Here is a 72,089-nt window from a genome sequence, read left to right as displayed (position 1 = left end):
AAAAGGGGAAATATTTTATTTTTCATATGTGTGGATTTTCAATGAAATAAGAGACTTTCAAGGAAAAACAAGCCTATTGCCATAGTGAAGACCTCTTATATGTATTAACAGGAAAGCAATTGGGAAGGGGCATTTTCAACCAGTTGTGGCATATGTTTTTAATCTACAGCTCCTTTACTTCCTACCTAAATGCAGTCTATGTGAGGATGGCTGGAGCCCCTCTCCTGGGAAGCCGGGCTGGGAGAGCTGGGGCTGTTCAGCCTGGAGAAGAGCAGGCTCTGGGGGGGCCTTAGAGCAGCTCCCAGTACCTAAATGGGAGCTACAAGAAAGCTGGGGAGGGGCTTTTTGCCAGGGCATGTCATGACAGGACAAGGGGGAATGTCTTTAAGAAGAAAGAAGGCAGATTTAGATTAGATATCAGGAAGAACCTCTCCCCGTGAGGGCGGCGAGGCGGTGGGCCAGGCTGCCCAGAGCAGCTGTGGGTGCCCCATCCCTGGCAGTGCTCCAGGCCAGGCTGGATGGGGCTGGGAGCGGGTCCCTGCCCGGGGCAGAGGGGTGGAATGAGATGGTCTTTAAGGTCCCTTCCAACCCAAACCATTCTGTGATTCTATGTTTAGGCAGCCCAGTGTCAAAAGTTCTGACTGAAGGTCTATAGCACAGAAGCCATTTGTGATACCCTTGCCATAAATGATGACAGCAACTGAAATGAACACAAATAAGGATTCTTTTTCAGCTGCAAGTCATGTATCGCATTTCACCGTTGGCTACCACCAAAGCAGTAACAAAAATCTGGAGATGTCGGCAAATTTTCAGTTACCTCATTTCCTCTTCTCTTTTTCTGTTTCCCAGTCACGGGAGAGCATCTGCTTATTTTTGGAACAAATATCAGGAAACTGCTTTGCTTCTTCTCTTTGTATCAGTTTCAACTTTGAGGCTGCGATGAAGCAGCATGACTGGAGACAGGCAGGGATCCTTCCATGGGTCTCCAAGAGTTTGTAGGGTGGCCCACAGCTTGTCCTCATGGAGACTGGAGGTCTCAGTGGGGCTGTGGCTGAGTCTCCAGGGTTGGGGAGAGCAGGGTAAAGAAGAAATGAACTTGTCTGAGGGTTACACCACTCAGTCCATTCTCAAGTTTCCTCTCAAAATGACACCTACTGAACCCACAAGACATGAAAACTCGTAATAGGAGGTTATCCTCATTTATTCCTCTCTCTCTTTTTTTTTTTTATTATTATTTATTTATTTATTTCCCATGAAGCCAGGAAATGCCCAAGAGCATTTACTTTTATTTCTGAATGAATCTAGGGTTGAGACATTTTCTTCCTAAACCTACAGATAATGCTTTCAATTACAGCTTGAGATTTTCCCTTTTGATGACCATAACCACCTCTTTTCCCTCTTCTTCAGGATGCTCATTCCTTCCACATCTCCCTTTGGGGGGGGTGGGGTGAAAAGCCAGCTCAGAGTTCTTACTTTTTGTCCCATTACCTTCTCATGTGAGAAGTTTAATCTTCAGAACTATCCTTCCAATTTTTCTCAACTTATGCCCATCTGCTCTTCAGGGGAACACCCTCACCCATCCTGCTGTCAGCATCTTGGTTATCTATGGTTAATTTTGCATCCAAATCCCCCAGGTGTCTGTCTTCCTGCTTAGAATCCATAACTCACCAAACATCTCATTTTCCATATATATCTCCAGCTAAGGCACACGGGATGCAGAGTAGCCCAGTGACTATTTTGCCATTTAATACTTGGCTTTTTGAGAACCCAAACTTTAGGCTTGTGTGCCTCAGGTGATACTTAGGTGTTTAAAGATCCCCTGAACATCTTCCTGAACCTGTTTCTTTACCTGTAAATTAACGTGAACATTTGCCATAGTGACAAATACAGCAAAACTAACAAAAACAAATAACCCATGCTCATAACAACCATTTTCTAAAGTCGAGCTTCCTTTTTCCATAAACTGTGAATCCTAAATGAAATATCACCTGTTTGTAGGTAATTTGTTAATAAAAAGCAAGGTCTTTATTTGTCATGTAATTTATTCTCAATCAATAGCTCAAGCATGTCTTTTTGTCTCTTTGACCTCTAGATATGCTAAAAAAGAATACCATGTAACTCATATTAGATGAAAGGACTCGGATTCACATTCCTGCGGTCTACTGAATACATTTTCCCTGAAAACTTGGCTTGCCTATTGGTGTTGGATAACACCACATTTTATTAAAGATCTGTGAAGTGTTTTCTAAGATGCTACATAGTGTATTTTATTTTTTTTTTAGACAGTAAGTTTTACAAAATCTTCTTGGCTTTGCATAGGTGATAACAGGAAAGAAGAATAATGAGATAAAATATCTTTCGGGATTTTTAATTGAGGAACAACTTATTTCATAGTTTCTCATTAGTTATTTCCATGGATTCTAATGACAAGGTGCCAACTTTCACACTTTAAACAGGTTAATTAATCAGGTAGCAATGAAATTGGGTGATACCTGTGTGTTGGTGGGCCACAGCTCCTAATAATGTGCTTCAGTGTCTGTAAACCCGAAAAAATATTTTCAGCTTCAGCTCTTCTCAGCACTGCATAAATAAATGCTTGCTAGCTAATAGGCAAACTATTTTTAAAGTTACAGTTTATTTGCCATTATTACTTATGTCACATAAAGTAGTTGTTGATATTTCTGCTCTTTTTAAGACTATAAAGGGACACCAAGAAAGCTGGAAGACCTCACTATTGAAGTGTTTATTTTCCTTCTATCCACTGGCCATATGTGTTAAATATTTTAATGCTATTTCTTTCCTCTGAAAAAAGGGGGAAAAAAAAAAACAAACCAAAAAAAGACTTGCACTTTCATGATCTTATAGGATAAAATCAATGCAGGAATCTAAGCAAGTTGGAAGAACCAAGGTTAACAAAGTAGCATTTGTGCACAATGAAAGAAATATGAAAAGGAAAAAAGAAAAAAAACCAACCCCAACAACAAAACCTGAGTTTCAGGCTTCCCAAAAGTAAGTATAAATAGTTGTGTGAAAAACCTAATCTACAAAATACCTTAGTAATCTTTTAAAAAATCCCATGGAATTGTCCTCAGCAAGAAGAGTGGCTTATAGCCAGTTGTGTCAGAAGGGATATGAAGAAGCAGTTTAGTTTAATTTTTATAATTGAGGATTTAAGATACAGGTGTTTAAAGTATTTATGACAAATAAAATACTCCATGCATTTTGTGTTCTATCTTGCTTGTAATTTGCTGACACAGATTTTCTGATTTCTAGGAATGTATTTTTTATTTTTAAATATTTACTGGATAGTTCATGCAAACAAGTTCTGGGCTTATTCATGCACTGATCATTTCTATGAGACATTGTTTATAATCCATAATTTGACATTAAAATCACATGAGTATTGTATCCATTCTCTTTCTGGGTATTTGACTGTTCTTAAAATGGGGAATAACAAGGATGGAAAGTGAATGAAGAATAACAAAGTCCTTCCCCATATGAATTTTTGAACAAATAAACATTTGGGCCAAACTTTAAAGGTCTTGCAAATATTTGTATGAATAAACCAGTCAGGGCTCATCTGAACACTTGTGGAGAGCAAATAACATGACCCCACAGAAAACGGCAAAGCAAATTTCCAAGACATATTTGTAGAAGTAATCTTCAACAAGTATTTGGGATTGTTTGACCACATATGTCCCAGTGTTTACTCACAGCTGGCAGGCTACTGAGCTTGAAGGCACCTTTCTAGCAAGTTTAAATATGAACTAAAACAATGGTATTTTGGTTTGTTGTGTTGTGTTTTGTTTTGTTTTGTTTTTCAAATAACTCTCTCTCTTTAAAAAAACAGCCTTTTAATTTTCAGGTTAATTTTGAGATAAATTTTTTCTAAGCCTAACAGAAGATTTCAGCAAAATTCTGTGGACTGATGAGAAACTCTGCTATGGAAAATGCCAGTCATTTTCTTCACTTGCTCTACTGCAGTCTTCTAATAACTTTTTGCTCTATGTTTTATTTGTTTGTTTGGGAGAGGATTGCTTGTTTGCTTGCTTTTAACTGGTGGGTTTGTCAGTTGGGAACAATTTTCTTTCAGGGATAGAACTTAATAAAGCTGGAAGTACCAGGAAGTCAGCAAGTAATTGATAAATGCAGTGAGTAAATGGTAGCTCATCCAACAAAAACGAAATTTTAAGTTCTCAGGACTAGGTGGTCTAAAAAGATTAAACTCAGCTCTGCTGGGGTATGCTGAATAATGATTCAACAACTAGTGCATATCATCCCTACTTCTCCCACTCTTTTTATTTTAAACATTACAATTACCAGCCATGATCTTCATTCATGACTTATTGTGGGTGACAGGCCATAATCCTCATTCATGACCAGCTATATAAATAAATAAATAAATAAATAAAACCCCCAACAACAACAACAAAAACCAACAAAAAAGAACAAAAACCCAACCCACCACACAAAACAAAAGCCCTTCATGCTACTTAGGGAGAACATGACATTATGCAGTCTCCTTCATTCTAAGAGCAGTCCAGAGCTATAACAAATGCCACAGCAGAGATGCTTTTAAAGCATTTGTTTAAAAAAGATGCAGCTTCCCTAAGTTGTTGTGGGGAAGAGAAAAAACAGGGTGGAATTGCAAACATGTATATCATTACTGAAACTGCATTCCATTTATTTTCCTTTGCAAAATAAATTACATAAATGGGGTTTGTATTGTTAGCTATTCTTCATCCAGAGATTGGGATAATTAGGTTTCAAATACGGTGAGGTTTTAAAACACATTTAATTTAGTAAAATTGGTAAGGAAGCTACAGCAATTAAAAATAAAGGACAAAAGTTTCTTTTCCCTTCCTGGGTAATTTGGGGTGAATTTAGACTATGGCATTAGAAGTACAAAAGGTAACTAAAAATGTCATTAAATGAAATGTTCCCAGTCCAAGCAATTTCCTTCTTAACAGAAAGTAAAATGCAAACAGAGATTACTAAAACCCTGCTGTGTTTAATTTAAGTGTATGTAAGCCTTTTACTCACAGTTATTTTGTCTGGAGATAATCATGTAGATCCTCAGTGGTCAGAGCTGTGAAGCGTGTGTTGTCAAAAGTTGCTCACTCTTTGATTCCCCCTCGCTTCTGTCAGCCATGGTTCACATCATGCAAGCTCAGCTCATTCATCTTCTGACAGGGTGGGATTCTTCCATTTCTGTCTCCATCAATTTGTTCCTGTCGCCTCTGGATTGCTTGCAGAAATACGGGAAAAGTGTGTGAGTTGTTTGTAAATTATTATTATTTATGTGGCTAACAGTAACATACTGTAGGCATGGAGCACATTATCTCTTACAGCGTGGCAGCAACAGGCGGGGGTAGGATTTGAAACTAAAGGGAAAATTCGGCATCTTCTGTAGTTTCATTATTCTACAGAAATGAAAGAGCTTGGAGATGCATTAGATGCAGAGCCATACAGTGCAAGAGCTGTGTTCTGGAGAGGTTTGATGTGTACATCTGAGAAGCAATTACATGCAGCAAGAAATTAGGGGCCGGCACCTATGATACAGTCCTCTCTAGGGCAAGGGAGTCAATGGGGAGTTTTGCCTGCAAGAAGGGGTGCCATGTGGGAAGTTTCTTTTGTTGCACAGATATTCCACATTGATGCTTTACATTGGTACCTTATATCGGTCTAAAAGTGCTCCAAGAGAAGTGAGGGCTTTTTTGTTAGCCAGGGCTGGAAATGTCTTGATAACAAAGTGTTCAGCTGCAGGCACTGTTAAGGCGGTCGCTATAGCTTCCTTAGGGAGCAGAAATTGCATTTAATGCGACACAGTGGATGCAAAAGGGTTTACATTTGCTAATTGTAGAGTGTTGAATAATTACAGCACCCACCAGCTGGGGATGAGCCAAAAGCCATGATGCACTGAAGGCTGATGTGCTTCCCAACTGGCAAAGGCAAAACTGCAGTTACCCCAGAGGTCAGGATTTAGACAAAGCAAAACCAAACCGGGAGATTTAACTGCAGCCTGACTGCCAGCATGGGCACACTGCTGCCAGCCTGCCCCATCCTGCAACCTTAGGTAGTACCTCAGACCCATCAGCTGCTTTGGTTTGCCCTGTTGTGTTCGCTTCTGGTGCTCTTCATTTTCAGTACGTGCCACCACGGTAGCTGCTTATGCGTTTCACATCCAGGCACGAGATGTAACATATATTTAGGAGCTCGGCTCCTGTGAGACTGGAATGAAAAGACAGTGCACCCAGCGATGGTCAGGCAAGTCATTCTCAAACATACATTTGCATCTCATATTCCCTCACTCACACAAAGCATGTTGTACCCTCTTGTACAGATCATCAAGCAAGTGAAACACGAGTTACTCAGCCCCGTTCGAGTGATATTTTATAAGAGCAGATGAAGTGTACTGAAAGTGTGCCTTCCTGTATGTGTTTATTTCCACTCGTATCTGTCCGATGCTGGTTGTTTTGCAAATGGAAGAGGAAGGACATTTGGATGTCTCACTAAGTCAGCCTTTGCAGAGAGATGGAGATTTGGTGCAGGGAGCGAGTAGCCTTATCCCCCACTACAGCTAAACTAGCTGTAAGTCAGTTAAATGTGTTGTAAGATGAGTTGTGGTGGTGTGAGCATGCAACAACTAATGGTATGAGCGCAGATGGTTTTGTAGCCTGTATAATGTTTGTGCTGTCCATTATAGGTTTCTGTAGGGACTCCGGGATCTTTTGGGAGCCTGTTACTTTGGCGGTGGTGACATTCGTGCCTATGTGACAGTGACATTCCCTACTGCTGGGGGATGTGGACCTCCAAGTGAGGTGTGAGAGCAGCATCTTTTCTGGTGCCTCTGACTTGGCTCTTGAACTGTGCAAAAATGTAGTGGCAACCCCCGCCCTGCCCCAAGCCACAGGGTGCAGGCTCGGCACGTGGGGAAAGCCAGCTGGAGGAAGCACCAGCTTCCAACCGAAGGCAACTCCTTCCACTGAGGCTGGACATCTTTACTGAGCAAACCTTCTTTTAAAGAATTTTTTTCTTTCTGTGTCTTCCCCACCACCCCCTTTTTTTTTTGGGGGGGGGGGGCGGGGGTGTGTGGGGTGTGGGTGTTTGTTTCATTTTGTTTGGGTTTTCTGTTGAACATGGTGATGCTCCTTTTTTGCTTGTAAGCTACTTCTGTGAACTCAAGCCCAATTCATTCCCACAAAAAAATGACATGCCCTACCCTCCAGAAAAAAGGGTTTTCCTGCTATCGTCTGGGCAGGAAAACACAAAGGCGACCATGCTATTAAATAAGACCTTTATATCTTCTTAGATTTTTCTGATGTCCCTGGCACAGTGAGTGAAGCAGCTCTGACACATCTAGTTCTTTTAATATGAGAGTAACCAGAGAGAGAATGATGGCAATTACCCCTCTGTGGGGAAGAACCTCTGCTGGCAGGTACCAAGCGCCCTGCTCTGACTCTGCTCTTCTTTAATGCACTCTGGGAAATCAAACGTGAATTAGCGGAATGCATTGCACAGCCTGGCTCTCCGTTTCACCTGGCCTGACTTCTGCAGCTCAAGCCATGCCACTACCCCTAGCTGGGACACACGATTGACGAAAGGAAAAAAAAGGAGGGGGGAAAAACCAAACCAAACCAACAAACAAAAAAACCCCAAAAAAGGAATTTGTATACAAATAGAAAATAATGATCAAATCTCTATTTGATTAATTGGATATAAAGCAATCCTAAATAAATGCAATTATTTTTTTTTTATAAATATTGTATTGGGGGGTTTTTACCTTGTCTTTGAATGGCTCAGTATAGCTTAGCTGCTCTAGGTCTTCCAAACAACTTCTCAGTGCTTTGGACGGGCGATTTTTCTCAGTTACAGCCGTTTGTCCCGTAGTAATCCATCTGACAGCAAAATTGGACAGAGACACCGCATCTATAACACACCATCTCCCTGGCACGAGGAGACACACTGAACATATGCAATAACTGTTTGTTAACTAAGGAGGTATCAGAATTCAATGCGAAATCTGTTGGGGAACTCTCATGTCTTAATATCAGTGATGTCCTGTAGAAAGATGATTTTATCAGCAGTACAAAATCCTATTGAACTAGCTGCTGTGAGCAAGTGCTTTTTGGGTTTTTCTGTGCAGGGGGAATGGACAGGCAAGTAAAATAGTTTCATTCTTTTGTGAAACATTATTGTGGTTATGAACAGGAAGGATTTCTGTGCCTGTGCTGGCATATTGTCATGATAATTTTACAGGGAAGGGTTACAGTGTGTGTCAGTGAAAGGAAATGCATTACTGGCCAATTAAGAAGAAATTATAAATGCTAGAAAAGTATATAGAATATTATGAGTTCTTTGCCAACCTTTTACTGTTAAACAGACTGCTGTTTGGAGAAATTATTTTATACAGAACAAATTCTCTGCTGTTATTTGGTGTATGCATGGTGGTCATCTTAGTCTTGTCTCTAGATTTTCATGCTGTATTTTATTTTTGGGTAAAGATTTGACAGAAAAGCTGGTATCTGATTTCGATTATCTGCTAGAGGGTGCAAGCCACTTGTGTGTTTCAGGAAGACTTTGGATTGCTATCAAGATATGTTCTAACCATAAACTACTAGGTTACCAAAAAACTAAACTTAGAGAAGAGTTAAAGCTTAAGGTTAGGAAACGATCACAAGTACCAGTGACTACCTTCAATCATAGCCTAGTTTGCCAAGAAGAATTTCCTTGGGATAATGTCTTTTCATCTGTACTGAATTACAGAAGATTACAGGCTCTTTTACTTCAGGAAAGTCTTGTTGTTATTTCCCAACATAAAAAGTATTATCCACCTGACAAGTATTGTCTGCATGAAAGTGCAAATGCTGTACTGCAACAATATTGTTTTCCATTAGATCACATATCATTAGACGTGTTAGGCTTATTTCTTTTAACTTAAAAACAACAACAACAACAAAACAACAACAAAAAACAAACCCAACCCTATTTATAGTTCTTGAAATGAGGTTTTATGGAATGATATGAATTATGGTTATGTGCAGACACTTGGAAAAAAACTGTTCCTGAGGAACTAAAGGAAAAGTTATGATATTTGAAGTTTATAAAAAGCTCCAGTTTGGAATTAAAACAATTCTTTCTTTGCCTCTTGCCCTCCCCCTTGGTCTCCTCTTGGCACTGGGAAAATCCTTATGATGATGGAAGTCAGAACGATGAGCAGTTGGTTGTGCCAGGGAAGTCTAGCAGATGCAGTGTGAAGAACTTGCTCCTCTTTAATTAAAGAGGGGATTAGAATCAGCTTCTGGATGCTTCAGAAACCACCTTTTCTCTGTATCAGAAGAAAATCTCTCCCCCTCATCATATTCTCACATACCTAGGGCTCAGGATAGCTGAGCTTTCTAATATTCTTAGAATTAGATAAGTTTATGCTAAATTCTGCTTCTTTCCAGATATTCCTTGTCAAAATAGTCTTTGTAAGTCTTCAAATATCTCTTTGCTCAAATTGCCATTTTTTCTGAATCAAAGAATTGCTTGGATCACTGTTGAATAGCCAGTTAAATTGCTCATTATGAGCAATTTTCTGGTAAATGTTTTTTATATTTGGGAACCAATCCTGATTTCTGTGAATGCCCCAGTTATTTTTAGATACTTTGCAAACATTAGCTGTAGGTGTTCACATTTTTTTCGTTTTGACTATTTCCTATTCATCCTTCATTCTTGATGTAAGCTATTGGTCTCCTAAGACATACAATATTTCTCCCTCTCTTCTTGATTAGATCATTGAATCTTTTTTAAAGAGGGGAATAATTAATAGTGCTTAGTGAATAAATAAAATGAAAAGGCAATTAATGAATAATGCACACCCTGCACAAATTTTCAGACATTGATCATCTGTTAATTTTGTGCAATCTTTCAAACTCACATATATTTTCATTCATAAATTTGTTGTCGCATGTGTATGCAGGGCTTGCATGCTGCTGGCCAATGAATGACAGCAAAGAAAAATCAGCATATTTCTTAAAAGAAAAACCCAACAACAAAACAACAAACAAACCATGTAGCTGTTTCATCACTGTTCCAGGTCTTCTCGCTAGGGTTTGGTGATTCAGTTCTTCTGTTCCCATTGTCACCTAAAAGCATGGACTAAAGCAGTATGTTTTACAGTGTGCTGTGCAGCCACTGGATATCTCCGTGTGCTGTACCCAAATTCCAGGAACTCTGTGGTGACTGGTCAACCTGGGAAAGAGTGCTGGGACAAGAGCTACCCAGCAGCCTCTGACCATGTCTTTAGCTAACAGTTGTCTCCTTTAGCAGATTACTGGTTTTGATGGACTGTGGGTTTCTCCTTTGTGACACATGGAAGCTTTGCAGTTTTAGTGGTTGCTTTTTCTTTGGTTTTATTTCCTCTGATGTGCAGAAAGTTGGAGAACTGGAAAGGCTTAAAATCTATTTTTGGCAAATAATGCCATACAAATTTTTTCATAGTCTTGCAGGATTGGAAGAGTTTAACTTTGCTCACTTGGCTCCATCAGGTCTCTCCTAGCTCGTGTCCCAGATTTTCCCCTTAAAAGCGTAGGGCAACTCTATAGCTGGGTTGGAATGCGTCCTCCAATCCTCGGGTGGGAGAACTACTGATGAAGTTAGGGATGTGGCCACCAAGCGGACCGCAATCTCTGCCCAACATTTGAGCTCCTGGTAGTGTAAGTAAACAGAAAAAGTCACAGTCTGCAGAAGGCTAAAATCATGAGTCTGCTGAAAAGAGATCCATCTCCAGATAATTGATGGGAAGTAGGGAGTGAGGAAGTCCTACCTCACTTCTTCTCATCCTTCAGCCACTCAGTGTTCACAGCCCTGAACCCTTAAACCAGAGCATACACAATTTTGCAGAGGTTGGTCGCATGCCTCCACTACTCTCTGCCCTGTTGAATAGCAGTTGGCAACGTAGTGTAGCCAAAGCCATTGGTGCAGTAAACAACTTCAGTTCTGGCCTCTTCTTCTGGAAATGCAGACACCTGTACCCTGCAAGTGGTCAGGACCCATGGCCCATTTCAGACGCTGGGAAGGAGCAGCATTGGGCTCTGGCTCCTGCAGCTTGGCTGTTTTGCAGGATTTGGGGGATGTGATGCTTCTGATGCATTTGGCGTAGCAGCTAATCTTTGTGGAGTATGTTACAGGTGAAGCTGTCTGGCAGACTAGGGAGAAGAAGGGGCACTTCCCAGCTCTCCAGCCAGGCATGGGGTGCTAAGCTCCAGCAAGCCTGGTCCAGCTCGCGGCTGTACAGCGCAGCACCCAGATTGCATGGGGACTGGGGGGCAAACCCTGCCTAAACTCAGTCCTGGAGCTGCTCCAGGTTGAGAAGTCAGTTAAGCGTTTGAGGACCAGCGTTTAGGCTTAATCATCTATGTGTATGTTGGCAAAATTCATACTTTTGGGTACATTAATGAACCAGATTCCACATATCTTGTTGAGATGAAAGGTGTTGTTAAGGTGTAAGTTAAATCTCTTCTTGCTGGATTTAGCTGTTGTAATATTTTTATGCTATGGTGTGCTTGCTTCCAAAAGGAAAATATTGCATGGTTCTTTTTTCTTCTCATAGCCTGTGACACCCTCCAGCCCTCAAACAAATGAGGTAGCTATGGGGAGGTCTGTGTAACAGCCACAGATAGACCTTGTTCTTTCCTGCTTCTTTGAGACTCCCATGTCATTGCTATTTGTGATGAACATGGTACTAAAAAAAAAAAAAAAAGCTTTTCCGTTTTGCTTAGATGAGTTCTAAGACTTTGGAGTAAATTTGTGTCTAGCGCTCCACTCTTCAATGATTTGTTGAAAACTACATTACAAAATTTTAAAATCCATATAAAATATATTTTGGAACTTTATTAGTTGTGACTAATCCACATAGCTTTGAACATAGTTTGCAGTGAATTATGAATAGACAATTTACACTTTTTTATATATCATGCTCATCTAAATGAACACTATTTTATTAATACAATAAAAATATAACGAACAAGTAGATGAAGTTTGTTAATTTTAACTGAAAATAAAAATAATTTTAGTATTAACAATGCTCTCCACTCTTTACTTCTGTTGGCCTGTAGCTGCACGTGTATTTATGTGCGTGTATGTATATACATATAAAGTATACACACACATAGATACATGCACTTTTTTTTTTTTCCTGCTATTTTAGTTGTAATTCATAACTACTGAGCTACAGTTTATTATAAGGTTACTCAAGACAAACTGTTCCATTTCCTCTATTATCCAAACAGAATGGTTTATGGTCAGCCTGGTCAGGATCAAATTCAAATGGCCTCAGAGTTCAAAGGAATGGTGATGACTCGAGCAAACCATTTTTGTAATCTGTAAATTCCATTTCTACACAAATAAATTGGCTAGAGTTTGTAATGGGTATGGCAAGATTTTGTAAGGTCAAGAGAAAAGACAGTGTTATGTGTTTTGACTCTGTCTCAGGACAGACAGTGCATATTTGTAAATGGGTTCATGTTACATTGTTTCAAAAGTTTTAAGTTTTGGTTTTTTGGGTTTGTTTTTTGTTTGGTTTTTTGGGTTTGTTTTTTTTTTTTTTTCACTTCTTATTGCTTCTTGTGTAAATATGTGTGTATTCATGGAGCTGTGCCACTGCAGGAAGGGTATAAAAGCCCTGATCAAACTCCCAACAGGGTAATCTGGGGTCTTTCCACTGGTCTCCTGCAGGGAGGCTCATACGTGGGGAGGAGAAAGAGGAGAAAACTGTCCGGAGGTTTTCTATGGTTTGGTTGTTACGTGAACATACACATGTTCAGGAACTGTGCCTGGACAATTCACCGATGGGCGCTCCAGCACGAGGGACCAGGGTGGTGGGGCTTCTTGCCTGAAGGGCATTTCTGAGCTGTCACTGTAGGAGCAGCTTTGTATTGGTGTATGCTTGCCAACACACCAGTAAAAACTGCTTGAAAGCTGCTTTTACAGCTACTGACCCTTTATTCACATACCAATCCCACCAGTCTTAGAGGTCATCTCTTCCCTTCTTCGAGTTCATCCCTCCCAACCCATGCCCACCTACGCACACATTTTTTTTCTTTAGTAGAAAAGCAAAAAACAAGGTCTCATTCTTCTTGTGTAAGCAAGCTTTTGAGTTGTTCTTTCTCCTTCTGTGACCTGTCTCAGAATGGTGGGTCTTCCAGGTGCCGGTACCTGAGAAAGCTGTGGAGCAAAAGCACCCTTCAGTTCATCCTGAAAAGATAAAATCAGGCTGCTGCACAGAGAAGACTTCTTGCAGAGGGTCTTCTAAAATAGATTTCTTACAACCCAGAAGTTCTCTTTCTGAGGCCTGGATGACTCTCACAGTCGTCCTCATGAACATTTGCATTGCTTTAGTCCACAAGGATTCAAAACACATTTTTTAGTATGTATGTGTAACAACACAGAGGCTAAAAGCTTGAGTCCCGCAGCAGGACCTGACTCTTTCAGGCACAGAAATATATAGAAATACATAGAAATATAGAGCTGAAATTGTTGTGTATAGGGCAAAAGACTGAAGCTGGGCAGAAACAGAGAGGTAAAGAGTTGGAAATTGGACATGGGAACCTACTGCCCATTGTGATAAAACTGAGCTCAAGAGGTGCAGTTCTTGTGTTTTGTTAGGTTGGGGGAATTTTTTTCTTTGTTTTTGGGGTTGGGTTTTTTGCTTTTTGTGGTTGATTTTTTTTGTTGTTGTTTGGTTTTGGTTTGGTTTGGTTTTTTTTAACTAAACATGTTTGGAGGAGAAGTCCTAACTTTTTACAGTAATGTGGGCATTAGAGTCAAGGTGCGGTGTCAAGGGCTGAAAATTGGATCCTTGCTCCCATACCTACACATCACACCAATGATCCCTCCCTTCCTGCCCAGGGGGCTGGACTTATGCTGTTTGTGGGGCAGAGCTCACTGAGCTCTGCTGCTGTGCTCCACAACCATAGGGCAAGTGCTGGGGGAGCAGCTCATCCCTGAGAGCACTGAAGCACTGGCCAGGGAGAGGTCTGACCCCACAAGCACCCACACCAAAATGCAGTTTTTTAAGGGATAACCCTGTCAAAAACATCGGCATGTACTGCTTGGGAGTGCCTGGGTGTTAGGTGCAGGGTTACTGGGGAAGGAGCATGGAGGATCAGTGTTTCCAACATAGCCTCCCAAAACCTGCTCTTGTCTCACTTGAGGCACCTCCATTCCTCTGCATGTCTAGCTTCTAGGAGCATCCCTTTGAGCCTGTCATGTTGATTGATGATCGCTGTTGTAACCTATCAGATTGTACTGGGTATGTTGGTAGAAAATATTCTTCTGAAAGGAAATCAGATATTTTCTTAAGGTGGTACTTATTCAGAGATGTTTTAAAAGATGTGCAATTAAGACACCTGCAACAAAGAGTGATCTTGAATATATATTAGCAGACACTGCTTTATGAACTTAGCACCATTGCCCTGCATAGTTCATAATAATGGTCTACAAACCTGCAACATTAAAGACACCTTGCAGTGGTAATAGTGTTAAGCAATATTACAAATGGGATTCCATAAAAAGTTTATCTGACTAGTTTCAGGCTTGCTTAGAAACTATATAAGTAGATGAAAGAAGAAAAAGTTGTTAACCTCTTGAAAAAGTGCCTTTGAACTAAGAAGCATTAGGATGCAGTTGAAAGATAAATTTGAAATTTCCAGGACCTAACTACTAGTGTCCTACTGTAACTAGAAATCTTAGCTTTGTTTAGCCAAGTACTTTTTTTTTTTCTTAAGGAAAAAAAAAATTATATTTAAAGAATGCCTTCAGCTCAAGATATTCTGCATTCCACTAGCATGTTTTATGCATAGGGTTTGTCAGACTCAAAATTTGTTAATTTGTTAGATGTTACCAAGATTCAGATCTTATAAGCAAGGTACCAGCATGTATGGCCTTAGCCAGCTCCTACTGAATCTCATGTGAGCTGAGCTAATGGAAGCTGACTTATCTCCATTTTTTCATCCTAACACCTAATGACTACATTAGGAATCTGCCCAAGATAAAAAAGTGTGAAATATGCCTTCTCATTTATAATGCAGATTTTTGCATAACAGGATCAAAACTGTTATCCTGTTGTGAATGTAACATCAGAGTAAAATAACAAGCATTTTACCGGTTAACATGCAAGCTAATGTGACAAAAGCATTTTTACATTCATTTACAGAGTGACTATCACCCTAAAAAAACTCTTGGGAGATAAATGAAACAAAACAAAACAAAATAAAACTTTAATCATTTCCATAACAAAAATTAAACAACTGTGGCATACATAGGGAGGTTTAGAAGGAAGAAAAAAAGGAGAAGGGATAAAGAAAAACGATGGCAAAAAAAACCCCAACCACTAAAATTCAACAAAGACGGTCGTGTCAAGAAAACAATGGTGAAAAATCACACATTTCTCGGGAGAACAATTGTAATGAGAATGGGAAACTGGTACTGAACCAATTCTCTTCTCAATCTTCAGATCTTAATCATGTGATCCTCTTAGGATGCCAGAATCTAGTTTTCCTAAAGGCCTGTATAAGCATGTTCAGTGGAAAATCTATCTACCAGCAGGTGTCTTTTAACTTTATTTTGTCTTCAACATCAAATAAAGATTAGAAGAATGGCATGAATTAGTTGATAAGTATTAGGAAAGCAGGTGAAAAGCAGGAGGATTGTGTCACAGTAAGGTTTCTAGCTTATCCACAGGCTGCAGTGTTTAATTAGGGAGTTGGCCCAATCCTTCTGTTTGGGAATATAGCTCATTCAAAGCTCATCTTAATAAAAAATGACCAAAGATTAAATTGTATATAGAGAACTTTGAATTTGGGCTGCAATATTAAGTCGTAATGAGCTTAATGAATTAATTGCATGAAGGTCTGTAGTCGGTAACTAAAAATATAACTGAAAAGACACAAAGCAAATAGTTTTGCTGGGAGCATCGGGTCATTCTGATTATTACAGGAGAAGGCGTATGGCTCTGCACAGATAATTCTGCGGCATTTTTCCTTGATGGTGGCAATTGTTTTTGTCTGTATATCCAGCAGAAGGAGAAAGGAAAAGGATGGTATTTTCCTATTTCTGCAGCCCTTATGAATATCCCTCTCTATCTCTCCTTTACGTTGACAAGTTGGGTACATTCATTGAAAAGGTGAATCAATAAGGTGGATTTAAACACAATATTAGCTTTGGCTAATAACACAAAAAGCAACTATATTCCATGTAAAACTTGTAATGATTGTTATACCAGAAAACAGGCCTTGGAATATAAACAATATGTATTAAAAGGAGATGGCAGGACATAAATATATAACTGAAACCATTACTGCCAAGTCTAACAGCGGGATATAGCAGCTTAGTGTACAAATTGTTTCAAACTATAGAAGCGTAATAGTAAGCCTGTTTTATTTTAGGAAGCAGGATATTTTCATTGGGTACTGGATATCTTTGGGTACTTGGATTTGAAAGGACTGAAGAGTTTCAAACCAAGAATAAAATCCATATGTTATCATGTCACTATAAAATAAAAGATGTAAATAACCATGTTTGAATAGCTCTAGCAGTAAACCCGTGAGCATTATGCTTCAGTTGTAGAAACAGGTGAAGGTGAAGGTTTTTTCCACCCACCACGCTGGCCCTAGCTTAGCAAAAAATTGGTCAGCAACCGTGGCGTGCCAACCAATTTCCAAGAAAACTTGATCACAGTTAGCACATGCAAAATAGCTGCAACCATGAATAACAGCCGAACGAGGCTTTTCCTGAAAAACACATGTCTAATAAAGACGTTTGGGCTCCAACTGCTGATTTGCATAAATGCCCTTTATCCTCTGGGGTATTTCTGCTGATGGAGAGTGGCCAGTGCTGGGGAGCTTGGTGGGTGGGGGCGGCTCTCCTCCTGAATGTGATCAATGAACTCAATTACGACCCCATTCCACAGACTTTCAGCCTTAGTTTACAGTGATACATAGTTGCCGCCATCCCTGACACTTCTTCCAAAATCTCTTCAATAAATAAGAGCATACCAGAGAGCTCTGACTTTGTTTCTTCCCCCCCACCCTTACCACCCCCACCACCCTTTTTTTTTAACAGCTCTTCTGGGTCCCCAGTTGATTTTCTTCGCAAGGTTAGTTGCTAATACATTCCTAGCACCCATGCATTATTAATGCTCGCTGCTCTCCAAGGTGGCAGTGACAAATAGGGAGCAAAATTCACTGACTAGTGGGGAATGTACTTTTTAGTCATGCTTGAATTTTTCAATCCATTCTGCTTGTTGAGGATTTTTCAGTGGAGGTACTGTAGCAAAATATGATTTTTTTTTCTTCAAACCTAAGAAGCACTCTGGTAACCAGTGGAAAGCTTATGAGTCAGGGCTTTTCCCAGGAGGCTTTGAGGGGGAGTAGTGCAAAAAGTACCTTTGATGTTTCCAGTAGCATGGAAGTCATTGTTTTTCCTCCCATGTAGTAAGTGGCAGTTTTGACTGCAAATCGACTATGCATGCAGTCAAGTAAATTATAATATTTTAACTAGGCTGTGCATGCCAGCTGTAGCATTCCCAGAAATAATACCAAGTGTGTATCATGAGAAACATTGATTTTTAATGTGCAGATTTGTTTCTTCAGATATAAAACTCTATTAATTTTGCAATACAAAGAAGCAATCTGTGAAATACATTCTTAGACCATTATTGGTTACTATAAATCCCACTAGTAGTACTAGCGCACTTGTTTAATTCAGAATTACTTCATTTAAAGTATGATTTTGTGCATGTGGTGGAGGTGCTGAAGATTTGGCAAATACCTCTTTAACATAACAAATAGCTGACTGTAAATATTAGGCTAATTCTTCCTAACGTTTAATAGAGGGATAACTCACTGGGCAGAATAATGAATTCTTTGCTAATGGCTGTACATAGGGGATTAACACCTTCATGCAGCCATCCAGAAATGCACTAAAAATACAAATGTGTCTATATATATGGTTCTTGATATTTGTCCAGCTCTGAACTGTACATGTATCGATCAGGCAACTTTGCAGCAAGATTTGTTTTAGGGCTTTGAAGGACCCAGATACAGAGTCCAGAAGTCCTAGGCTAGAGCCAGGGAAGGCACACTGTAGTGCAGAGCCCACAGCTCAAATTCTCAGTCCCTCCCCAGCCGTGTGCCTTTTTAAGTCAGAAAAAAACTGATGGTTGCTCCGAGCTGTTAGACCTTTGCCCAAAATCACAAGCGTGTCAGCTGGGAGATGATAGAAGTAGCTGCTCCCCTTGCAGGTCTTACTGTCCCCTGCTCCCAGATGGTTATGAGAGGACGGGATTGGGATACAAGAGCAACTCAGTAAAATCTGACATGTTCTGCAGCACAGTGGTGTTTCTTTGGCCAGATATGATATTCTTAAGATTATTTTTTTTCCCCTCTGTGATGAGTGGAGTATAAGGATTAATCTATCAACCTTGTTGGTGCCTCCTCTTTCCTCCTCACCTACAATCTGGTTTACAGACTGACTTTCCTATCTTCTCTGTGAGCCTAAAACTGGCGGTTGTTTTATACATGCAATTAAAATAAAGAGTAGCAAATTGGGAATGACAGGGGTGTCCAGGGATAGCGTCAATACGCTAGCACATGAGGCTGCCTTGGGTTTGGGTTTGTTATCTGGGCCACTGCACCAACACCCAGGTCTGCAACTGTGACTTTATGTAAAGGAAAAAGCTGTTTTATGGTGTAAGTGGGAGCTGGAATTATGTAACTTAGGAGGATACATGGGGAACTGGAGACCAGTAATTTTGAAATAAGAGCAGGAAATGGGCTGTAATTTTTAACACTGATTCACAAAGATGAAAATTAGTTTGGGATGCAAAAAACCATGGCATTCTGTATTCTTTTGCATCAACCTTAACAGAAACACATCTTTGTACTTGTCAGAAAGGCTTTTCCCAGAACGCAGTTTTCTTTCCCGGTCCTCAGAAGAAGCATCCACGTTTCTCAAACCCCTCACATCCTTCACAGTGCTGTGTTTCTCCTGTGTTTCCCACTCTCCTAGCTTCCCCGTTGCCTGTCATCCCCTCTCAACTACTCCTTCCACCCTGTGACACCCTGCCAGTGCAGCAGTGACGCTGTGGGGAACCACAGCACATCGGCAAGGCTGTGAGGATGCATCAGGAGACACAAACTACAGGGAGGAGAAGAGTAACCATGAAGGAATTACTCAGATTTTGTATGGTCTTTAGAGTGAGGGAAAATTCCTGTACCTATATGAAAAGCAATGTGGCTTTCAGGTTTTCCCTAAGGCTGGTGCCTTCTGAGATACTTTCATGTATTTGGTGCTAAGCTACTTGCCCACTGAAACTCAGTTTTAGGACAATGACAGCATGTCCTTTCCACTAGCAACCCACAAGAATTAAGAACTGTAAAAGCAAAAAGAATCATCAGTATTTCAGTGACTTACACATCACAGGAGTCAATAAGGGACACAATATACAATAAGGAGATGGGAGGAAAATGCAAAGTAAGAGTAGAAAGTGAAGATGGCAGAGAACAAGTGTGTGGAAATGAGGGGTGATAGCTCAGGGAACATTATATTAGAAAGGGATGGAAGTGTCAGAAAGGAACCAGAGAGCAGCAGATTGGCTTAAAAAAAAAGTGTGTTCAGGAGATGTTGATGGAATCCATCCAACATCTGAACGACTCAATGAATAGCAGACTGTTGAAACTAGATGAGACGCTAACTAATTTAGTTCAGGCTGTCAATAATTTAAATCAGAATGTTGCTGTATTCAATGCTAATATGAAGACTCTGATTTCAGAAGCTTAAGGTTTTAAGAAGCTGAAATGAATATGTGCCATCATTTTCCAGTTGTTATTGTTCAGAAGTTGTTGAAAGAATTGTTATCGATTCAGTGTTATCGCTGTGTATAATTTTTAATATTTAAAGAAGTTGCTTGCATTTTTAAGCCATGACCTATATTATCTACCTCAGAGACTGCTGTGTACGGTGGGAAAGGGCACAGTTTCTTTAATACTGCAATAGCCTGGCATTACATGTACAGCTGCTATAACTCCTCAATTCCATAGATTGCTGGTATGGGGGGGGGGGGGGGGGGGGGAATAAAATTCAAAGTCCTGTCTTTGGCAAAGCCCCTGGCTGCTCCCTTCCAATCTGCAGTGTCAGAAAACTCAAATACTTAACGAATCCTCTCATGTCTGTTGGCTTCATTTACCAAACGTCTGTTCAGTTATCATAGATTAAAGGAAAATATTTATTTTTTAAAACCATTTTACTTATTTTGGAGATAAAGAAAATATGAGTTAAAGAGAAATTCAGAGGGATTTTTTTTTTTTTTTAAATGTAATTTATGTTACAGGGACATGAAGTAATGTAATAGAAACAGAAAACAGTTTGTGGATGAGAGATTTTAGGAGGGGGAAAAAAAACATTTCTCCCAGGGTAAATGTCTACCAATAAAGAACAAAAACCACACAGAAAACTTATTCAGGCTCTGAGCTGTATAAGTAGTAAGCACAGAAAAATCTGTGTCCAGCAGTGAGCAGAAATTGGAGCATTACCATGCCAGTTCAGCACAAATCACAGTGTAACTTTCAGGTATTGCTCTCTGTACCTTCATAAGGTATCAATATTCTCAATAATTCTTCCAAGCCATGAATCTGTTGAATCCCCTTTTAGTGTCCATCTAAACTGGATTAAGAAGATGTCAGAGGATATCGCAGAGATTTGGCCTATGCCTTCAAAATTCAGAAAGCAAAATACTGAAAGTGGAAAGCACTGAGGGAAGGCACAAAGCAAGTGCTAAGGCATGGATGCGTTAGAAAACTCTGTATTTTGTGCTCTTCAGCCCATAGCGCATAGCTCACCCACCCGTTGTCCAGACCCATTGGGCTGTTCCAGAAGGGATAGATCCCTGAGCAGCAGGGCCCCCCTGGGAAATTCTGGTGTGATGGAGGCAGCTGGGGGTTTACTTACCTTGTAGGACACTGTTTCACCATCAGGCTGGCTCCCAGGCGGACATCACTTTTCCCAGCAGAAAGTGAGGATCTGAATGTGCAGCAGGCTTTTTTTTCTTATTTATATATAGCTGCATGGATGTGTGTGGGGATTGTTAAAAGATCCAGAGAGCTAAAACATTTAAGCAAGACACAATGGAAGCTGGAAAACAAGGGTTATGTGGAAACAAAAATTGGAAGGTGAGAAAAGAAACTGTTTCTGTTTGCCTGTTTGCAGAGGTGGGAGCTGCTGCTTTTGCCTTTCTTCTTTCCTCTGAAGCATTCAGTCTCCACTTTCAAAATAATGTTTTATCTCCCTAGTAATTTATTGCACTCAACTATGCTAATGTGCTTATTTTTCCAATATGCTTTCTATATACCTTTGGTAGCTCCTAATGCCTGTGTTGTTAGGTGTGTGCTGGTATTTTTCCAAGGTGTGTTACACACACACCAGGTAGGGAAAGCCTCCTTTGGAGCTGCAGCACTATATAACTCATTCTTCAGGACACATGCTGTGGGCAGGAAAAAAAAAAAAAAATTTGGAAAAGTGCATAATGCATTCAGTTCTTCCACTTCTTCATGTGTCTGTTGTGCATACCCCTGGGACCTGCTGGTACCATCCATTTGCCAGGACTAAGGGTTCTCTGCCTGGTGCTATAGGGGTTCCTCATGGTTTGTATCACTCGCACTTCCCTTGTAAGATCCAAGGTGTGGGGTTTGGGGTGGTTTATTTTAGTTTTCTTTTCAGTGTGTAAAGGCCTGTTGAGTATTTTCTTGCAGGTAGTTGAATAAATAAGTAGTGAGCTGAAACCGTTTCACAGCCGAGTCGGCACCCGTGTCTAGCTTTAGCCCGTGAGTCAAGATCTGTACCACAGACTCACCGGGAATGTGAGCTGTGATGGCAGGATGAGGAAAACCCCGAATCCAAACCGCTCCTTGGCTGAGTCACCAGCACAGGAACACAAGAGCCCCTTTCCTATAAGACCTTATTTACACAAGAGGTGACAGTTTAGAGCCACCAAAGTCACCCAGAAGACAAAACAAACAGGCAGAGAAGAGGCTGCTGAGAGTGCTTTGCGAGGACAGCCAAGTAGCAATGGTCAGCAGTAAATACAGCCTTTCACATTCTAGATTGTTTGTTCTTTGTTTTTCCTTCTGCTGCTCTGGCCTAATCTCTTTTATGAAGAGCAATTTATCTTACTCCCTCTGTCTTCATCACATCAGGGGGACAGGTGAAGTAGCTGAATTTCCAAAGGCAGCAGTGATGCGCACCATGTATCATAGGGCACGACCTATTCCTAGCTCTGAATTTCTCATTTTTACCAGCACATACACAGCTGTAGCCTTATTTTTCAAAGGCACTTTACTGTACACATACAATTATTTAAACAATTTATACTTAATTCAATTTTACACTGACAAATCTCTCGAAATCCTTTGTATCCATATATCAAAACAGTCTACCAAAGGAAAATCTATAATAGCAGCCTAAAAAAATGTTAGAGCTTCCAGTAGAAGGCAATGTTATATCCTCCAGAATTCCTGCAGTGATTTGAAAGACTGTCATAAAAAAAACCCAAATACTATTCTGTTGGTGATCAGATTAAAAACTAAATTGGTATGGGTTAATGATGGGATGGGTGAGATATGGACCAGATTTTTGCCAGGATGAGTTCAGCAGTCAGAGGATTATTAAATCAGCATTTATGTTTTTCAAAGCACTAGTTTTTCTTACAAAAATGCTACACAGGTTTATTGAAAATTACTACTTCATCTTGTCTCTTGGAGATTGTTCTTGGATTTTAGATCAGTCCATATTTATTCAGGTTCTTTTAAGGAGATGTGTTGTGGATATTTTGAGAAGTATATGGTCAGGCATCCCTTTCAAAGCGGGATCGCTTGCATAACAGGCAGCATAGGTTCTCTCCTGCCCCATCTTAACATTTTGTATTGAAGGCATGTTGAATAGTTTTGCAAGAACTGTTACAAAATTTAGAGCATCCAGCATTAAACTCTAATAGCTTGTCTGTTGAGTTTACTAGGGGAAAAAAAATTATTATTGCCGGCTTCTTCAAACTTCAGGTAATGCAGACTGGTGTGGCTGTACGGTGTGTACAATCTGAATCACCGTGAATCCAAATTAAATTTCTATTTATGTCTCACAAAACTTAGTGAAGACAAAAGACTGCTAATACAGGCCAGAAGTCTGGCATGCCAAGTTCCATTTGGGAGATATTTTTTTCAGATGTGGAATACACTCCTGTGAACTAGGATTTATAGCAGAATTGCTGACAGACAATATTGGTGATACTGTTCTAATTTATTTGTGTTGAATGTTTTTTTCATCTCTTTCCCTTTTAATGATCTAAGTCTTTTTGCATCTGGCAGTATGTTTCCTCACTGTTTACCTTTCCTGCCAAAGCAGTATCATCCATCTATGACTATGCTTTTCTTGGTTTCTTGCTCTCTGTCTTCAATATTTGGAGCCAATTTTCCATTTATTCTAGGACTCCTGTACCTCTGAGGTTGCCATTAACTTCTAAAGTGGAACCCTGTCAAAAATGCTTTCAAGATGCAATTTTTTTATGATTAAATATGCGGTTATGTTCTGGTATATTTTTATGATAAACACTGAAATGTCCTACATCTACTTTTATCTGGCATTCGCCTTAAAAAATAATAAGCCTGATCTCTTAGATGCTGAATGAGTGTTTTGTGCTGCCTCTGCCGGGTAAAACCATCAGGCACTTCTGCCACTTACGGGGTGCTCAGGACGCCTGTGTGTTCACTTTACCGACCACAAGAGCACTGGAAAACACTGATAATCCAAGGAAGCATGTTTAGGAATTTGAACCTCATATATATATATATATATATATATATATATAAAACTGAACTGATGATTATGTAATTCAGTGACATTTACATTTTTGGAATATAACCTCTGGCACCATGCTCTGCAGTAGCAATAATAACTCTTAAATCTGCGATCGGATGAATATGCTCCCATTGCAGCTGAAGAGAGGGTGGATCCGTGGCTGTCTGGGTTTTTAAAAGCTGGAGGCTACAGGCAGGGGACAGGTTTTGGCTGAACATCCTACAATACAGCACCAGCCTTTCTCCTTCCAGGTCTTTGGGCCCTGGTGAAGAAGCAGCTGGGTTTTGGGGACATCCCTTGTAAAGGGGTTTGGAGCAGTAGGAAACATCTTCCAGCCCAGAATGGCGCTGAGGGCAAGGCAAGGGTTTTCCTTTCTCTGCTGTCTTCCATGGTCTGCCTTTCTGGGAGTCGCTCCTCCTGCCCCAGCTTAGATCTCCAAACACACCTTCCCTTTGGTGTGCTTCCCAGCTTTGATGTGCTCAGAAATCACTTAATTTCATACAAGTATAATAGAAGCAACGTCCTGAAACAAAAGCTTCGATTACAGGTAGTTAAGGAGGGTGGGTGACCTACCTGCATGAGGCTGTCTGGTTTTGAGGCTCTGGAAACAAAACTGAGATCAGGCATTTTAAATTGGACTTTTTTCTGCTTTTAGTTTGCATCAGTCATGTTTTTTTCCCCCTGTTATACTCAAGTATTGGCCACTTCTAGTTGGACACAACTCTCATAGACAAGCCCTTAATTTAACAGCTCATTCACGCCACTTCATTTAAATAAAGATTATAAAGGAAACTGTAATCCTACTGATTTGCAAATTGAACTGTTTTGTAGATGTTATTTAAACAGTGCCACTACGACTGTCTTTCATGAGAAACATGGTACAGTGAGAGAGATCAAAGATTCATAAGGAAGCTCTTTTTTTGAAAGCTGATGCTCCTGGCTTCTTTAACTAATTGAAAAATTTTCTTTACAAGAACAGACCTTCAAGCACTCTGGCTGCTGCCACGAGCCTTATCATTACAGAGTTGTTACTTCCTCCTTTAAGGGACTGAGCTGGAGATTAATGGAAGACTGTGCTGGCACTTTAGGGTGAACTTTGTCTATTTTCAGCGCACTATACAAATACTAAAACACAGGTGATTATCAGTGGTCTCAGATTAAAAATAAATGAACACCTCCCCTTTTTTGCAGCTCAGAGGCAGTGGTTCCTAATTTCATGGGATGTCACAGCACTGAACTGCATTTTCTCCTAACTGAGGATGAATTTAATGATGATAAAAGGGAAGAGTAGTAGCACTGGCTTGGTTTTTGTGGTGAAAGCTGTGCAGGGGGGATTTGCTCCTGGGTCTGACTGGTCTGCCAAGGGACCAAGGTAAGAGATATTTTAGTTCTCACTCTGGCACAATTTGCCTATTAGAAAAATGTTCAAAAAAACTCCGTTCTGTCATATAGCTACAACTGGGGTGCTGGAGTGCTGCGAATGAAAGGTAGTATCCCTCTAGCTCTGCCACTGCAGGCTTCACCCTTAAGACAGTAAATAAGTTGAACTTCTGTAAGCATGTTTCTCAATATTTTTGCTTACCTAGAAGTCGCACTTCAGCCTCAATGCTCTATGGGATGTGTGTAGCTGGGTCAAGTCTATCAGTCATCAAGTGTGCCTAGTGATTTTCTAAAATAAGGAAAATGTCAGAAAATGAATGTCTGTTAAAACAGAAAACCAGTTTATACATAGCCTATGTATTCTAGGGGTACAACGGGATGTTTATAAAGTAACGAGTCTATAGACTTAGGTTATAGCCATGGAAGCCTTTCGGTACCAGCTGGCAGAACGCAGACCATGAATATTAACAACTATTTATACTTCTATAGGTTAAACCTAACTATAGAAACCCATCAGTATTTATGGATTATATGCTGCCATCTGAAGTCAGGAAGAGTCACCAGCCATAACTGAGAGACTGATTTGGCATTAAGTATGGCTAGCTATCACTATCACTTAGGCCTGATCATACAAAAGCTATACAGTGGAGTGCTGTCAGTGTTCTGCAAAGAACTAGGCACCAGCTTAGGTGCTAAAAACCTGGCTGTTATGTTTTATAGCTTGTAAATAGTCAAAACTTTTGCACTTAGCATGCTCCAGGATTTACCCTCTAAGATGTTACATTCTCAGAACTTACTGAGAAATAAACCCAGACGGATTCTGAGGATAAAATGGAAAATTGGTATTATTATTAATCTTAACCTTAATTTGTCTGTATCTGAACTGGAATTGAAAGCCTGATTTTCAAAGCTGCTTTTGGAAAGAGCTGCACACAGCGCAGCTGTCCCAGGCTGCATTTTTCTGAATTTAGCTCTGCATCAGTGATGCACTTCAAACCTTTTGAAGTAGAACTGCACCAGGTTGCTCTGTACTGCTCTGTGTGAGCTGATTCCTGACCCCTTCCTCCCCACCCCCACCCCCTTTTAGGGGGGGATGTAAGCTAAATTGGCCTCCTTCATTACCCTGAGGTGAACAGTCTTTGAATTCCAGGCAAGAGTGAGCTCCATCATTAGAAATGTTTCACTTCTGCTCCTGCCAGTAGGGAGGCAGGTGAGAACCCCCACCTCTAACCCTCCACGGTTTGCTTAATTGCTCAGAGGACTTGATTAAGAAAGTACAACGTTTATTTAAATTTTTGTGTTGTGCAATAGAAACTGAAGTAGTTCTCTCTGTAGTGGCACTTTTTTCCTTGGGAACAAAAGTGCAATATTAATCGCTGTGTTCAACAGAAAACTTGTGAGTGGGCCTCCTTGGCAAGAGTCACGTAGATTACATTACATTGTGTGCCAGTGAAGAAGGTATATGTAGAAATAAATTTATATTCCCTGAGTGAGGCTTTTATCTATTTATATCACCTCCTACATAAAGCTACCTGGGCCAAACTCCCCTGCAGAAGCAGCCCCAAGCACCTCGCTATGCACATGGAGGAGCAGAGAAGCCAGGAAGGGCAGAACATCTTTTCAATTCAAAATATCCTTATTCTAGTCCTTATTCTAGTCTGGTTAACAAGTAACTCAGGAGCATGGTCTAGTAAATGAAAACAGACGTTTGAGTCAGGCAGAGTAGCTGGGATTCCCCCCCCCCCCCCCCCTCCCTGTGCCATGACTGTAATTTTCCAACCCAATTAAAGATTGGAAACTTAAGCAAGGAATCGTAATTGCAGCAAAGGAGAAAAAACATAGCAGGCAAATTCCTGCCCTTCCTCCTTTGGGGAGCACAGTGGCGTGGGGCTGATGGAGCTGGACCTACCTTCTGCTGAAGCAGGGACCCCCCTGGGGAGCAGAACCCCTGGGAGCAGGCCCCAGCCCCACGGCTCCTCTGAGCTGTTTAACCCTCTCGTAGCTGAAGCTGTGAGAGAGGACTAGAGTGAGGCTAAATCGTTCCTGCTCAGGAGGTGCTTTAAGATGTTCATTAGAAAGGTGTGATCATACACACAGACAGCGGAGGCCTGGGCTCAGCAGATGTCTTTCCCCAGCTGCCAGAATGCCAGCCTGTATGGCAGTGAATCCGAACACACCTTCTTACTGGATTTATTAACTGAGTAATTAACAATGCAAGACTTATCTTGACTCAGTCATTCCTCCCGAGGTTGTTTCTCCTCTACAAAACTTTATGCACTGTGCACGGTGCTGATAAGGTTGCCACGTTAAACAAGTAGAAATAATAGTGTGGCTGGAAATCCACGGATGACCTGAGATATCAAGGGATCTCCTTCCTGGCCCTCCCTTGTGATTACTGCTCGTCTGTTCCTAATTGAAGGCCCTGACAGCGCTGGCCCCCCAAGGTGGAGGCAGAGGTTGCCCAATTGCCCCTCTTTCCGGCCACCACGGCTCTTCCCCTGGCACCATCCACAGCCTGCATTTGCTCTCAGCCTTGTATTTCTTGACAAGGGCAGGCAAGAAGAGTGAAGGAAGTCAGGTGTGTTGGTCTGTGATGTTCCTTCCCCAAGAAAATGTCTTTGTTAGTCAATTAAAGGAAGTTTTCAGGTGTCCAATGTTAACCCATGTCCCTTCCTTCACCTCTAAGAGGTACCACTGCTCATGGGACTGTGTAATCACAGCATTCCCCATCAGTTACCTACGTGTGCCAAGACAGAAAACCTCCATAAGATTCTTATTTGCTTCCGAGGTTTTTGCCAGCAGAGGTTTGTTTTTCAGATAAACGGTTGCTATACAGCTCATTCTCACAAATTACAACTCCTGACTTCTTAGTTGGCTGAAAATGGGTGGAGGATACTAACGTACTAACGAAACTGATAATAAGATGCCAGTGGGTGGATGTGGAGGCAACATCTGTACGTCTGATCTCATGTGCTGATCTCGTGTACTGGCAGGGACATGCATGACACTTTGTTATTCCAGAAGTATCTCAAGGACATAAAATTCCGACAGCTGGAACCTGGTCTGGAGCGTCTGTGTTGTAAAAGTGCTCTTTCCTGCAGCTACGCTGGGGCTTTCTGGCATTAACAGAACAGGAAAAAATGTCCTTACTTTTTCTTCAATTAACTTCTTATGCAGCACGGGTGCATGGCATGCACGAGAAAGATGTTGGCATATATGTATGCATGCATACAATGTATTTAAACGTGGATATAGGTTGCATATTTTACTACAGCTGGATGGTTGTAGACCGTTACCTGAGAGTAGACAAACAAGAGTTTCCTTTATGTGGATGAAAGACTATTCCACCTGGAACAAAAGCACTGCCAAAAAGGAAAACACACTACTGGCCATATGAGTGAGATGGCCCCCATCCATGAGTATGGTTCAATTGCTTTGCACTATTCCAGCACCTGGAAAAGCAGCTTGCCAGTCTTCCTCAAGCCTCCTCCTGCCTAAAGGGAAGAAAAAACCCTTCAAGTGCATGGACAGTAAACAGCACGGATTTCTAAAACAGAAATCTTGACAAAAGCTCCTTGTATTTATGTAAAGTGCAGAGTTAAAATGCAATAGCTGTAATACATTTGTATTTCAGCAATGCTTTTATTTTTTCTTCCCCCCACCCCCCCCTCAGCTCAGTATTTATTTCAAAAATCACTTTGGTTGAAAGCTGGGAGATCGACTGTGCATGCAGAAGTAACCGTACAGGCGAGTATGTGAATAGGAGTGGTAACAGCAAAGTTAACACAGGAATCTGAGGTGGCTCTGATGGTATTTAAGGTTTTAATTGTCTGGACGTGGCTGCAGTGACATTTTCTAAAAAAAGCGAATCCGAGTATATAAATGAATTAGTGAAATAAGGAAGGCAATTGAAAGAAACATCTTCTGCTTCTGACGTCCTTTAAAACCCTCACTGCCTTCAGCTCTTTCTCTTCGGCTTCCCTAACCAGTCTTCTGCACTTTGTAATTTGGAAAACAATGATGTCATTGGAAGCATTAACAGCAATAGTCATAGTGCTGCAGTTCATGCAAGCTGTTATGCTTTTTGTACAAGTAGAGGTTTTAACCAGGAATTTCCACTTTTTTTCCCCTTATTTTAAATTTATGGGTTTTTAATTATTATTTTTCCATATTGTGGAGGGATGGCTCCACAGAGGCTGTCAGAGATGAAGCCTTGCCAAGGTTCCCTTTGCCCCACCACCACACTGGAGATCTGGGATAACAAGCGATGGGTGGGAAGGAGCTTGGAAATGAGCCTCTGGGGGAAAAGCTGGGAGCATTGATGCATCTCACCGGTGAAAAATAGGATTTTTTCCAAGCTGCCCAGAAGAGAGGTGACCATGCCTATGGGAGGAGTAGCTGGAAGGGATGTTTCTGGCCTTCCAGAATGGGAATCAGAAAGTGGCCTTGACCTGACCCCCTGGTATCTTCCAGTGCAAGAGGGAAGAAGTTATTAATAGGAAAATACCGAGCTCTTTGCAAAGACTTTGCTCCTCTGAGGTGCCAGTGACAGATACTATGTGGGATTTTGTGCGTGAGATGGTGGTTTTGTGATGGGAAAAAAACTGGAGAGTTATTTAAATATAGGTCATGCTGTGAAAAAGTTTGAGAAGCCTGATATGAATCAGTTTTCCAAAGCCTTGTTATCCCACTAGCTTTGTTTTTTTTGTGATAAATGCCCCCAGCCCAGGCTGGAAGGGGCACCTAAAGTTGCAACACCTTTGTCGATATCTTCCACCTTGCAGAAGGGACAGGTCTGCAATGCTAATCAGATGCTAGCAGCTGGGGTCTGCCAGTGCCAAGGGTTAAATCAGCACGGAATCTGACCCCATAATTTCTAAATAGGCAATTATGATTGAAAATACACTTGCCCTTAATGCCCCAAGAGCTCGAAAGTCTTTGTTCTTAATTCACTGGGAATTTAAGTCAAATAAAGAGCCCAATGCTAACACAGAGAGATTTTGGGGTGGGGCAAGCTAGCTATTTAGGGTTTTTTTTAGCACTCTTCAGTGTTAACATTCTCTTCCCATCAGCTGAATCACAGATGCTTTTTCTGCAGCAACCTTGTTTACCTCTATTCCTTCTTCCTTCCTCATTTCTTTCAAATGTCAACAAAATTATAACCATTATAATCATAATAAACTGTGATCCTATGCACCAAATCAAAGAATAAAGTCTGGCTCTGTACACAAAGTAAAGGTCTAAGACCACATAGTGCTTTAGTTGCACAATCTAAGTTCTCACAAAATGCTTAAATATCCTTTTTGGTTTTTTTTCTCGTGTCGCTTTTTTCTTTCCTTTTTCCCCCACTTCTTTCTTTCTTTCTTTTTTTTTTTTTTTTTTTTTTTTGTGTAATTAACATGGAAGTGACTGTTTTGTTTGAATACTGTTTGGCTTTTAGAAGTAAAAAATGGATACACTAGCCTGCTGTGACAGAAAAGAGTTGAATTGGTATTTAAACGAGGACAATTTCTGCAGATCTTTTTGACTATTAGATGAGATGCAGTTTAATTTTCATTGCTCCAAATTAGTCCTGTAGGAGGAAGCCCTCCTTTAAAGGCAAGGCTGATAATGAAAGTCAGGGACCGATTCTGGCCTGGCATTGATGTAAACTGATGCTGTGACACAGAGCTACCTTGGCTGAGGAGCTGTCCCCCAGTTTTTGAAAGACTCTTGTTTGGTCCTCTCAGCTCTAATAGAAAAAGTAGAAAACCTTGGGAACCAGGAGGGAGTCCAAAGAAATTATATAAGTCATTAAGAGTGGAATGAACTGTTTCCTGTGATCTGCAGACCCCCAAGAGGCTGCTCCTGCCGGTGTGGTGCTGGAGCTCTGCCATCTTGGTGACATCCCCAAGCTTGACAGGTACCTGCTGTCCACGCCAGAGAAGCGCGGAGGGAGGCAAAACAGGGGAAAACCCAGAAAGGAGGAGACACAGATATCTCATATTTATCCTGCTTTGAAACAAAATTAGCCTCCTTGATTATATTCCATCTGTGTTTGCAAGCAACACGGTCTGCACGGCTTGTAATGGCTGGTCTCTGCTGTCCGAGGCAGGAAGTGGGTATCCAAAGCTCTTTTGTGGTGACATTAGATTTCCTGAAAGGCACCAGGAAGGATTAGGATCTGAAAGTGGCCCACATTTGCAGCTGTACCATTGTGATGTGCTTTTACAGGTTTCTGCCGCCTTATGAATTCATACAGTTTATCGCAGTGAACCAGCTTTTCCATTCCAGGTAGCAGATAATAAATAACTCCTACATCAAATACATCAAATGGTGCGGGGAAATATTGAGCAGAAATGGCAAAAGAGTATCAGTTAAATCACAGAATCAAAGTTTTTAGATGTCAACAAACAACCAGAAAGTCTACATTATGTAGTGGTCAGAAAAAAATCGCTGTAAGGAATGTATCCGTTCCTCTTGAGCTGTCCATCTACATCAGATCAATAGCCCTTCCAAGCATGGGACATTCAGGCTTTCAGCTTGAGAAATTGAAGTTCTCAAAATAAGTCAGGGTTGTAACACAAGTCCATCATTGTGTGTCACAGAAATGAAATGAGTTGTCTCCTGTTCGATTGATGACTGACAGAAAGCTGGGAGGAAGAAAGGGGAAAATAAACGAGACACGGGGTTTTTTTGAAAAGTTGTTATGAACACTTCTGTCAAAAAGTTTACACTAAGGGATCTGCTTTCATTTTCATGTACATGCCTAGTTCCCATTACCGATAATAGGAGTTAGATGCTGAGGGGTGGGAGGAGGGATGTGCTGGGCACTGTGGTACTGCTGCTATTCAGAGAGAGCACATGACATAAGGAAAAAATGTAGATCAAGTATTTCCTACAAGAAAAAGAAAATAGATGGTCAGGGAATATATAACTAGTAGCTTATGATACTTTTAATTTAGCGCTCGCTAATGACGAATGAGTAAATAGGCAGATAGTTGGCCCGTTGAAATAGGGAGACCTGAGTACGACAGGAAGGAGCCAACATCTGAATCCAGTTGCGTGTTCAAGCCATCAGTAGGGGATCTAAGCTGCAAGCCTAGAAGTGAATGCACATTTCAGTCCCAACAGGAACCAGGTATAAAATTTGGCTGGAGATGTAAGTTCAGGCTTCGATCTGTCTTAAAACGGGGAGGTTGCAGTGGACAGATCCAGGGCTGGTCCTACAGATGTTCCACTGACATTCAAAAGAGCAGTGCTGAAATTAATATAGCTCCTCCTGTCAGCTCTGCTCTATGAAATAATGCACATGAAGAATGATCTGCAAATTTTTTAGTTTTATCGGTTAAAAAGGCCCCTACAGTGCCTACAAACAGGCTAACAAAATCAATGCCTGATGCAGTTACTAGCTGAACAGCTTGTTGATGTTAAAGGAAATAACTTTGTTATCCAAAGTACAAGTGCTCCTCTATTATCCAGGCTTTCAAAGTGATTGAGCCTGAAATGTATTCTACTAGTGGATATAGATACCCCTGCTACCTTGGAGACCAGGCAGCTTCAATACATTAAATATAGAAACTACAGTTTCCATTGCCTAGAGCGATAAAAATGGAGATAGAAGCAACGGTTGTGCTTAGGTACATGCTGGGAAGTACTGAAACTCTGTTTTGAGACTTCTCAGAAAGTGACGATTCCTTGTTTTCATTTTTTTTTTTATGGCAACAATGAGTTTGGGTTCTTTTAGGGTGGTAAGAGCAACCTGCTTGCTGGAGCAGGATGCTGAAAGGGAAGGGCTGCATCGCTCAGGTTCTGTGTGCTGGAGCCTTCAGGGATGTTCTCTGACCTCTTTGAGTCTCATTACCTTGGTCCATAGGGTGAGCCTCAGCAATCACCCCTGATAAGGTGACCTGTAGCAGGACCTGCCTGTGAAGCTTTCTAACGCATCTGAATCAAAACAGGTTTTAAGCAGATGGTGTATAAAGTTTGTATTGGTAGATGTGTAGGCACTACCTGTCATCATTAGGGAGGCAAAATAAGGGTATAGATTTTCTTGCATGGAGAAAGTATGTCAGCAAAATGTGAGGTGCACCTGGAAATTACCATGTTCAAAATAAATAAAAAAATTCAAGATATTATTTTAAAAGCTATAAAAATAATGTGAAGTTCCATAACATCAATTTGGTCAGAGATCTGATAGATGAAAAACACTAAAGCATAATTACACAGAAGTGAAAATAACATTTTTTAAGAAGCATATTGTCTATGATACTCCTATCAGAGAAGGTGAAGTAGACATGGTTTACTACATTCACTTAATTAAATGAAATTAAAATAAAACTCATTGAAATGGAGTCAGATGAAAAGCTACTGGATTTTTTAGTCTGCCTAATAGAAAAGAACTGTTAGAACTTTGAACCAAGTAAATATGAATATTTCTGAAAACAGTTTCATGAAATAAAAACCTGTTTCACATTGAATAAGTTGATCACCACATATTTCAGTCACAAATATTTTTTTTTTTCACATTACATTTTAGAAACGCATATGAATGACATTTTGGGTTTAAAAGATTTTAAATTATGAAATCAAAATGATTGATTATGGAAGCAGTCATACATTATGCTTTTGTTTTTCCAAATCCTGTTCCTCTTGCCACCCCTCCTTCTCTTCCAGAATAAAAATAATGAACTGCAGGTTGGCAAAGAATTTTACTGATATCAAATCTGTAGTTCTTCTGGTATTATTTGAAAGAAAACTACCTATAATGGGCCAGACAAACTTCTCAGGAAGAGCAGGCAGCCCTGTGCCTTAGGAAAAATGACCTTTCTAGATCCTTTCAATCCCATTGTGTCTATGGTAGCCCTTTAACTTTCAAAACATATTGCATGTTCCTGCAGAATTTCTTTTATCATGTGCATGTATTTTAATAATATATTTTTTAAAGGACTTTTTAACTGAGTGAAAGTGCATTGTAGATATACTGTCACCTGTCATTGGAAGGACATTGTTTGTTTGCTTGTTTTTTCCCCATGTGAAGTCATACAAGAAATAATGCCTTCTGGGGCATTACACAGAAAAAGATAAACAATTGGAAGGGCCTTCAATCTTGTCATTCCCTTGTGTAAAAGTGATAGTCCTGTACTGTCAGGGAAAGCTCAATGCTCCTGGGACAATTAACTCCACCTGCCTAGGTCTAGCCTAAATTATACCTGGAGACCCTAGCGCATGGGTATAAATTTCCATAAAATAAAATAAGTTTCTGTGTTGGGAACTGGGCACCTTTTGCAGTCCTGATGCCCACACTGATGTGGGATACTGAAGGTCTTATTATCCCCCAGCCGGTACCTTGCAGAGTTATTTCTGCCTATGAAGTGTGGGTACAAGCGCTGCATGTTGTGCCCCCAGCACGCAACGGAGAATCAAACCATTATGTCTAAAGAGAAAGATGTATTAATGGTTTTCTCATGCTTGCCATGATCGGCTGCTTATTTCTGAGCTGTTCAGCTACAGATTTTCTGCATTCGACTTCAGACACTGCAGAAGAAGAACAGCTGGGAAATCAGTGAAGCAGCAGAGCAGAGTGGTTACAATAGGAAAAAAAAACCTTATTGAAAGAAAACTGTCCAAGGCAGCCCCATGGTGCCCTTTCACACTGAGACACTGTCCCAGGGAGCCCCCTGGGAAATTGCAAGACATATTTTTCCCTGATAACAATGTAAAAAAGCACAAAAGTACACATGGCATCTCACTGTGTTGCGTTGCTTGAGGAAAGCGATACAGTGAGACTATGCGCTTCACCGTAGCTTTAATAACACTGTTTCTAGACTTAAAAAAAAAAAACAACCAAACAACAAAAACCATAAAAATAAATAAGACCCTAGCACAAAAAATGGCTAGTGTCTCATAGAGGACTTGTTTGTTAACTACTGATGAGATCCTGTGTACAGTCATGCTGCCCTGAGGAGTTTATAATACCAGAGCCTGAGCCTACAACATTTCCTAAGTACTGCTGTGAATAGCCTTGTGGGACTACAGTAATTGAGGTAACTGTGTTACTTCTGGACTAGATCATGCAACTCTTACATCAGGCATTAAGCACTTACAAGAGTAGCCCCATTCACTTTACTGATGGCTTTTAGGCTAGAAAAATGTATTGTAATCACCAAGTTACTTACCCTTGAAAACTCAGGATACTCAGTTACCCAGGCCAAAATGGAAAAATGCAAGGAGGTTAGGATTAGATAGCAAACAACAAACGTACTATATATAAAGCTGATTTCTCCTCTTCTGGTAATTTTGCTGCCACTTCCAGACAATCAAGCCCTGTTTTGCAAGCGACTGCCAAAAGACAGTGCTACTGTGTGTGTGACCAGGCTTAGCTCCAATAAATAGTTATGGGTTCCAGCGAAATCCAGCCCCCTATAATGTTACACTCCATTGAGGACATACCTCCAATACACCTCTTGCGTTGACAAAAAAGTTGCACTGATGCCTGGACCCCTGAGGTTGACCAGGACTGCTCCATCCTGAGCAGGGGTCTGTTTCCCATATTAAAAGTCAGCTTCTTGGCAGAGGAGTGCTGAGCGTGGAAATCCATTAGACTTGCCTATGTGCTGATGAAATCCTAGCCCCATATAATACACTACCTCGTGCGCTGCCTTTTGAAAAAAAAAAAAAAAAAGTAATTCACGGCAATGGTGCCACCACTCTCATAGCCTTGATAGCCTTGCACACTCTTGTAGTAAACAGTTGACCTCATTTATAAGAGGGTTCTTTTAAGCACTGAGAAGATATTCTGGGCAGAATTCACCTATAAACGTGGCTGTGTTTCCATTCAAACAAGCTCCACAATGCTGTTCCAGATGTATGTCTGGGTTGTGCCTCAAGAAAGGTGTGCTACTGTACAGAGAAAAGGGCAATACCCATGTGCATGCAGAGGGATCTACAGAAGTGTGTCGAGATCTTCAGCTTTGAGACAGTCCCTGAGTTCAAGTCTTCTCCTTAGTGCCTTCAGTGTTTTCTCAGTCTTAAATAACCCTTGGAAAGAGAGGGTGAATATTTCAAGCAGTTTCCAGACATTTTTACAAATATGTTCATCACATTTCTAAGTATATTTCTTATTTGCCTACAAGGTAGTCACTTCTTCTAGTCACAGTTCTTCACAGTTCTGTGTGTTTGGATGCCTATATCTTTGGGGCGTGATATTGAAGAGACATCTTTGGAGTTTTTGTGGAGCCGTGTGTATTTATTCATATTGATCTCCTGATATAATCTGGTTTTAAATGATTTGTTGCAACAGACAATGGTACCTTTAATGGTAATTGCAATTCTGTGGTTTTTTACTGTATTTATGTATTTACGAGTATTTTACTGATGAAACACAGTATGGTCACAATGGTCAATTTTTTTTCAGGAGCCAAAAGATTATCATCTAGATCACCTGTAGGGTTAATGAAGAGAGAGGAGAGCTTTCGCAAACTTATTTATTCCATCACCTTTTTCAAGAATTCAGTAGTTCCCTTAGGAAACCTGAGAGTTGTTCTTGACAGACTCCTATGGTTTCACATCCAAGGTTCTGCTTGTTGTTTCTGGAGTTACCGCTGTTGAGAACAGACTTCTTGATCCGGATGTCCTTTCACCTTGTCTAGTTGTACCTTCTTCATCCTTGGAGGTTTGCAGGACCTGAGTGGATCAAGCCCTGAGCAACCAGGTCAGACCCCAGCTCTGACCCTGCTGGGGCAGGAGGTCTGACCCAGAGAACTCCTGGGGCTCTTTCCCACCCGATTTACACTGTGATCTTATGATTTGCCCATGCTCCTAAGTGAGAATTATTGCTTGGTAGAGCAGCTAAATTTTAATGCTTTGCTTAGTGGACAGAATACTAGCTGGCATCCACAGGAATGTTCAGACTTGTGGATCCTTAAATCTTGCAGTGCACTGCAAATTATTCATGTGAGGACCAAGTATGGACTGTCCTGGTGATATGTCTGCAGCTGCTGTGTTTAAACCTTCTTTCTATGTACGTCAGTGTAAAATACTTAATTCTTTCATAGCACCCTCTTTTTTTCTGGAAGACCTATCGTCCTCCAGTGGATCAATTTGTCTAAAGGAATGTAATCTATATTTACTTTGCAGTAGGTACTGTAGCTCTCAACTCTGCTTTTAGCTGATTCAGCTCCTATTCAGCTTGTTTTGACCTCAGAAATATTCCCTGCTAACTGTCCTCCTGTTCACTCCAATTTGTACTGCCTAAATGCTTACTGCTGAGTGTCCCTCTGGCCATTTTGAAAGGTGTTTCATCACACTACAATAAACGTGAAATACTGATGCACTCAAAACAGCAAAAAAAGGAGGGAGGGGGGGGGGAAAAAGCAGCTGTATATCGACATGGGACCGGACAGGGGCATTTATTACACTTTGCTTTCATACCATTGTCTACCTTTGGCAAAGGAAGACTCTAAGGGTCCCTGGTGGGCCCAACCGATCAATATTACACAGGAGTTAAATTAGACCTCAAGTCAAGCACATATCTACCTTGGCTGGGATACCTTCAACTTAAAGTCCCTGGAAAATTTACATTTTTCCACTAAGTTAACCAATAACAGAGTGAAATGAGTGAGAAAAAAGCAGCTGTCTAGCCTACATCTTGCTTCATTATCAAATGGATGTTGTCCAAACAGCAGCTAAGGTGCCTGGCGAGAAAGACAAACAGGCTGATGTATAAGCAAGCCAGGAGTTATCAGGCACATAAAGTAAAAGCAATTAAAAAAAAAAAAAAGTTAGTAAGCGTGTAATAAGATTTTTGAAATATATCTTCTATGCCTCTTGTTATTCTAAAGGTGCTTTTCCCCCTCCTTTTCCTATTCTCACAGTATCTAAACTGGCTTTAATGTTTGCACACACCCCCCCCCGAGTTTTTACTGACATTAATGTGAGTTATATTCATTTGTCTATGTAGAACGTACTCATTCAATTTGGACCCCTAATTCAAAGGCCTAAAGTAAACACATCCCAGGTTCTCTTAACGCCTTGATACTCAAACTGCCATAAGCGCTCAAGACTTCCAAGCACGTCAGAAACTGTAGGTGTAACCCTATGGGATCAGAACAGGCATTTCCAAAACGACAGCCTCTTTGCTTGGCAGACAGATTAACATGATTCAGAGCCTTGGTGGCTGGAGAGAGAGCTCATACGAAGCTCCTGGGTAGAACACCCCCACCCCCGTATCCCCCCACCCCCACACAAATACTCAGAAAAATACTATGTTCTACACAACAACTTCCAGTAAGCGATCTGCATTTGTTAGATTACAAGTTAGGAATGCCGGCCTATAGAAAACAAAGTAAAAATTGCAACCATGTACTAATAAACTAGTAACTTAACTGGCTATGATAGCCTTGAATTGGAAAAAAAAAAATCCCAAACAATAAAAAGAAAACCCAATAACACCCGTCCACCAAAAAAAAAAAAGGAAGCCTTTCATGCAAATAAGGACTGTAACTTTTGTTAGTGCTATTACATTATTTCATCTGGCGAGCCAGGCATTTCATTCAGCAGGAGCAAAAGCACGGTGTAGTTGTTTAATCCATGTGAACTTCATTGCTTTCTTATTTTCATAATTTTAAATGTATTCCTCAGACGTCAGCTCCTTACTTCAAGCTCAGGCATTGCAAACAAGCATGCCTGTATCTTTTAAAAAGCTTTGCTTGGTTTATATCCAAAAGAGCTCTTTACTACCTATTTGCCGGTGGAGAAAATTATTTTGAAATATGAAACAGGTAAATCTTAACCTGCCAGATATCTTCTTCATGTAAGCAATTAAAATTCAATTTGTGGCAGAAAATACAGGCAACTGCTGGATCAATAGGCTGCATTCAGCAGAGCTGACATACACCACCTGATACAACGCCAGCTTGGCTGGGCTCTTATTACTCATACCTGAGGGACTTTCCCTGGCTTTTATCATTAGGTAAAATCTCCTAGGATTACAGGTACTTAAAGCTGATTAGGTCTGCTCTGTTACCCTCCATTTGAATGCCCTCTGATTTTGCAACAGCCGGTTTACTTTTGTGTTTCAGGGAGATAATTGTGGTGGCACACTCCACCAAGGTAAAACGATAGCCTTGCACAAACACACGCCTGCTCACCACTGCCCCTGTCTCCCAGGAGGAGGAGGAGATAAGAGCTGGGACAATAACCTCTGTCAGATGTCTGCCTTCAAAGAGGTAACTACCTGGTTAGAAAGAAGAGGCTGTAAACAAACAGGACTTTGCTCCTCTCCAGACCTGTGGAGCGAGGCATGTCTGTCCCCAGACCTCCTCCAAGGCTACCCACACCTCACTGACATCTGGGGGGTGGTCTGAGACATGTGATGTGCATGCATATAAATCCTTCTCCGAACGCTAACAGCACATGAGTTATTAACACAAAAATCATTCTCCGTACACATACGTTTAACTAGGGTTCAGAATGAAATGTAATCGTTGCTCAGATTTGTAATAATTGTTATTATATGTAGGGTTAAGTGCTGGAAATGGAGTTTTTATTTGCCATTTAACAATTCCCCCTTCTATCTGTGAGCTTTGATTCTCCCATTATTGTGTTTCCTACAAATATCCAAGATACTTATAAATATTCTATTGCAATGAATTTTATATGACCCTTCAGTTCTAACAGCGGAAGCTGCATTTTGAACTTAACCTAAAATCCAGTACTGTAAAGCCAATTCTAAAATGTAGCCTTTCTACCAAGTGGTAAAGACAGTCATAAAGTCACTTATTGCTCAAGTCCCTCTTGACATATAATTAATCCATCTCAACCCCCCATCCAAAACCCCAGAGGCAGCACATTTGCCTTTCCTGCACACGCAGTGCATAGAGATGCTCCCTACCTGGGTGCGAGCATGGAAACAGGCATTGCAGGAGAGGGAGCACAGATGGAAATCTGGGAGACACTAACCTTGCTGTACATCAGCAGGAGGGGAAAAATAACAAAGTAATGACAGGGACATAATCTTGGATACAGGTGGGCAGCCTCCTTTCTTTGTTTTGTTATGACAACTCATGATTGTCCAGACTTTGCAGACATCCTAGAGAAGTTAGTCTGATGGACCTTTGGAGGTTGTCTAGTTCATTCTCATACTTCAAGCAAGAAGGTTTTACCTGTCTTAATCTGGGAAACTGCCACATGTAAGACTCCTGGAACTGTAGGAAATACACTGATAAGTCTTTTTGGAAGCTATGGTATTTTCCAATAAATGGTGCCATCATCCTGAGGAAATCTAAAGCAGTAGCTCTGAAGACAGAGGAGATGTCAAAATGGGTTAACATAAAGTTATAAGCAACATACAGTATTTAAAATAGGCTTTGAAATTGAAAAGGAAACAGAAAAGCTCTCCATAAACCTGAACTCATGCTGCTGTGGGCAGGTTCGTTGCAGTCATGAATGCAGCCCTATAAATTGATGCTGTGTGTCCCAGCATCAGCCAGAAATTAAGTACCATGTTTGTATCCTGTGTCTCATAACTAGTTCAAACCAAAACTGTGCATTTCCCAAAGCACAAAGCAAAGGAGTTATGACTCTAGGAAAAGGTGAGAGAGAGGGTAAGGATTACAAATAGTCTATAGAATTTAAAAAAAACCCAAACAACTACCTGCCATTATAACCATATTTCCTGATGTCTCTGAAAATATTGATATGTGGTGTTGCCATCATTACCTGTCCCTTTGTATATCTTTAGAAATCACCAATTGCTGTAGGAACTAAATATTGATATTACATGAAAATGTTGTTGAATAGACTGTATGTTGGATATATTGAGAATAATGTAGTCCTTACATGTTTCCTTTCACAATATTCCTTCAATAATAGAATCAAAGAATCACAGATTCACAGTTTGTGTTGGGAGGGACCTTAAAGCCCACCCAGTTCTACCCCCTGCCCCGGGCAGGGACACCCCCCCCCAGCCCAGGCTGCTCCCAGCCCCATCCAGCCTGGCCTGGAGCACTGCCAGGGATGGGGCACCCACAGCTGCTCTGGGCAGCCTGGCCCACCGCCTCGCTGCCCTCATGGGGAGAGGTTCTTCCTTATATCTGATCTAAATCTGCACTTTTCACCTTAAAGCCACCCTCCCTTGTACTATCACAACATGCCCTTGCAAAAAGCCCCTCCCAGCTTTCTTGTAGCTCCCATTTAGGTACTGGGAGCTGCACTGTGGTCCCCCCAGAGCCTGCTCTTCTCTAGGCTGAACAGCCCCAATATGTTGCACTATCCAAACCCATTATTGAATATAAAATTATTAAGTGTGTCACTGTTGTTTCCACAAAGTCGTGAATCTGCTGTGCAATATCCTTGTGATGAAATATCACTTCTCTTGTTTTATTGACCAGATGTTCTGAAATATAGAAAGATTAAGATCAAAACTCTCCCATAAATCTAAGTGCCCAAATCAAGACATTTTCAGTGTAGCTGGGATTTTTACGGATCTCGAAATGATCAAAGTGACGGGCACTCAGCATCCCGTCACAGGAAGGTCCTCGGGGACAAGGATAGACACTGCTTTCTCATAGAAACTGGCCGACGTGACTTGCTGTTCTTCACTTACAAACTCTGCACAGGCAGAACCCAGTTTTCCACGGTATCATTCAGTCTTCTAAGTGGTGGTGAGTCTTTATCCCTCTTGTGGTTCCCTGACACACTGACTGCACACCTTCCAAACTCTGCAACAAATGAAGTAAGGGCCCTATACATGGGTGCTGTGTTAATTACATGACCCTGAAAGCCCTCTGGAAATTAATATGCAATCTTGTAATGATTTGCCGTATCGGAACACAAATACCCTGGTCCAGCAAATCACTTAAGAAAGTGCTTAAGTTCAGCCTGTCATTTCAAATCAAGCTTCAAGATCAGCCTTGACTCTGGAGTGGCATAAGCGAACTAGCCCGGAGCCTTAATGTAGTCGTCTCTGGGTGATTTTCTTTATGTTTTACAAAATAAACAGGGGGCAAGAATAATTTCAGAAGTTGTGTCATGTGGTAGCGTACTGAACTGGCCACAGGTCTTTGGCAGAACTGGAAAATTTAGAGCCGTGGCAGGGCTGAGTTAATGGTGCAGCTGCAGTGTTCGTGTGGACCAGCCACTGGTGGGGCTGAGACATGCATTTCGATGATGTATTAAGAGGCCTGTGACAGGAGATGCACAGGCACTCTGTTTGTGAGCAGTGCTGTAAAAGGTGGTCTCTGGCATGCCATTTGTGCAGCACGTGGTGCCTCCTCTCCACTTCCAACACCTGCTTTCTGGTGGGAGCACTGGCAGATTGCCTACAGATAGCTAACTAAAAAGGAGCAGTAGTCCCTGCCCAGGCTGACCTGGGGCACATTCGACCTCAGAATAAGGCTGTAGTGGCTTTGCAGACACAACATCGTGATGATCTCTTTTGGGCTGACATTTGGAGGGAAATCCTCCCTACTGGCTAGAAACCCCATCACCCTATGCTCCTGCTGGTCTTGTCTTTGCTCCCACCTGCCTGTGGCTACCCCGACCTTCTCATTTTGTTTCCAGTTCCTCAAGTCCTTCACTATATTGCTGTTATCTCCTTTTTTTTTTCTCATGTCCCCATTCCTCCCCGAGCTGGGAAGCATGTCCCATAAGCCTCCACAGCCAGAGCAGGAGGTTGTTCTGGAGGTCCCCAACAATGGCATTCACTGCGGCAGTGTATACAGCCCAGAGGTAAACGAACCATGCTCCCTACTTGCGAAACATTTTGTGAACCTCATTGCACATTCTGAGCGTGTTTGGAGGTCTGTGACTTGGCCACATTTGGGTGAATTTTCAGGGGAACAGTAAAACAGTGCATTTTTTATTTTTTTTTTAGGTACTGGTACTGGTACAAAGACAAAAAGTCTTTGGCATTGCAAATGTTGTCCCTGCAGGATCCAACATCTCAAGTAAAAGAAAGGGCACACCAGGGCTTTTGGAAAAATAAAATCATTCTATGGCATAAGCAAAGACTTTAGGAAAAGGAATTTTTGTTATACCAATTAAAATCAATAAAAAAATAAGCAGGCTTTAGGCATGTAGTCCTTCGTTGCTTTCCAGCTTCTGCCTAACTCTACTGTATACCTGACGCAGTAACAGCCCTATCACCGCTTTAATGTTCTGACATGCAAGAAGATAACTTATTTTCCCTACCATCAATTTCAAAAATAGCTAAATTGTTTACACTGAACTCTTCCAAAAACTAGCCCTGACATAAGCACTCAGGATTCAGCCAGAGCAATTACAAGCCTGCAGAATCATAAGTGACAGAAAGCAGGGTTTTATACAGAAGGCATTAGGCATCCCTACGTACACATGCAGGGAGAGAGAAAAAAAAAAAAAAAAAAAAAAGAAAATGAGAGGCAGAGGGAACATATGCTGTAGACAATCCTGCCTCCCGTAAAACTGCTGTTGAGTCAAGTAACCTGTTTAAAAACAATGTATTCCACTAACTACAGCCACCTGGCTTGCAATTATAGTCCTCATTAGAAACTGCTACAGGTCTTGAGTGATTAGTTATTGTTTATAAACTGTTCAACTGTAGACCACCTGTTTTCATATACTACTGCACCTTCTTCTTGCCTTGCTGCATCATCACTATTAATAGAAAAGCACCTGTTTCCTGACAGTGCAAAACCAGAGATAAACACGTATATATAAGCAGCTGGGGGAAAGGTCTTTGTGAAGGACAACCAAATATGTGTGTGGCTATTAAGCTGTCTCTCGTCGCAGTTAGAGTATTTGATGAAGTTGCCCTGCCTTGCATCTCTCATGCACGTGTAGACTCCCCAGCAACTGACGTGGTGCTCCTGGAGAACATTTATAATTAGCCCTCAAGAGACTGGGAAATCTGGAGAAGTAAAACAGGAGATGTGAATCCTGGCACTAATTGCTAAAGAGTTAAATGTTCCTACATGCAAAGCACCCGACACAGGACACACGAAGGGAAAGGTGAGTGGCATGACATGCAGATGCGGGAGGTGAGGCATGAACACCACTTGCCTTAAATAAATGCAAGGATCACTGTGGCCCCACCGGCAAAGGCAAAGAGGAGGCACCAATTTTCTTAAGGCGATTCACTCATGTAGACAACAAACTCATGCTACAGTTAAAATATTTAGAGCCAAATTCTGCTCTGAGTCACACTGACTGCAGCTGATTTATTCTTAAGCCTAAACAGTGTAACTGAGAGCGGGATTTGGACCTTAGACCACTGAACTATAAATAGTTATCCCACAACGAAATTTCATATACGTCCATGAGTGGCATGTGAATTTTTTTTTATTTTTTTTTTTTTAATATAAAGAACTGAGTTGTCTACCTGCTTTTAAACTAAAAGTCAGTTCTGTCCCCAAGACTGTCAGTCTGGGAGAGTGGACACATGAGTGGAGAGGCAGAGCTGGAGGCACAAAGCTGGAGCGAGCAGCAGCGTGGCAGCTCCGTGCGGAGGAGCCGGCTGTGCGCTCGGAGGCGGGAGGCAGCAGGCTGTGCAATGCAAGGGGCACACCGAAACCAGGACACCTGCAGCCCTGCTTAGACAAGGGGAATGGGGCCCTTCTGCAGAGGGATGAAGTCAGTTTTAGGGACTGCAGCAGGAGTTTGCATCACTTTAAATCCCAGGTGATGCAGGAGGCAGCAGGGACTGCCATCCTCTAATGTAGTGGTAGGAGATACAGCCTTCCCAGCTCCTCAAAAGCTCTTTCCCTGCTGTTTTAAGCACCTGTGGCCATGCCTTAAACTTTATCCAGCATAATATTTTCTGCAGTGGTTTGCCAACATGCACCACCACAGACTGCTGCAGTGAGGCCCCCCTATCAGCCGGTGGTGTGTTTAGGAACACCCAGGCTGCCCGAGCTCTGGCTTTCTTCTCCTTACAAACCGGACCAAAAGCTGCCTGGGCATGTGACCTGTAAGTGTTCCCCAGGAACATAATAATTAGTTTTCTGATGAAAGTTGTTGGGATTTTCCTTAAGGACACATTATTGCTCATAGGTAGTTGGTTTTGCATACTCATTTATTTGGGTAACTGATAGTTTCCAATATGAGATGGTACATGATGAAAAATTAGGGGATAACGCAGTCTCGGTAAAAAGCCAGGAAAGTTTTCTGTATTAAGACACAGTGGCATGATGAACAACCTAGTCATCACCCTGTGTTCCCACACAGCAAATGTTAGGCACCTGTGCATAGCAGTGAATCATCTTATCGGTTGTTTATTCATGACTGAATATGTTCCCAGACCTATTTCTCAGTGTTTGACCATCTCCAGTGCTCCTTTGCTCACTGCTCTGCCGCAGGAACAAAATAAAACTTTTACTTTATGTGGAAAATGCATGACTACAACCACTAGAATTATGCAACTAAATGGAGAACGTATTTCTCTGATCAATATTTAAATGACAGCAATGCTCCCCATCAGTGTTGCAAGGATCCTGTACAACCTAATCTCCAGCAGAGCCTTAGGATGTGCAACATCAAACCTGTCCACCCAAAGTCCCCCAAAGTACCCTGAGCCATCAAAGGATTTACATACATTTGGCAGCATGAATGGCAAATATTTTGGTGCCATAGAAATTCAGCAGTGGGACTGAGATTTTTCTGGGATCATCACAGTCTGTCCTCTTGTTGTTTTTTCAGCCGTGGTTGTGTTGAAACCTGTAGGCTATGAAGAGTTGTCAGTGGGGCTGTGCAGCCTTTTGCAGGTAGATGTGAATGAGGCACTTTCTGAGGTGGCATATGTATTAATGTGGGCTCAGCACTGCTCTGTCCACTCACAGCTCTGTGACTACTGGGTCACCCAGTAAGCAGAGTGGGTCGTTATTCATTGCAAAATATTGTGTGGGTACACTGTACATATAGTTCAGAGTGGCATCAGTCATAGGTTTTTCTTTTAAATATGCTTACCTGAAGAAAAAAAATATCAAGTGAAAGGAGCATAGTTTGATAAAAAAGTGAAACAATAAATTGTGCAAAAGGAAGATGTTTCAGTTGGACTCTGGCAGCTGGGTTCAGCCCCGCATCATCTTGCAGCACAGTGTAATAACTCCAGAGTAGCACAGGTGCCTGATGGCTCCCATTAAACACCAAACTTTGCTCAACCATCACCCATACAGGGTTACCAGGAGTCCCACTGGTTGCACACCAGAGGCTGGGACATTTCAGTCAGACGTGGGTTTCTTGCACTCAGTGGCTGCTCTGCTGTGTGATCCTTGGGGATCCATGGGGATCAGGTGTAGCCCCAGCAAGGGGGTCTGGACTGGGTGAGGAGATGCCAGGCTTTGCCATTAGGCACTGCGCTAAATGGGGAGCCATTTGAAGCAGCTGGCAGGACTTGCCAGGAGCTTTGCAGGGCTGAGCTACCTACTGCCAGTCCTCAGGCTGACTCCACCTTGAAGGGGATTTCACTGGTGAAAGCCCAAGCACTTCTGAGGTTCCTATTTTTGAAGTGAACAGCTAGATTAGTCTATGCCAGAAAATAGAAAGGCAGGTCATCAGCCTTTTTCAGAGCTGTACTTATGACCCTATGTAAAAATAATCACATTTAAACCCTTGCCTAAAAAACCCCACCAAAATACCCCTCTGAACATAGTTCCCAAGCATAAATGCATTTCAAATTCTTAGGGGTTTTATCTATTTCCTATTCCAAATATGGGAAACAACAGTTGCAACAAAACATCATTGTGCTGGAAGAGTAGCAAAGAATAAATAAATAACAATATCTATCTCTTTATTGTCCTGTTACAGCTTTTCTGCTAGCATTTGGGTAGATATTTATAGAGTTTGATCTCTAGCAACAGGAGTGTGTAAAAACCAAAACCCAACAAAAGACCGAAGGGTTACAGAGCAGCACAAAGGGGCCTCTTTTTAAAGTGACTAACCCAGTTGATTTCAATAAGAGTTTGGAAAATAATCAAAAGTTCTCAGTTGTGAAGAACTGGCAATAGGGTCTGCAGGAAGCACAGATCTTCCTTGCCCAGTGGGTTACCACATGTTTGGAGAAATCAGAAATTTTCTGAGCTGGTGCAACCTCTCTCTTTGAAATCTTTTGCTTGCTGTTTCTTTTTTAAAGGTGTTAAAGAAATATGACTGTAATTAACAACTGACAAAAATATCTGGGCTTGAACTGAAGTGGGAAATCACAGAGGTTACTTATTTCCTCATGCTTTTACCATTTGTTCTCTTTTCTCGAGGAAGTTGAAAGACCTGAGGTTCAAACTTAATAAGGCCCCATGCCGTTTCTAAGAGTATTTACAACATTGAAAAAATAAGCCAGCACATTTCTTATATTTAAATTTGTTTTCAGTCATCTAAGCTATTACACAGTATGCCATCCCTAAACCTTTTGTAACAAGCGGTAAATGTTTCTCAGACAAGGGAAAGAATGATGTGTTCAACTACTCTAGCTGCTTGAGCCCGTGAAAGCGACAAAACATTGGTTTGCGTGCAATCCCCACATCCCAGTTTGTTTCAACATCAGGAAAAGGGAGCTGCCTTCAGCTTGCGGCTTCTGCTTCAGACGTGCACGCCAGGAGGCAGCCCACGGGGCACCCCAGGGGTGGGTGGCAGCAGCTCCCTTTGACAGCTGAAGCTTCGTGGTGCTGTGGAACAGACGGTGACGTGGGGTTTTATTAACCACAATTACTTAAAATTATCCAGAGTCTGCCCTAAGCCCCTTGGGGCTAGCGGGATGCTTTCCATTTCTAGCGGTGGGGAATGAGATGATGTACTCCTCCAAGTACTAGTTGTATAACACCTGCTCTAGAAACCGTCAGGAGGTTGGGTTTAACATGATTAAATTCTGGTCCGTGTCTAGTTGCTTGGTGTGTCATGGAACAAACCAAACCAGCTCAGGTCCTGGTAGCACAGAGTAGCTCAGCTCTGCAGAGCCTCAGATGCAAAGCAAATTCAGCAGCGGAAGGCTTTGTCTGTGTGATAACCAAGCAAGCTGAAACGAGGTCTTTTAACACGTCCTCACATATCCTAAATAAACAGTGTTACAGAAGCCTTCCCAGTGAATCTGTATTTTGGAGCCCTTCTAATTCTGGAGAGATTTTATCTTTTTAGAGCAATTACACATGGAAGAAACGCCTGAAAGTCTCAGTAACACCCATAAGTGTTCTTTGGATGGGATATTGGGGAAAACTAGTTTTGTTTTGTTTAAATTCCTTTTGCAAACAAATGTTAGCACCTACAAACATCAAATACACCCATGTCCATTGGAGAGCCGCTGGAACGCAGATGAGGCATTTTGTCCAGTGCTCTACTGAGTCACTGTAAAAATAACCCCACCAAGAACAGCTGACCAGAACTCGCTTTCATGTCAATCTTCTTTTTTTTTTTTTAAAAAAAAAATATATATATATAAAAAATACATTTTAATGGAAATGTGCAGATTGAGAAGGTTTCTTTAGATGGAAGATCCAAGTCATTATTAAAACACCCAAAAGGGTTAAGTGGACACAGATTTGCCATGGAAACCTTGGAAACAACATAAAGATGAATCATGTTTAAACTGAGTGGGCACAGAGTGGTGCAAAGGGTCCTGTTTGCCAGCCTGAGTTGAAGGAGAGTCGCTCGCCATCCACGCAGGACGCTCAGCTAAGAACATGCTGCGGGGCTCACCAGGGTCGGGCAATGGCCAAGGTCGCATTACCATAGATACAGCATCTGGTTGAGGCGCAGTAGGGTGTTATGAAGGAAAATATGCCTGTCCTCAGCTCCAGTGCTGCCAGCAGTGATTATTTTTTTTCATAATATCATGTTTTCTAACTGACCAAGTGAACCTCTGGCCACTGGGCAGTTCTGCAGCTGCAACTGGACTGTGTATAAGTTAATTCCTTTGAGAAGCATAAAGAAAACAATCCCAAAATAGCTTCTAAAGGGCATTTTTAATGTCTGCCTGCATTTACTGCTGCTTTTTCTGGATTTCTCCCTACTCTTCCCCATCTATTGGCTAAGATGGGTTCTGACCAAATTTGCCTGCTTTGTAGCTCTTATGGGTTGTCCTGATGAACACAGCTGAGACCTGCTTACAAGAATGTCTTTAGTAATTTTGCATTTTCTTTAGACAAAAAAGACATTTAGTTTATCATTTTTGATATTCTAGAAAAAAAAAAAAAAGAACCAAAAAACCTCTTCACACTCCTGTCACATGTTCCTTCAGTCAACCACTTTTTTTCTTTTCTTCTTTGTATATTCATTTAACTTAGTATCTAAGAGAGAGCCATTCAGCTTAAGATTGCTATCCTGAAAGCCACCTGGAAAGATTTTCAGATCAGAGAGCTGTGGATTCAGATAAACATCCAAAATATTATATCTTCTATCACTCATATGACTACTTGTGGATACAGATTCTCCAGCCATGGTGTGATTCCAGACTGGAAACTGATTTTTGAAGTGGCTCAGTATGCTTTGACATTTATAATGTCAGTTATTTCCCTCAATATACGATAACGGCCAGAACAACGTGTGCTTAGGAATCTGTGGAGCCGCAGGTATTACGACACAGAAGAAGCAGTCCCTGCATGGCTTCAGAGTACGACTAACAGGTTGTTTATTCTTTCAGATATCCAACTCTACACACTTGCTTGCAGGTTTTCTATCATTTGTTCAGTTGGTAAATAACGAGGCGTTATAGAGAGACAAAAATTTGTCCCACTGTCCAAGCACAGGTCACAGATAAGAGGTCCCAGATTCCAATACTTAGACTAAAATACTGTCCTTGCTCACCTGGTGGTTCTAGATGACCTGTGACTATGTCTAAACACCAGAAATTCTGAAGCAGACGGCTAAATAACCTGTATATTTTTAGTGTTAATTTTTCCACAGACCTATATTCTGTTTAATTTACCCACTGAAATCACAAACACTTTTTGGATGTGGTGCATATTTGCCATTTTTGTAATTTAAAGTCTAATCCTCCACATCTGGAGAACATGTCCTTTGGTTTAGAGTTTAGTGACTGGACAAACTATTTCTTTGGAAAGATAAAAATTAAAGATTAAAAAAATGAAAATTATGAGAAAATAATTTTTAAAAAAGCCATGGCAAACAGTTCATATAGATGTTGTGTGAATATTGAAAACATCTGGAAAAACAGATGTACCATCGTTTGTGTGCTGTGACATCTCTTGTTGAATGCAATGGGAGGTGCAGTATTTGATGAAAAGAAACTTGGACCATACCAAGGGTCAAGAAGAAGTAATGCTGTGTGCTGTCAGACCAATACTTTCTCTATGGGTTTGTGATATGAGTTTGTGCTCCCAGTTGTTTTCTATGATGCTTATCAGGGTTACACTCTCCCTGTCACTTTTCCCACACTTGGGACATCATGTCTCCTCTGCTGTTGGTCCATTTTTATGAAACATAATAGTACAGATATTTTTCTATTCTGGTCTGGGTAAAATTGACCACAGAGTGACCAAACGAAAGGAAAGAAATAAGGGCTAGTTTCCTTCTGCTTAAAAAATAGACTAAACAAAACAGGAGAAGAAAGAAGAAGCATTAAGACTTTTCAGAAGCAGTTCATACAGTCAAAACTGGATGGAAAGAGGGCTTTAAACTAAAGTTGCAGTGGGAGGGGAACTTCAATCCATCCCACTCCTATCAGTTTGATGTCAGTGCTAGCCATAGATGCCCAGAGCCTGAAGAGGGATCACAGGTCAGCAGGAGAACACCCGAGGAGCAACACAAAGGAATTTGTCCAGCCACTCCAGCCAGTAAGTTCAGCTTCATCAGGGGCCCAAATTAAATGCCTCTATGGAAAGCACGTAGCATGGCCAATAAACAAGAGGACTTAGAGATGTGTGTATGCCTGCAGGACTGTGGTCTTATTATCATGGAGCCATGGTGGGATGGCTTCTATGACTGGAGTGTTGGAATGGAAGGATGCAGGGCCTTTAGGAAGGACAGACAGGGGAGATGCTGACAACAATAAGCTGTGTGGTGCAGTCCACATTGTGGAAGGAAGGGATGCTATCCAGAAGGACCTTAACAGGTTTGAGAGGTGGGCCTGGGTGAACCTCATGAAGTTCAAGGCCAAGTGCAGGGTCCTGCATGTGGGTGGGGGCAATCCCAAGTACAAATACAGGCTGGGCGGAGAATGGGTTGAGAGCAGCCCTGAGGAGAAGGGCTTGGGGGTGTTGGTGGATGAGAAGTTCAGCATGGCCCAGAAATGTGCATTTGCATCCCAGAAAGCCAACTGTGTCCTGAGATGCACCAAAAGCAGCTTGGCCAGCAGGGCAAGGGAGGTGATTCTCCCCCTCTATTCTGCTCTTGTGACACCCCCCCTGCAAGTGCTGCACCCAGCTCTGGGGCCCTGGATGTAAGAAGGACATGGACATGTTGGAACGAGCCCAGAGGAGGCCACTCTCAGAGGGCTGGAGCCCCTCTCCTGGGAAGCCGGGCGGGGAGAGCTGGGGCTGTTCAGCCTGGAGAAGAGCAGGCTCCGGGGAGCCTTAGAGCAGCTCCCAGTACCTAAATGGGAGCTACAAGAAAGCTGGGGAGGAGCTTTTTGCCAGGGCGTGTCATGATGACAGGACAAGGGGGAATGTCTTTAAGAAGAAAGAAGGCAGATTTACGTTAGATATAAGGAAGAACCTCTCCCCGTGAGGGTGGCGAGGCGGTGGGCCAGGCTGCCCAGAGCAGCTGTGGGTGCCCCATCCCTGGCAGTGCTCCAGGCCAGGCTGGATGGGGCTGGGAGCAGCCTGGTCTGGGAGGGGGGTGTCCCTGCCCGGGGCAGGGGGTGGAACTAGATGGTCTTCAATGTCCCTTCCAACTCAAACCATTCTGTGATTCTATGATTCGGTGAAATTAATCATAATTTGTTCCTCACAGAAGTAAGGCCATGGTGAGTCAGGCCATTGAGCTGTGTCTCCTGTCTCTACCTGTGGCAAGTGACAGATGCTTGCTGGCAAGGTCTGACCTTGTGCACAGTATCTGGGTACAATTCCCAGAGGAGTCCCCCCTATACCCTTAAGCTAGAGGGTCTATTCATATCATTATGTTTAATAGTGTCTGATGGACTGTTCACTGAATTTTTCAAGTTGTTTTCCAAACTATAGAACTTTTGGCTTCTACTATATTCTACTGATTCCATACTTGAACTACTCATCATTTTAAAAAATTATTTTACTTTCTGGGTACCTTGTACTGTAAGAATGCAAATGGAAACATAATGAAAACAAGGGCATTCTTATTCCCTACACTATACCAGTCAGAAAAAGTCGTGTAGGCAAGGAGCTGAGCTAATAAAGACCCATATGTGCCATGCTTTCACTCTCAAGGACAGTTTGGGGGTACAATTGTCATGATACCTGTTTAAGCTTTTATACGACTGCAAAAGGATGAGTGATCGAAAGTCTCATGAACCAACAGTGAATACAGACTTAGAGAATGTCCTTTGGCTTTCCATTTGCATTGTTTTTTGGGTTTGGGTTTTTGGGTTTTTTGGTTTGGTTTGTTTTTGGTTTGGTTTTTTTTTTTTTTTTTTTCCCCAGAAATTCAGATTTTAACTACACCTAAGAGGGATAGTCCCTATATTTCAGTTTCTCTGAGTTTGTGCCTGAACCATGGCATGGTGGTCTTCCCACCACTGAAGGACATTCAGTTAAATAACATTTTTAGAAGGTATTTTAAAGAGAAATAAATTCCACCACCAAACTAGGAACTGAAAAAAAACTCGAGTCATTAATATGAGGCATCTTATCGAAGAAAGTAGTTCTGAATTCCTATAAGGTTCTCTACATGTGAGTAATTTACTTTGAAGCATATCCTAACGGGCATTAAAACTGGAAACATCTGAATTTCAACATTTATATGTAAAGTCAGTATTCATTTAGAACACATAAACAGGGTAAAGTAAACATAAATCAGTTTTGGACATGTGCTTTACCGCATCAGCTGCTTCAGACTCTCCTGATGGTTAAGGCCAGCATATCTAACTCTGCATTTGTTCCAGCATTTCCTAATGGACGATAACTTGCAAAGCGCCTTGGTTGGGCACTGCAGTGTGAAACACACCTCAGTTCCCTACAAAAGTGCTCTTTAAGCCCATCAAGAAGTATTTGTGTGAGGCAGCTTACTCCGAACAGCACTTACTAAGCATGAAGCGGTCATTCAAGTAGTATATTTCAAATGCTATGACATTTTTAGATGGAGAAAAGCTCCTTTAGCTAATTTTTAAAAATATTGCTTCCTACTGTCTCTCTAGAGATGGATATGAATTCCTCTTTCATATTATCATTTAGAGTATTGCCAGCTGTTGCCGACAAAACATATTCTTCTGCATCCCTTCTGGAAGGGCTTGGAGCACAGAAGTTATAAGTCTGTGCCCTCTCTGTATGGGAGAATACCGTTTCTTACAAATTTTATATGTATTTTTACAGGCTGCGGTCTTTATGGAGACTTTTCCCAGTTATGCCCCAAATTATCTGGTCCATTAAAAAAAATCCACATTAGACATTCCTTACTTATCTCCATGAGATTATATGATGCATGCTACAATTTTCCTGAAGGTGCTCACATATCTGATTGGTTTATTAATTTGTGTTTATTGTAGGTACTCTGGTATAATGTTTTATCTTAATTAGTATTTTTATGCCCACTATATTAAGTACGTATGTGGCCAGTTTTTTATGCTGCATGTCTTTCTAGTGCAACTAAGGTTTAGTGTTTTACATCAAGAAGGAAAATTTATAATCAAATTAAAAGTAATTACACACACATCTTGCTTCAAAAATAAACTATATTGCATTAGGATGAGACGATACTTAGGTTCAAGTCCATAAGTTCAGAGCCTGGTAAGCCTCCTGTTGACCTATGTATGATATCAACTAGCCTTAAATTCTTAGGATAAAATTTGAACTGTATTTTTTCCTTGCAGAAATAAAGCTTCCTTTTGGGCATTCATTGCGCATAGAATTTCATTCACCTCTTTTTAAAAAGATATGTTTTGTTAGTGTAAGGCTGGTAAATGCAAAAATAATACCTGTTTCCAAGGTGATTCGTTTGTATTTTAGATGTGGGACAAGATTCTCTTACCCATTGTCATACTCAAAAGAAATATTTAATTTATTGAGTGAGCACCTTAAAATCAGCTCTGATAGGAGCAGCAGAGCGCTAAAGAAGTGCCTTTTGTTTTGAGAGAAAAGAAGCAGACTTTATGCTCATTGGTTCTCCATGGTGGACACTGGTATAATTAAATGCCTACTGGCTAATTTTTTTTTTTCAACTTAATTCCAGGAATACTTTAATATTTTTCAGCTTCAAAGTATATTAGATTTTTTTTTTTCTCTCTAAGATAGGTATTTCTGTTCGTATAGAGGTAAGATTTGTTTTAATCTGATATTTTCACTCTTAAAAAGCTTAGAAAATCATGATGCTTTTGACTGTATGTTGTTCATCTTCTATCTGTAAATGAAGTTACTGGTTGACCCTGCCTGCTTTGAGCAATACCTTAATCTTGGATAATTTCAACCAGTTAAATGAAGTTACCTTCAGTCACCCAAAAGAGAACAAGTCTTTCAATGTTTTGCCCTTAGTTTTAAACTTCAAGTTTTGACATTGGCTGCTTGAGCTGGGCATGCTGCATTTGCATTCAGCAAATGTTGATGCAGAAGCTCTTTATTCTGTAAGCTAGCAGTTCTGCTCGCAATGAGAAGTGAGTTGTAAATTACACACCACTGAGATGCTGAGTCACTTGAATACTTCAGACTGCTCTAAATGCAAGATCCAGTGGGGCTGCTGAATTATCCTAGGCTGTTTTTCAGAAGATCCTTGTGTCACGATCTCATTCTAAATATGATTTTTTTTTTCTTGATAAGTATTTAATTTGAGATTTCAGTAGTGAGGAGAATTGAATAGAGACATTTTAAGTGCGTCTTCATCTATCATTAGAGACACCAAGTGACACAGGAAAAGATAATGAACATAGAAAGAGCCCCCAAAGCACTTTTAGATTGTTTCTTGAGAGTCAGCAGGCCAATATTGACTTTGATTAAGCACTCACTTTGGTCCCATTAGTTTGGCAAACTGTGAAACAAAAGTGAGCGTCCTCTCCAAGTTGGTTTTGCATAAACTCTTTTACAACTTCAGTTCTGAATTTCTTTAGTACACCTCTAGTTTGTGGTATTTCTTTTTTCTCCTCAAGAAAGATGTCCTTTAAGTCTTCTAAAGAATCCATAATCTAAAAGTAACAAAAATTTGTAGTATGAAGCTGTGACATTTAACAATCTTGTTTAGTGTCTCAGAACTGCAGAGGAAAGCAAAGACACATTTCCTTCTCACAAATTTGAATGGCTGTGGTTTAATTGCCAGGTTTTAAAATGAAGGATTGAGTTTTGATGTGATTTTCTGGGATTGCCAAATATTATAGTTATAGACACCTCTGAAATTGCCTGTCCACCTGAAAAGGCTCTTTCCCTTGTACTCCTTTGGTGTGAGCCTGAGCCCTGGCCATTGCTGTGCAGCTATTATGAGGCCATGGGAAACTCAAATGTGCAGATTTTTTATTATAAGACCTACAAATGCATATTTAACCTTCTTCCCCCTGCCCCCCCCCCCCCCCCCCAAAAAAAAAAAAAAAAAAGAAGTCTTAAGAAGGACAGTGGGCTCTTGTCCCTTTAGACTGTTATTCAGCTGTGTGTAGGGTTGGAACCTCAAGCTTCTGGTGGGGTTTTGGTGTTGATAACTGAGGAGGTCACTGCAGATGGGACCATCATTGAGGAGCACTGAGGAAACCCAGTGAATGCAGACCCTGTTTGTAGTCTAAAAGCAGATGCCTCACGTTGGGGAGGAAGGTGTCATTACAGAGATGAGGGCTCTTGAGAATGTTTCCTTTGCCCATGAGGAAACACTTTCCCAGGCTCTGCTTTGACTAGACACTCTTCACTAATTTGCTATTTATGTACTCTGTAAACCTCTTTGGACCATAAAGTGGTCTAGAAGGTACCCAGACAGTTTTCTGCTGTAGCTTCCTGTCCTTTATAGTTCCTTCCAGGTTGAGAAAATCATCATCATTACCCTTTCATAATTTGTATTTCTAGCCCATGAGAAAAAAGTGTGTAAAACATAAATGAACAAAAAGGGTAAAAAAGGATTGATTCGCTGTTTCTTCATATCCTTCAAGCCAATTAGCAATAGGTCCCAAGAACAGACATCTGACAGATTGGCTATAATTGGCAGCATTTTTTGTGGCAGTTTGCTACCACGCTTCTGCTTCACCTGGAAAGTCTCTGATGAGGTTACATCGCTGAACTGGTGTTGCAGCAGTCCAAGATCACATCCATCATAGTTTCTGTTTCAATTAATTCCATTCAGGAATTATTGTACATATAATTTCACATATGCTTGGCACTATACACCACCAAAAATATGTATTAATGCATTGCTAAATATTTTATAATCAAACAATGTATCATCATAAATAAAAGTGGAAAGTAGGTTATTTCTTATCCCAGTATTATAATCAGAAATGCTCTGATCATTGTAAGGGTGAATTAATTAGCTCAGCTGAGGCATTGGGTCCAAGTTATTGTTAGGTATTTTTTATATTGGTATCTTGTTTCCAAGCCTTAAAGGTAGTCAATGTTAAGGTTTATATCTCCATATAACTGCTAACATAGAGCATGCATAGACACAAACACACTCACGTGCACACATACATACGATCACATACATGCATGCATGTGTGAGTACCGTGACACACATGGAGGGCAGGCACACAGAGTGTTTAGATTTCTACATGAATTTGACATTGATTTCTGGGGTAAACAAATGGTTTTAAGTCTTTACTTGCCCAAAGCTAGATCGTAATATTCTGCATTTCAAAGTATCCAAGTACCTTTAAAGTGATGGCTGCTGAGTCCCTCAAGGCATAAAGCAGATAAAACCTTCTTTTAAAAGTATTTTGCTCACCTTTGTAAAAAAAGGAACTTGAGGTTTATTGAGTGCAGGAAAGCCTCATTCCCATAGTAACCAATGCACGGCTGATATTGATCAGTGGAGTCAAAGGCAAAACCTACTGACAGGAATAAAGGGCGACTATTTCTTATCCTCATATGTATTCTTCCTGGAGTTCCTGTAGGTAACCGATACCACAGGCGTGGAGTGAATCTCTGGGAGCCACTGTGCTTTCGTTTGTGTCATTAAGAGAAACCAGGGCTCCTTATCCAGAAGAAATGCTCTGAGCGTGCCTGGTTTTTTTACTAGATCCTGCAGTCTTTGCTCTGGCAAAACTCCCCGTGATTGTAGGACTTTCCTTGAGCAAGGTGTGTGCAGAATTGGTTCCTTTGTCTAGAAGAAGCATGGCCAGCCTTTGAAATCTCCTCACCACGGTGCTATTCTCTCACTTGATTATGAGACCTTCTGGGCTTTTAAAGTTCTCCTTCTTTGTTCACCATACTTGTGGCATGTGTGAGATCTGATAAATTAACATTTGCAATCACGCCTGATCTCTCTTTAATGGTTTCATTAGGTGTTAAATATAAGGCTTAGCATCCTTTTTATGTTAAGGCGTTCCTTTTTGAACCACAGAGCTTCAGAGGGAAGATCTCTGAAACCAAGAGCTCATGAATTATTAGCATTCAGCACAATGCATATACATACCTTAAATCCTCATCATGATTAGATCATTCCCAGAATTGACAAGTCTATAAAAATGAAGAAAGGGGACCTGTGAGAGCTGTGCAAGGAAAGATATTTTGTAGAACATGATATCACATAATGAAGAATAAATTCTCTCAAGTCTGATAGTTTTACAAGGTTTTACATACTCCTAGGCAGGTAATAATCTTCCTTAGTTTTTCTGGACTTGCAAGGAGCTTTAACATTTTTTCTTGACAAAACTGTTAGATAACAACTGAGCCAAAATTAAATAACCCCAAAAGTCTTCCTCTCTAATCCCTTCTGTGCATGCTTAATGTTTCATTCTCCCACTTCAATTATGCCATCTGCATTATGTCTTTCGCTCCCCACTCAAAAAGTTGTTAAAACGCAAAGCCTCTTCCCGAGTGTCACAGCTCCATTATGCAGGCCTATACCTGTGCTGGCAGCATGCTCTGCTTCTCACCTCATATTGCCTTTTGCCTGGGAAAGAGATCCCTGCGGTGCATAGCAAACTGGAAACCGAAATGAAATTAAGCTGGTATGCAGGAGGTGGAGTAGGTTATGATAACTGAGAGGAAAAGAGATTTTCAAACTTTGTTCTTTGGGCCAAAAAAACATCAGGCTAGTCTTAGTCGCGTAAACCGAAAGCCCAGCCCCGCAAAAATCAATAGCAGGATTTGTCTCTAAATCCGTAATAACTAAGGTAGCCTGGTTTCCACAGGTGCTGGGAACACCCAGCTGTCACTGCCTCCAAATGCGCATCCACATGTCAAATCGCAGGCACCACTTTTAAACCGCTGGGTTTAGACCTCTTCATTTCCTGTTGTAATCCATCTCTGTGCGAGGTGTCATCGAGACTTTTTCTAAGATCTCAGCTGAGAAGCAGATACGCTAGACATTTTTGAGAGAACATATTGGATTTCCACTGGAATCAATTCTTCAAACTGATAATGAGTAACACTCACCAGGTTTTTATAAATTCTGGGAAAATTCTTGACTTTCGGAGGATCAGCTCAGAAAGATTCACTCTGGTGAATTTATGATTATTTGAAGAAGGGCACAGTATATTAATGCAGAAATAATTTAAGAACAAGTTTTGGAAAGATGTTTTAAATTTACACCTTTTAAAACCACCATTGTGGGCACTGGTTTTGTCCTCTGTTTCGTATCTTTTCATTAAAACCTGTTTCCAGTTTATTTCTAGCGTACAACTGTAACACATAATATCTCAACCTGACACCTCATATGATTTGAAAATTTTAGGAAAAACCCTCCGTGCATAATATATATTTATAAATGTACATATACTTCAGGTTAAATTGTGTACCAAAATGCAGAACCGTTTTTCTCTGAGTGACTTACAGAGCTGTACTCTGAAGATGGTTTTATGTTTAATTTAAAATGGCTGCAATATTCAACATAGAAAACTGAGTGTTCTTTACAGCATTTGCAGTCACCACCTTTCCTACAAAAAATATCATCAGGACTTTAGTCCTCAGGATTACTGGGTGTTTTTGAAACCTCTGCTGGACATTTCCCTTCCACCACATTATTATGATAGACTCATCACACACAGCGGTGATCTGTGCCCAACAGGACCATCTTGAGCATTTGCACAACAATTGGAAAGGTTCTGGAGAAGGATGTGTTGACACAAAATGCTGTCCTGGGGACCTTCAGTGCCATTATCTTTAAATGATCCATAGTCGTTAGGAAGGTCTCCTGGCACCACTAGGATGAGTTTCTTAGAGGAAAAGAAGTCCTCTGTGTAGTTAAGTGCTATCATTTAAAGCTCGCTTTCACTTCTGGAGCCCTGAGAAGTTTTTAAGTTAGCATGGCTTCATTTGAAACATCCTGCAGCAATAGCTGTGAGCTCCCCCCCGCTTTCTGAGAGTGGTTTGAAAAACCATCAGAATGGTTGTGGCAATTCTAAAAAGTGTTAACTGAGTGAAAGAGGTTAATACTTTACCATAGACAGCTCAGAAGTAAAATTAGAGTAAAATCTGAATATTAATTCAAATGCTTTCCATTATATTCTGTCAAAACTTGTTTCGATATGGAAGCAAAGAGAAAATTTGAAACTGAATATCCAGAGGGAGGTCTAGAAGAACACCAAGAGCACAGCTGTTTGAGCATTGGCACTTAGTATGGAATATCAAACCAGTGGCCTACAGGTTCCCAGCAGACACTAAAGACCTTCCAGCACTCCCAGAGAGACAGCCAAAGAAGCACAAATACCACGGATCCATCCATCAGGGCCATAGGTGGCAGAGACCCTTATTGCAGCCAAAGGTTCTTTTGCAGAGCCATGCTGGAAATTCTGCAGGGGAGAAAGAAGGGTGACGGGGGACTTTGGGGACTACAGCTGCCCAGCTCCCAGACTGATCAAATCTGATGGCATAGCATTGGGAGCTGGAGGCATCTTACAAGAGACAGCATGGGCTTCGGACTGAGTACGTTCAGGGTACCAACATTAAGCAGAAGGAAAGCTTCCTTATCCATCAGCAAGGAAGTAAGGCCACCGTGAGAAATAATGGCTGGACCATTCATGGTTCAAATTTTTTGCTTGTTGGGAGAAACTTATTTCTCCCAACATCCATGGTGGTTAAACCATGGATGGCCTCCTCTTTCTTTGCATTCTTCAGAGGTCTTTAGTGTCATACAGCATCTTGGCAGCTAGTGGATTCATCTGGGTTTTTAGGAAACCTCATGGGAAATAGACTACATGAGAACATCACAAAGAAAAATTACTTTATCTCGTACACTCTGCTTGAAAGCTAATTTTCAAGTCCATCCTTTCAGGTACTTTACGGGAGATTAAAATGAAATTAGTTCAGGAAGGATGCTGCTCAAGATCATTTTAAGATTTTCCAAAGCTCACCAGCTTGTTGACCTGTAAACCACCTTAGCTGGACAGATGGCAAGTAACAAGTTGATCTCAGCCAATAAAAATCTGTCAGAACAATCTGCTGTTGGCAGGTGTCAGATAATTATCTCAATGAATAGATAAGCAAAGTAATAAGCAAATTAGAAGCTTCCATGGTAAATAACAGGAGGAATTTTATTTATTTATTGCAGCCAGGCCCCTGATTGTTTGCTGGGAGGGGGATGGGGGTGGGGGATAGAAGCCTACTCGATATCATAGGAAACTCACTGAAAAGTTGTACGGGTTGTGGGTGGTGTTACCAACGCTGTTTTTTGCTTTGCAGCACTGTGATTCCTCTATACCGTTTCAAGTTCCTGAAAAAAATTTGGCTGATATGTGGCAGAAGTCCATGTCTGAGCAGTTGTATGATATATTGTTGTAGTTGCAGTTCTTTTTGATATGAACAAGCTGTCAGAAGCCTATTTGCAAACCTGGACCTCACTGCCCTGGGCACACTAATAAAAAGATGGTCCCTGTCCCAACACTCTCACCCTGAAATGCAAGGCAAGAAAATATAAATTGGGTGTTGATGGGCCAAAGAGAAAAGTGCTGTGCTTAGAAACGCAGTCTTGGAGATTCTTACAGCAGGACTGTGGATAGATGTGAGCAAGACCACCAGCAAGGCAAGAGTATGTGGGATCTTGAGAAGGTTTGGTAGGAGTTGGTGACTGATTTTCTGCCCGAGATGCCTGAACTGCTGTTGGCTAAGCCAGCCCACCATAGCCAGGTGGGAGCAGCACAGTGCGGGTGCTGCTGTTTGGGAGACCATGGAGAAGAAATTTAGAAATGTTTGCGTTGGCATTCAGGAATATTTAGCATCTTTGTAAGATGTTCAGTTGTTTTAGTATTAGTATCAATGTGGATGCTTATGTGGTACAAGGAACTGGATAGAAAAGAGGATATTTTCTTTTTTGCCTTTGTAAACATCCCTGTGTTACCTCCTGGGGTGGGGTGTGACAGTCTCATGCAGAACCTCTCCAAGGAGAGCTGCAAATATTTGATCCAGATGACAAGAGATATGTTACAAGTTAAGGACTTGTAACGTTCCAGCCTGCACATGCTGGAATTATTTCCTGTTTTGTTAAACTTGCTGAAAAGGTATTTTCAAAGCTCAGTGCATTTCTAGAAGTCCTCACGTTGCCAAATATAGTGAGTGGATGGGCAGCAGGAGCGGTGGCCACAAGCACTGAGTCTGTGAGCTTAAATATTTGCCTGCATGTGCACTGCACTCAGCGGTGTAAGTCCTCCTGGGCTGAATGTGTGTCTTGGTGCTTGAGGAAAAATTCGGGCTGAGTTTCAAAAATTCATCCATTAAGAGAAAAAAAAAATAAAAATTAACTCAAAGTCCTGGATGGTCTCTCTGAGACCCAGAGGCCAGTGCAGGAGGAATATGGCTCTTCTGCAGCTCCTGCTGTGTGGATCATGTGCAGGTCTAGGATGTGCTGGAGGCAGATACTGTCCTGGGATGCCTGCTTCCCCCATCCAGAGCCACGTGCTCACCTCGCACAGCCTGTGTACACCTGAACATCATGTTGTAAGAGCTCTTAATTGATCTGTGATATCCAAATGCAAATTTCTGTTGCCCTATACCTAACCTATACCTATTGAGCAGAGACTAGAATTTTAAAATTTTGTCTTAATTACACTCATTAATGAGGTTAACTTCTTGCACACACTCCTGTAAGAGAAGTGTGATGGTAGCACAACTGGTATTTCTGAGTTCTGCCAAAAGAAGAGGTGGGATTCATTCCTCCTCTCTTTGTTTTTTGTTGGAGTTGTGCCATGCATAAACATGGAGCATTCTATCTTTGCTTTTACAGCAACAACCTCCAAGGACTGCTGTGTTTCTGGGTGTGAGAGGCCTTCAGCAAAGGAAGCTGAGGTTGCCTACCCCATGATAACATGCTGAACATTGTGGGCAGCAGTCAGCAGGGAACAGCTTCCAGAGGCATCAGCAGTCATTGTTACCATAATTTATCCTGGCAGGTAACTTTCTAAAACAACATAGGACACCAGACTTTCATGTAGAACTTATTGCTGAACAAGAGATGAAAGTCCCAGAAATCAAAGCCTCAAAGAGTATTTCAGATCAAACTCCAACTTAAACAGCAATGTGAGTTTACCTTCCAGTTACGTATTTCATCTGACTTTGCAAGCCTGTACTCTCCAGTACTGCACCATGCCTGTGGTTTAGTTTTTGTCTGCTCCTTGGTGTTCACTGAGGATTTGGTTTGCTCTCTCAGGGCTGGGTCAGGACCAGAGCAACCAGGGGCTAAGTCAGGATGAGCCCCTTCTGCAAGCTCCCCAGCCTCAGCAGGGACAGGGTAAGTGATGGACAGCATGGATCTTATGCTGTCGGTGCCCAGAGGACCTTTTACGAAGAAGCATGCAGGGGCAGATTATGGCTCTTCCCAGCATTTTGAAAAAGAGGAGGGAAAGACGAGGGTTCCCCATCAGCCTTTACACCCCCAGGGGGAGGATCTGTTGTTGCCTGTTAACATGTGCCCATGAATATGTGACCAAGTATTTGAAACCTATATATGAGGGAAAGTATGTTTGCTGCATCCAATGCCACCCATCCCAGTCTCCCCCTGCTCACCATGGAGAGTCTCCTTCCACACCGTTCAGACTTCAGCCGGAGGTTTTAACTGCATGAGAATTATCCTATGTAAATGAGAATTAATTACTCTATTAGCTCAGGCATTTAGTTCTTATTACTCGTAGTCCTGCAAGGCAAGATCGTAAGGATCGATCTTCAGTCTGAGCCCAAGCGGCCAGGGTTCAGGTGGCCATGGGAAATTTAAATTTGAATGTTCTGGTTTCCCAGGGGTTAACTTCTCAAAATGAAAGCTAAATTTGAAACACTCTGGTTTTTTTCCTCTGATAAACACAAGCCTATATCTCCTTAGACACCTAATTTCCCCTGGTTTCAAGGGGAGTTACAATTCCATCCCACCTCAGTATTTTTGAATATCCTACTGGCAGATGCAGCTTTCAAGGGGGTTGGGTCTTGATGTCTTTTTTACAGTAAGATCCCAGGGTCAGGCTAATTAAAAGGGTTAGTAATAAGAGCCATCATGTTTTGGCATTTTTAATGCCAGCAAGATATTTGTCAAGGCACTGTTTTCTGGGTAAATGGTGGAAAAAACATTTTGTGACTCCTGCTTTAAAAACAGCAAACGTGATTGATGGAGAGCCACAACTGGGGATAGGTGCATTTTTGTTTCAGTGTTGAGCCTCTTTCTTTTTCTCAAAAGACAAGAAGAAGAGTAATTCAGAAATAAGTACTTTATACGCCCTAGTTTTAAGATGTGGATCTGGTCCATGCCATGTAGTAGAAATGCTTTATTTAGGAAAGCTGGACCATTCTATCCCCATAATTTTTAGTCTCAAAGAACAAGCATTTTCACAGCCTAATTGACAACTTTTTGTAAACAAAAATCAAATTGTTACTTATTTTATTGACTACTGCTTTAGTGTTTGGAATGATCTGTCTGTGACCCTCTTTTTTTTTTTTTTTTTTTTTTTACACCACCCCCCCCCCTTTTCTTTTTTTCTGAACTGAATTCTTAGGTAAGGTCTCTTCAGCAAAAATGATAACAATAAATGACACAAAAATCAAAATATTCCCATATGTGTTTCTATTTAGTCAGGGCAATGCCATCTCACAGGCGAGTCCAAAATAATGTTTAAACAAAAAGTTCAAAGCTCCTTTCAACTTGCTGTAGATTTTACTACATATTCGTAATAAACCCTCTTCATCTGCTACTGTTGAAATGTAAGCTTTCAAGCAATGTAAACCTAGCAAAAGCCTTTATGTTTTTTACTTCCTTCTTTCCTTACCAGCTCTGCTATTATCACATGGTGTGTTCCACATGATAAGCCATTCATTAAAGCATCACCTACTGGTTTTTTCCTCCTCAGTACCAGCTAGAACATGATCTGTCTCTGCAGGAAGACATTGGACCTCTGACCTCTTTTGTAGCTATTCCAGGCAAATATAATAAACAGGGTTCACTGAGTTTGTGTAAATCTCTGATTATGTTTACTCTGAAATCCAAGTGTTCATCTCAGGCAGAAAAATTAAGGCTGATTTTCAAATATTATGTACAAACTCTAGCTACTAACCATTCCATAATGAACACTTTGGCAATTTAAAGCAAATTAGGGTTCCCACTAGGCAGAGAAGATATACAGTATAGTCAAGTAAAGATTGTATATTGTTTGATGAAAAATAGGCATGCAGAAAAACATGATACAGACTTCTGTTCCAGATGAATTAGGAGATCCTGTGTTAGCGTACTTCATTACTGAAACTTTGCATGGTTTCTCGCTTCTGAATGCTTAGTTTCATTTTGTTAATGATTTCTGTTGTAGTTTGAGTAAACATCACCCCGGAGACCCACCTGTTGTGGCAATACCTGCCCTTCTGCCATGATAATAGGTGGAATCTTAGGTAATTGGAATGCAAAAAGACAACTGAGATATTGGTGAATCCTCCTTATGCAGTGAAATTCAACTCTGTTTGGGTAACCATCCAGCAACCATCATTTGAAGAGACCTGATGGAAAACACTGAAAATGCCAAATTTCACTCAGTAGGAACTGCTGTATGATGGATCTCTGCTCAGACCAGAATATATCTCAGTACAAAGCAGTGTATTACATCCTGTCAGGTGACAATATTTCATAGAGACATCATCTAGGGGAATGAGGGAAGATATCCATGCCATTAATCTCAGCAGCAACTAGGTGTTCAGCTCAGCCCAGTCAAACATGAGGGCTCTGAATTTGTCTTTTGAAGAGGAAAAGGGACTGGCGTTTGTGCCTGGGAATCCAGAAATTGGATGGGAATAGGTAGTGATGCTGATAAGGTTGGGACCTGACCTGTTTTGTGTAATAAAAACCGACACAGGTGGAGAATTTCTCAATTCGATGTTACTGTTTCCGAGTTTACCAGCTTAAACTTACCTCATTTCGGATTTAATTCTTTGCAGATTGGGTAGTAGGCTTAGATCTAGTGACTACAAGGTAATTATGTTGCCTTACAGAAAGAAAAGTTCTGGTCTGCCAGCACTATTCTCTGTGTAAGGTGGGAGGAAAAAAAACCCAAACAAAACAACAAAAACCCAAAAGAAAATAAAAAGAGCCCAAACAAGATGTTGAGAAGAAAATGATAGACCTCATTATACATTCTTTTAAGAGCAGTGAAGTTAGAGATCATTTGGCTTCTCTTGATTATTATTTTTACCTAAGAAAATGTGCTTTCTCTTGAAATTTAGTGAAGCTGAATGTGTAAAATATATGAAAATACTATTTTTGCTTAAGAAAAAGAAATCTGGAACATTCTGAAAATGCTGTTGGAATGGTAATTTTACATGCAGATTTCAGTTTTACATTGCTATTTTATTTGAGTAGCACTCACAGAACAGTTAGGTTCTGCTATTATCTTATATGGTGACAGAATAAGATTTTTAAGGTCTGGTCTTATCTCCTCTCTCACCCTGGCTAAAAGCTGATCCCCGCTGGTGAGTAAAAGTGCAATTTACCAGGTTGTTCTTTAAATTCTGAAATTCTCATTTATTTTGCTTTAGTTTCACCAGTCCTTTTCCTTCAAGGGTGACTAAACAAGCAGAATACCCAAATTCATGCAATTCATTGTTTTCTCTTTCCCAATGGGATTACTCTACAGTACTACTGATTTAAAGTTTTAAGTGGCTTTACAATACTTGCTTTAGAAAAGCTGAAAATGAAAGGGTGAACTTAGAACCTGAGCAAGGGAACTCGATGAAATTGGCTGATTTAATTTCCTTGGATTTTGAGAAGAGATGTTGGTCAGAATGTTGTTAGGGTTGAAGCTCTTTGTGCTGCAGAAGGCCAGAGGAAAAGAGGGAAAACCGGGATTTGAACAGTTTTGTGTTGCATGTAGGGGAATTATCTGATTTCCTAAAGGAGTGTGGCAAGAGAAAGGAGTTTTCAGCATTTCATGAAGTCATTTCAACAGGTTTGGGCTTTTGGTTGGTTTGTTTTTCTGTAGCTGTGCTAAATCTTTTTGAAATTTCCACAGAGCATTGCTTAGTAAAGAGGATGAATCAATTATTCGTTGCAGAGGTAGGACCAGGGTCTGCTTCTGTCCCCTTTAAAGAGTTTAATCAGTAGAGGGGTAAGCCCCGTAATAGTGTTGTTTTGTGTGAGTATGGGTGGGAGAAGCTGAATCATTATTAATTGCAAATTGATCGGTTGTGTTTGTTTTTTTTTTTTAATGAATTATTCATGAACAGATCCAAACTTCTGTGAATATATTCAGTATTCACCTAACAGTTGGGATGAACAACTTTCAGAAACTAGTGATTGACAGTGAACCTTCTGGTACACTATTTAAACAATATTGATTCATGGGCATGCTAATATATTTGTCTTTATTGTAAAACTCCACCAGACCTTATCTGTTGGCAAATGCACATAAAAGGCTGGTTGTGTGACCTCCCCGCACTGGATAAATCACATTGTTCTTCATCTTGCTGTAACATCTGCCCTTGAAAATTATACTAAAGTTCATAAAGATCACAATGCTTGACCAAATTAGCACCTCATGAGCAATTTATACCTATGCTTTGCCATACTGTGGATGGCAAAGTTGCCCTGTTTTTGTCTTACTGTAAAGCAGGGGTGTTAAATGCTTAATTACTTAGTTTCTGCATTTTAGACTTTTCTAACCTTTATGTACTTTACAAACGCTTCTCCTTTCATCAGGAAATATCAATTCAGTCAGCACAGAAAGCTCACTAACTTACTCCAGGAATGAAATGCTGACTCAAATTGTCATCTACTGTAGTGGCTAGCTGTAAGGCAATTTTGTCTTTAAATTTAATTTTGCAGAACGTTATGCAGTTCTCCAATGTTGGGGTTATTTTTCAGCCCATCACCTTTCAGACCCTAATACTGATTCAGAAAGAAGGAAATGAAAAAAACTGCAAAAGTGAATCAGACCCCCCGCAGTCAGGCAAAACCTCAACCCCTTGGTGCTGTCTCAGACCAGGATGGAAATTATGTCAGAGCTATGGACCAAAAATGTCCACCGAACATGTGAATGTCAGCACAAAAGGAGGGTAATAACAGGCAGACTCCCACTTTTCCTTAAAATAGAGGAAAATCAAAATCCCAGCAACTGGACTATATACAGAGCTCATAACTAGCTGAGGGACCAATTTATTTTATTTTTTATAATATTTATTTTTTTAAATTAAATTAAATAAAAAATATTTTATGGAAAGATCACATGTGTGTAAGAGTAAAGAGTATGGCTCTGAGGATATGGTCAAGCACACCAGAGTGGACAGAGGGCTACTGCAACATGGTGGGAAATCTGCTCCCCCCCCCCCCCACTTGCTGGGTTGACTTGCTGCATACACAGCCTTAAAGCCGCCTTTTGTTTCCCAGATAATTACAAAAATAATGAATAGCATTTAATAATGTTGATTGAATAGGATGGTCTGACTGCGTATTACAAATTAGGAAAATATCAGAGGGAAAACAGCCTGATGGTTTGGGGCAATTTGCTTATGAACATGTGACTTCTCCTTTGGCTTATGACTATCACAGTGCTCCTCAGCCTTCTCGCTGTGAGACCGTTGATTCGCGGTCTTTCACGGATTTGACATCTGATGGAGGGAGGCGCGTGGGAAGTGTTGACAGAGCAGTTGAAGCCCACCAGATGCCAATTCCTCTAATGCAGACAAGGTGGGCTTGACACCAGTGTGGTCCCTGTCCTGCAGAAGCCCTCTGCCCAGAAGCTTCAGGTGGACATGCAGCAAGGGAGAGGCAGCAGAGACAGTTTGCAGGGAAATGGTCTGTAATAAAAGCATTACTGTTACATTTCCAGAGACAAGACAACTGAGAAGGTTACAAGACAAAAGCACTGCTTGAATAACGCGCAGAGCAAGGCCAGCCTTAGAAGGATGGCGAGGACGCAGAAGGGCACTGTGTTCAGAAATTTGTTTTCTATAATTTAACTAAATGCTCTTTGACATTTTTGAAAGGGAAATAAATATGCATAAAACATTCCTTGACAAAGCCTGTATTTCCTCACTTTACTCTTAAAATTTAGTTGGAAGGTTTGCCCTTTCTCCTCAGAAAACCCAAGGCTTTCCCAGGCAGGTGGATCCTGAGGAAGCCCACACCTCAGCAGCGGGGAGCCAAGGGGGATGCTGCAAGTTTTCCTGAGCATTGGCTGGATCGTGCAGTCCCAAGAAGCCTGGTAGTCCTGGACATACACAGCTGATGCAAATTTAAGCCTTTTTATAATGCCATTATTACTTTCTATTTCTATCTGCAAATACTGTCCTGGGCATGCACAGCTGATGCAAATTTAAGCCTTTTAAAAATGTAACTTTTTCCATGTCTACCTGCAGCTATTGCCTTATAGCAATAGGGAAGGTAACCTGCACTCTATTAGTGACTCCTTTTGATGCGCTGGGTATCTCTGGCAGTTTCGATCAAACACAGATGGGGTGAGTTTGCCAGGTGAAGAGAGCAGAGCAGGAGCTGGCATTGCAAAGCCTCGGAAAGCACTGTACTGCACAGAAACAGGTAAAATTTAAGCAATATATTTTAATGTGGAGAGATGGAAAAGGCAAAATCATGTAAAACCTCGTAACTGCCCCAGGATGCCCAGCTTTGCAATTTTGGAGAGGCAACAAGCTCCGGGTGGGGGGGTAATGGAAAACCTGATCAGCACATGGCCATGCCACTGGCAGTGACCAAGAAAGAAGCAAGAATAGCTCAAGCTTATGTTAGGTGAATTCTCTGATGCTGGAGACATATAGAAGAATCTAAAATAATATGGGAAAAGACATCAGAGAAGTCGAGGGAGGTAGACCTTAAGGCCAGCATTAGAAAAACACCTGTACCAGTGAAAAAATGGCAAAATTCAGGGCACAGCCAGGATGGCACCTGGAAAAAGGGTAAAAGAGTGATTGTTTTTATCATATTACAAGTGCTGGTGAATATGGGCGCTATATGCTGCATGACACTGCAGTTTCTAGTCCCCCTACCCCTCCTTCAGCCATACTTGGCTCAAAGACTGAGATTTTGGTCTCCAAGACAAGTCTTAAAATGTGCAACTTTCTGCAACAGATGCCATCTCAGGAAGGATCACGACAAATTGTGATGGGAAGTTCCGTCTGACTGAGACATCACATTTGATGCACCTTGCAGCTTCATTTTACTGTTGGCTTTTTTTTTTTTTTTCTTTTCTTTTCTTTTTTCCTTTTTTTTAGGCAGGTGGGACATAATATACAGTAAACCAGAGAAAGAACACAGCACTCCCTTTTTCCAAGTGCCATACTGCCTGTGCCAGAGCATGTGGTGCAGAGGAGAAGATTAAAAACACATACATGGGTGGGCATTTTTGAAAAAAACTTAAATGATTTAGGATCATAAAGCCCAACATGAACAGAAAAATCAACACAAACAGAAAAAACCCATTGTAATAAAGCTTAATGGGTACACAGATGTAGAAATCAACCTAATTTGGAAAAAACAAAAAATCAAATTCTGCTGATCTTATGTTATCAAGGCTGGTGACAGGTAGTTACCAGGGGTGAATTTTTCATATCTGAACCACCCAAGCTGAATCTTGGCCAGAAGATCAATTGTCCAAGAGCTTGCCTTTCTGGAAGCAGCATTGTCCTCTCCCTCACCATGTACTTCCACATGCACAAGTCTATGACCCTCTGCTACCGAGGCACAGATAAGGGGTCTTGATTATAATCACGTGTGGAAGAATAACCATAAGGTGGAGTACAGCAAAGGAGAAACCACAGGGCTGCAATAGGAGTTATCTGGCAACAAAAGAGCCTTACAGTTGCACAAGTGAAATTAGGGGCAGCTATGGGCTCTCTTTGTGCAAAAAGTGGAAATGTAGGATAATTTTCTAGGGGAGAAGGCAGGAGCCCCGTAAACCCTTGTGCCTTTATGCAGTGCTTGCTATTTACCTGCTGCCTACTGATTCTTTTGAAATTATTTTATTAGAATTAAAATAACCAATATTTTCTCATCTCATCAAATCCCATTTTCAGTGTTCCGCTAATGTCATACGCTAAAGCCATAGCACCTTTGATCTCATTCTAAGCCTTGAAATAACTAGGAGACATCAGTCAGCATGGCTTTGGTTTAAAAGAGATGGCATACAGTACCTGTGCTCAGTGTCATAATGCTAACAAAATATGAATGAAAAATCATTTACCTCTTCCCCATTATTATTTGTCAAAAGATTGCCTGCATAGTAAAGCTTTAGGAAAATATCTTTAATTGTATTTTGCACTGAGCCCTTCTTATTTTGAACCTCTGGCTTTTTAAAGTTCTCATTCATCGTATATTATAATAATCATAATCATAATCATAATAATAATAAATACAAATGGAAAATATCTTTGAATAGTAAATTTTAGCCTACTGGGACTGTCAATTGTGGATGGGCTCTTGATTGATCAGAATATTACACAATGGCATGGTGTAATTCTTTAGTGTGATGTTGTAAAATGGAGTATTGCTTCTGTTATTTTATCCAGTTTGCTTTTATATGACAGGGTTTATTGTGCGTTATGTTGTAGCTCATTCCTCTGTTCACAATGCCTACTGATGTGTAATTATGACTTGTCTGAACTGTAAGAAGGAGCCGTAAGTGAAAGAAAATCTGCAAGCACACTTGATTTATGAGCCCTGATACTATATTACAGTCCTAATCTGCCTGCTTAACTTAGCTTCAGGCAAACTTACTGTATAACATGCTTACGATTAGCACTGCAGCAAGTTGTAGAAGATTTACTCTGTTGGAGCTATGAGACTTTTTTTAAAATGATTTAGTCATTATTTCAGTTACAGGTATAGCAATAAATTATTTCACATATAAAGACTCTGTGTCAAGGAACAGCCATTGCAAAAAGGCTTTTTATACAGTAACAAAGAACAGTGCTTGGAGTGTTTTCCTCGTACAAAACATCTTAATGTTATTGGTCATTTTTTTATGATGAAACTTCTTACACATTCTTCTCACATTCATACAATTTGTTTTATTATACTGCAGCTTTTGTAGCTCAGTACAATCTGCTTATTATAAGAATGTCTATTTGGATTCAGTGAATCTCATATTTTCAATAGCGTCCCAAAATAGAAATTACTATGGATGTGCAAATGAAAAGAAGGCCATAAAGCAATGACCTAACGTCAGGAAGAAAAGATGTAAGAAGATTTGCATTTTTTTTTTAATCACC

The sequence above is a fragment of the Falco peregrinus genome, chromosome 8 (assembly GCF_023634155.1).
Source record: "Falco peregrinus isolate bFalPer1 chromosome 8, bFalPer1.pri, whole genome shotgun sequence".
NCBI classification, from domain to species: domain Eukaryota; kingdom Metazoa; phylum Chordata; class Aves; order Falconiformes; family Falconidae; genus Falco; species Falco peregrinus.
This window is presented reverse-complemented; position numbering follows the sequence as displayed.